General features: G+C 35.8%; 2 protein-coding genes across 2 annotated transcripts; one reads left to right on the top strand and one right to left on the bottom strand.

The window, feature by feature from the left end:
• Positions 1-2,533: 2,533 nt before the first annotated feature.
• On the top strand, positions 2,534-3,001 carry LOC133039695 (uncharacterized). Its single transcript, XM_061118610.1, has one exon. It carries the CDS (start codon positions 2,534-2,536, stop codon positions 2,999-3,001), a length of 468 nt encoding a protein of 155 aa, XP_060974593.1.
• Positions 3,002-54,131: 51,130 nt separating this feature from the next.
• On the bottom strand, positions 54,132-58,663 carry LOC115698045 (protein NRT1/ PTR FAMILY 3.1). Its single transcript, XM_030625231.2, has 4 exons — positions 58,369-58,663; positions 57,843-58,060; positions 56,434-56,993; positions 54,132-55,141 (listed from the first exon to the last, which is right to left on the bottom strand). The coding sequence occupies exons 1-4, from the start codon at positions 58,481-58,483 to the stop codon at positions 54,232-54,234; spliced, it is 1,803 nt and encodes a 600-aa protein (XP_030481091.1). The 5' UTR covers positions 58,484-58,663; the 3' UTR covers positions 54,132-54,231.
• Between the last annotated feature and the right edge of the window lie 13,426 nt (positions 58,664-72,089).

The raw sequence follows: 72,089 nt of genomic DNA, 5'->3' as shown, positions 1-72,089 counted from the left end.
TGTGAGTGAGAAAAAGCTGCTAGATGATCCTCTTGAACTGAGCTTAACTGAAGATGAATTGATGGAGCAAGAGGGACAAGATGTCTTGGGTTATGTGAAATGGCTTGACTCCTATGGGCCCTTGAACAGAAGGTACTATGAGGAGTTTGGAGTAGTTCCAAAAGAGCTGATGCCATCTACTGAAAAACCTCCAGAACTTGAATTGAAGGTGCTTCCTAGTCACTTGAGGTATGAGTTTTTGGGTGAAGACAAAAAGCTGCCAGTTATTGTGTCAGCCTCTCTTTTTGATGTGGAAACTGATAGACTGCTGAGGATACTCGGAGCTCACAACAAGGCCATTGCTTGGACACTGGGTGATGTCAAAGGAATCAGTCCTTCAACGGTGATGCACCAAATCCTAATGGAAGATAATGCCAAACCTACAATCGACGCACAACGTAGACTCAATCCACCCATGAAGGAAGTTGTCAGAAAAGAAGTAGTCAAGTGGTTGGATGCTGGAGTGGCCTATCCCATCTCAGATAGTAAGTGGGTTAGCCCAGTGCAAGTGGTTCCAAAGAAAGGTGGAATGACCGTGGTTAAGAATGAAGAGAATGAATTAATTCCCACAAGAACAATCACTAGTTGGAGGATTTGTATCGATTATAGGAAACTCAACAAATCAACCCGGAAAGATCACTTTCCCTTGCCCTTCATTGATCAAATGCTAGACAGATTGGCGGGGCAAGAATATTACTGTTTTCTTGATGGCTACTCTGGATACCACCAAATAGCTATAGCACCCGAAGATCAGGAAAAGCCTACTTTCACATGCCCCTACGGTACCTTTGCTTTCAGAAGATTGCCATTCGAATTGTGCAACGCCCCTGCTACTTTTCAAAGGTGTATGATGGCTATCTTTTCAGACTTAATTGGATCATGTATTGAAATCTTTATGGATGATTTTTCAGTCTTCGGCTCCTCCTTCGATCACTGCTTAAAAAATTTAGAAAAGGTGTTAATTAGTTGTGAGAAGTCTAACTTGGTGCTAAACTGGGAGAAGTGCCACTTTATGGTAACAGAAGGAATTGTTCTGGGACACAAAATTTCAAAAACAGGAATTGAGGTGGATAAGGCTAAAGTTTCAACAATAGAGAATTTGCCACCTCCAGTTTCTATAAAAGGAGTAAGGAGTTTCTTAGGACATGTTGGTTTCTACCGACGATTTATTAAGGACTTCTCAAAGATCTCCAAACCTTTGTCCACTTTACTTGTTAATAGCGTTCCATTTGAGTTTGGAGAAGATTACTTAAAGGCATTCAAGGTTCTAAAGGAAAAATTGATTTCAGCACCAATAGTCACTTCACCAAATTGGGAGTTGCCCTTCGAGTTGATGTGCGATGCAAGTGATTATGCAATTGGAGCGGTCTTGGGTCAAAGAGTTGACAGGGTGTTTCACACAATCTACTATGCTAGAAGAACCCTGAATGATGCTAAATTAAATTATGCTACTACAGAGAAAGAAATGCTGGCAATTGATTTTGCTTGTGATAAGTTCTGACCCTACCTAATTGGGAATAAGGTTATTGTCTATACAGATCATTCAGTGATCAAATACCTTATGACCAAGAAGGATGCAAAGCCGAGACTGATTCGGTGGGTACTTCTACTTCAAGAGTTTGACTTAGAGATAAAAGATAAGAAGGGCACTGAAAATCTGGTAGCAGATCACCTGTCAAGACTAGAGCTGGAAGAGAGTCAGAATACAAAAGAGGTACAGATAAATGAGCAATTTCCTAATGAACAACTCTTTAGTGTGAGGGAAAACCTGATGGTACCGTGGTATGCTGATTATGTCAATTTCTTGGCTGCAAAAATAACTCCTCCTGAGCTTTCACGTCAACAATTGAAGAAGTTCTTTTCTGAGGTAAAACATTATGATTGAGAAGAGCCAATCCTCTACAAGCACTACGCTGATCAGATAATTAGAAAATGTGTGCCTGAAGAGGAGATGTATTCTATCCTAAATCATTGTCATGCTTTACCATGTGGAGGACATTTCAGTGGGACCAGAACTGCTGCTAAGGTGTTGAAGAGTGGATTCTTTTGGCCAACGCTATTTAAGGATGCTAGTACCTTTGTGAAGGCATGTGATCGTTGTCAACGGATAGGTTATATCTCAAGAAGAAACAAAATGCCTTTAACAGGAATCTTTGAAGTGGAATTGTTTGATGTGTGGGGGATAGACTTCATAGGTCCTTTTCCTTCATCGTTTAGCAATCAATACATCCTATTGGCTGTCGACTATGTGTCTAAATGGGTTGAAGCTGCAGCTACACCACAGAATGATGGTAAAATAGTTCTCCGCTTTCTGCAAAAGAACATCTTTACTCGGTTTAGTACTCCTCGAGCAATCGTAAGCGATGAAGGGAGTCACTTCTACAATAAATAGTTTGAAGCACTCCTTTCAAGATATGGTGTCCGACATCGAACTGCTTTACCATATCATCCCCAGAGTAATGGCCAAGCTGAAATTTCTAATCGAGAGATAAAAATGATTCTAGAGAAAACAGTGCAAAGATCAAGGAAAGATTGGTCAAGAAAATTAGATGATGCATTGTGGGCATACAGAACTGCTTTCAAAACACCGATTGGCATGTCTCCATATCGGTTGGTGTTTGGAAAGGCTTGTCATCTGCCAGTGGAGTTAGAACATAAAGCTTTCTGGGCCATGAAGACTCTCAACATGGAATTAAAAGCTGCAGGAGAGAAAAGGCTACTACAATTGAATGAACTAGAGGAGTTTCGTAATGAGGCCTATGAGAATGCAAAAATCTACAAGGAGAGAACTAAGAAGTGGCATGACCAAGGTTTAGTAAGGAAGGAGTTTCAACCATGGCAGCAAGTGTTACTATTCAACTCAAGGTTGAAGTTGTTTCCTGGAAAGTTGAAGTCAAGGTGGTCACGACCATTTACAGTAGTCAAAGTGTTTCCCTATGGAGCTGTGGAGTTAAAAGGTTAAGGTCCAGCAACTTTCAAAGTTAATGGACAGCGTTTAAAGCTCTACTTGGGAGATCAATTTGACCAAGCCAAGTCCGCCATTATTCTGGCGCCTCTCTAGACACAGCTCACCGTCCGGCTATATGACGATAAAGATAGCGAATTGGGAGGCAACCCAAGTGTTTTCTTTAATTTTTCAGTCTTTCTGATTATGTTATTGCTTTAGTATTTTTAGTATTTTCAATTTTTTAGTTGAGTACCAGACATTAAATTTTTCCAGTTGAATCGTGAAAAACGTGAAAAATAAATATATTTTTCGGGACCAGGAGCCCAATGGTCGCGACCACCGGGTTCCTGGGTCGCGACCCTTTTTGGAAGTCGCGACCCTGGTCACGACCTGAGGTTTTACAGAAACCACGAAAAATTTGTTCCCAGTAGTCGCGACTAGGGTGTCTGGAAGTCGCGACCCCAGTCGCGACTAGCCTTTTTTCTAGAAACGCCTAAAATTTGACTTTAAGCTAGTTGCGACTAGCTTTAGGGAAAGTCGCCACTAGCTAACAGGATTTCTATAATATCCTATTTTCCCCCTCATTCAACCCTAAACCAAATTCAAACTTTTTCAAATTCTCCTCAGCCGCCCAAGCCATTCTCTCTTCTAAAAATTCAAATTTTCATCACCAATCTTCAATTTTCTCATCTTTTCTTCAATTTCTCAAACCCAATCCATTCAAAAACCCAATTTCACTCATCAATCTACACATACCATCAAAAACCATACCAAAAATCACCCATATTACCCCAAATCCAAAAAGACCATTGTCTTCATCTTCAACCTCAAGCTTTCAAGAACATTCAACAATGGAGGTGGAGTAAAGCTTCTTTGGGTTTGTAAGTATCACTTCCTACAATCTTTAAGGAATTTGATTTACTTGTTATAGATTTTGGGTGGTAATAATTGTGTGTTGTGAAAAAAAAATGTTGTTGATATTGGGTTTGTTAATATTTTATTGTGGTGTTGAGTATTTGGAAATATTATTTGAGTGATTTTGAATTTTTGGGAAGTAGAAAAACTAAGGGGAGGTGCTGCCCAATTTTTTTCTTTTCTTAGCATTATTTAGAAAAAAAAATCAAAAAAAAAATCAGAAAAAAAAAATCAGGAAAAGAAAAAAAAAAAGAGAAAAAAAAATATTCTATTATTGCTAAAAAAAAATGGCACCTAAAAGAACTAGGCATGTTGAGGAGGGTTCGTCATCAAACCCACCAACTACGGGTTTCGACTACGGATTTCGATAGAACCCAGTTTGTTAATGAGGAGGCCCAGAATCGTTTTATGAGGATAAAAAATAGGGCTTACATTGAAGACCAGGGTAATGAGTTCCCTACAAATCCTTTGAGACGTCAACCACGGTTCGAGACAATTTGAGCCCAAATTGAGAGGATGAAGTGGGGGATTTTTGTGGATGCTCGGGGGCGGGCTAATGTGACTATGGCCTGTGAATTTCTTGCCAATTTGCCCGAGCGCCGGAATTGGGAGGTAAAGGTGCGTGGAAAGAAGGTTCCCGCTACTGCTGATGCTTTTAATGTGATGTTCTCTGTCCAAGATTATTCTAGGGAAGAGCAACGCCTCCGAATTATTGAGGAGGAAGAGTAGTTTGATATGGTTGATGTGGCTGAGACGGTGGGATTTCCAGGGTTGTGGTTCCACGACAACCATGGCCAAGAGGGGTCGCCAAACATCCTATATCGGTGTGAATTAAACCCAGTGGCGAAGACATGGCTGTACTTCGTAAGTGCTCGGTTGGTGCCAAATAAGCACTTCTCTGATGTCCAAATGGATCGCCTGAAATATGTGTACGCCATTATGAAAGGGTACAACATAAATATTGGACAAGTCATCCGGCATAGCATTGACCAGATTGTACAAGGAGCCATGGGAGGTGGTTTTGGTTTGGCAGGTGTTATAACAGAACTCTGCGGGGCATATGAAGTTCCCCAATTGGAGTATGACAACACGGTGTTGCCACTTGGCAAGATGGACATCGCCTTTGTCAACAGGCTAAAAGAGCCACATCCTTATGGCCAGCCTCCACCTGATGCACCGCAAGGACGTAGGCGGCAACGAGAGCCTAGTGTTGAAGAAGAAGAGGAGCAGCCCCCACAATTGCTTGGGCCTATCGATCCAACGATGCAACACACTCATGCACAGCTGAGTTATATAATTCAGCAGAACAACCACATGCAAAACTACATGGTGCAGAGGAGTATCCATGATGAGGGACAAGTTCAGCAACTTAACTCTCTCATCAACAGAATGAACATCGAGATTGATGACCCGAATTATTTGGCGCAACCTCCTCGGTTTTACCCATATGATCAGCCGCCACCACCCAACCCTTTTTGAGAGGGTCTTAGGTAAGTCTCTTCTCTCTACATTTTATTGTATACATTGGGGACAATGTCATATTTTGTTTGGGGGGAGAGATTTAAAAATTTTAATTTTCTGCACTTTAATTTTCTGTTCTAGTTTTTGTTTTAGTTAAGGAATGGCAATAAGCTAGAGGATAATTGTATACTGCTGATTAGTGCAATGTGATCTGAAATTGTAAAATAACTGTGTGCTTGATTCTGTTAACTCTTTGGATTAGTTTGGATGCTTAGAAACCTGTGTATATCTGCAATTACTCAATCTGTGAAAATTGTTATAATTGTTTTATTGAGGTTTGTGGTAAGATTGACAGGATAGCTTAGAACTTGCATGTTTATTCTTTTGAGACGAAATCCTTGATAGTGTTCAATTGGAATATGACTTAGGCATTTGTTGGATAGTTTGAGCCTTTCAAGCCTACCGCAATAATGTGTATCCCTAGTTAACCTTTTGAGCCTAAACCCGTTATGTTTTTCACCCATTGATCCGAAAAATTGTAACCACACTATTATTTTTTCTTAACCATTTTATCCATGATATCATAAGCTAAATAATTAGTTTGGGGGAGGAGAAATATTCAGTGTGAATAAATAGTGAGATGGAGAAGAACTTGCAAGATTGAGAAAAGAAAAAAAATCTGTAATTCAATGTCACTGAAAAAAAAAAACATGAAATATGATGAAAAAAAGACACAATAAAAAGTAAGAATGTGTTTGAAGAAAAAAATTCAGTGATGTTGGAAAAAAAAATAATAGAGATATCTTCTCTCAATCTTGGTAAATGCGGGAACATTATGGGGTTTTTTTTTTAAAAAAAAAAAAGTAAAAAAGTAAGAAGCTTGTGGGTTCTGTTTGTGTGCTTATGATATCTTGAGCCAAAATTGTCTTTTGTCTATCCCTGAATATCAGAGCCATAATGCCTAAACCTTGAAAAGACCTAATGATTCCAAAGGATATTGTCAACATTATTGGAGAAAGGTAAGCATGCAAGCTTATGAGTTATCGGGCTGTGGAACTGTTGGAAAGAGTAAAACTTTTATAACAATGTTTCACATATGAATAAATTTTGTGGTTATACATAGTGTTATGAATAGCATCTGAGTTAATTGTTAGAGTTAGTAGGATCGAATTTCTAGTTTATGCAAGGAAGAAAGCAGAGCATAAGTCAGCAGTGTAGTGATTATCTGATAGCGTAGTTAGTTTTATTTTTTATTTTTTTTTACCTTACTCGGGGGCGAGTAAGAATCTAGTTTGGGGGAATTTTGTTAGGTTATATTTAGCCTATGTTTTGGGTCTGTAAAGTTAGCATTTTCTCGTCTATTGGTGTCTTTTGGAGCAGTTTTACGCTTGATTTTCATTGTTCAGGTTCCTGGGGTGTTAAAGTTCAAATTAAGTCAAATGGTGAAAAGACGGGACAAACTGGCAAAAAATTGGAAAAATCCGCTCCAGATGCATCAGTAGTCGCGACCACCATTGAGCCAGGTCGCGACCCTTTTTCATGGTCGCGACTTCGAGATTTTGGCAGAACCTCTGATTTTCGAGGTTTACCCTTAATCCTTTCTTTTATGTTTAGTTTTGTTTCAAATTTAATCATGGATGTTTTTATTGTTTTTATGAGCTAAATTTCCCATTAAGGGAGGATGATGAATGTTGTTTAAGTTTATGCCTAGTTAATAAATAATTGCCATTCCTCCATCTTGTTTGTGAATACTATCTATATATGTGTTTAATTCTATGTGCAAGTTTGATCACCTTTTACATGTTTAATGATCTCAATTCGAAATCTGAAAAGTGAGAATTGAGAATGCTAAAATTGGATAGTCTAGGTTTTGATGTGAAACGAAAGTATTTACATAGCCTTAGTGACAATGAGATTATTGCTTAATGCTGATTTTATGTTTATTTAATTAAGAAGTTAATTAGAGAACATAAGATTTAGAACCTAAAAGATCTGAAAAGAGTTAGGTTAATTTATAATTTGTCATTCACATTAAGATAAGGATAGCAATTATATATTAACATTGGTAGCTTAACAACAGGATTCACCTCCCTAATCTCTCATCTCGATTAATCTTCATACATTCTTTCTAATTTTTTGAGTTATTTTATTTAAATTGCAAAAATATTGTTTTACCAAATAGAATTATAAGTATAGTTTAGTAGTACTTAATCCAATTCCCTGTGGTTCGACCTCACTTGCGTGAGAGACTACTTGATTGCGTATACTTGCGTAGTAATCATAAAATTCGTAACACCTGGTTGATCCAACTAATCCACAAGCAGTGGATCCTGGATTGCAGAACCGAGGAAACGCAAGGGTTCCGCCAGCTGTTAATCTTGAATAGCCGTCGAATGTAGGTCATGGTGTGACGACTCCTGTAGATGAAATCACGCCTGGTGTGCAAGAGACTGGGAATACAAGTTCAGCACCCAGCCAGGGCATTCATAACACAGTCGTCCCACCTACTACCAACGTTCGAATGACCATTGGAGATGATACTGAGATCCAAGACCTCCGCGCTCCTCTTGGACTCATGCAAGGTCATACCAATACCCTACATCATGATTAGGAGGAACTCCGCGCTGCGGTAAATCTCCGCGCTGTGATCCATCCACCTTAGGAATTTATGTCTCTGTTGGTGGAAGCACTGCAACAAACAATGTGTTGTTATTCTATTTGGTCGACCTAGCCAACGAATTCTCTGAGCATGACTAGTTTGATGTCCTCTCCTAGGTCGACATGAGGCTCACAAATAGTTGGTTTGCAATTTCTTGGGCCTGTTTCCCCCGCATAATAATGGGAAATAGTCCTAGTTCTGCTTCGTAGAGATTGCTCTGTGTTGATAGGACCTTCTGTTCGAGGTGCTACTGGTGGATTTGATCTGGGTAGCAAAGGTTGTTAATCAAGATTAGTCAGGTTAGTAGTGGCAATTGGATAGGATGTCTTATCCGAGTTTGTTTGGCCTATCAGGTTAGTAGGATTTGCTGCATAAGTTAGGTTTGTGGAAAATCTAGTGGTGGTGGTGTTGGGCTTTATGCCCTAAATAAAACTCATTTCAATATAATCAGATTTACTTATTAATATAGATCAGAAATAACATTTAATGTTGCATGGTTCACATGATTTATTTCATGATTATATGTACATAATGTATAAATTCATCTGAAACCCTTTTCACATACTTGATCCTCTTTATTGTGCCGTCAACACATTGGAAAGTAAACATGACTATGTGAATAAAGTTTCCTAGATTTATCAGACACAGGGTTTTACTGATATGATAATCTAGAACAAAGTTTACTTGTATTTGGAGAAATACTATGTTCTTTCCAGAACATTGGTTAAAGTAAAGCTCAGGTTGGATGCATGGAGTATGCATCGGAAGGGACCGATATTGAACTTTGACTTAGATTTATTAAACTTACCGTAATATCTATTCAAGTCAATATCGCCTAGTTGATCCTAGATCAAATGATCTTAATCCTGATATGATTAGGCTCAATCTCGAGAGGCTATTCGTGTTCTTTGATTTGTTAGTTAAGCCTACTTTTAGGTTAGGGTGATACGTACATTTTGGGAACACGGTAGTGCAATTGAGTGGGAGCGCTATCATAAACATGGAATCTATAGCTTCTATCTGGCGAATAGTAAGCAAAGGATGATCTCCTTCGAGCTTGACCAAACGAACATAAATGGTGGATTACTCATTTCATATAAGTTGAAATATCATTTATACGGGGTCAAGTGTTTTAAGGAATAAATACATTGTAGGGTGTAACGGTAATTTAATCCCTTTACAGTGTAGATCATTCATATAGAGGATCATTGATCACATTAGGATTATAACAATGGATAACTTATGATGTGTCTATATGGTGGAACATATAGAGCATTCTATATACTTAGAGTGCACTTCTAAGTTCTCTGCGTGGATTCAACGAAGAATTAATAAGTTAGTGAATTTTAGTGCTAAATTCTTGATCTACTTATTGGAAGCTCGATTATATAGACCCATGGTCCCCCCACTAGTTGAGATAATATTGCTTGTAAGACTCATGTAATTGATTTTGATTAATCAATTATAATTCTCAAATTAGACTATGTCTATTTGTGAATTTTTCACTAAGTAAGGGCGAAATTGTAAAGAAAGAGTTTATAGGGGCATATTTGTTAATTATGATACTTTGTATGGTTCAATTAATAAATATGATAAATGACAATATTATTTAATAATTATTTATAGTTATTAAATAGTTAGAATTGGCATTTAAATGGTTGAATTAGAAAATTGGCATTTTTGAGAAAATCAGATACAAAAGGTGTTAAAATTGCAAAATTGCAAGGCCCAAGGCCCAATCCATTAAAGGCATGGCCGGCCACCTATTGTAGCATTTTAAATTGATTTTTTTCATTATTTTAATGCCATATAATTCAAATCTAACCTTAGTGGAATGCTATAAATAGATAGTGAAGGCTTCAGGAAAATAACACTTTTCTTCAGACTTTCTGAATCAGAAAAACTGAGCCTTCTCTCTCCCTATCTTTAGCTGACCACTCTCTCTCTCTTCTTCCTTTAAATTTCGAAATTTCTTAGTGTATGAGTAGTGCCCACACACATCAAGCAATACCTCAATCATAGTGAGGAAGATCGTGAAGAAAGATCATCAACAAAGGAGATTCAACATCAAAGATTTAGAGAAAGAGATCCAGGTTCAGATATTGATAATGCTCTGCTACAGAAAGGAATCAAGGGCTAAATATCTGAACGGAAGGAGTCATTATATTCCGCTGCACCCAATGTAAGGTTTCTTAAACTTTATATGTGTTTAATTTATCGTTTTAGAAAGTTCTTATTTAGGATGTTAATAAACATACTTGTGAGTAGATTTAAGATCCTGGTAAAATAATTTCCAACAACTGGCCTCAGAGCCATGGTAATTGATTTACTTGGAAGAAATTTGGACTTTAAAACGATTGTTTGTATGTTCTTTGGATGGTATCATGTTGTATTGAGTGTTATTTGATGATTGATTGATGTTTGTGAAATTTTCGTGAAAAATAATTTCGATTTCATCTCTGAAATTATTTTTATTGGATAGTATGGACAAAATTAAGCAAGTTAGCCTTTTACAGAACTTAATTTGGATTTTATTTGAATTAGTTATGATTTTTTGAAGATTTAACAAAATCCGGACTGTGCTGATATTTTCCTGCGATCGCAAATCTGTCCGTACAGTTTCGAAATTTTTTGTTTTTCTTCAATTTTTCATGCTTTTTCATGGAATTAACTTCTAATTTTTTGTATAGTTTTGTATTTATACTATTACTATTCCTAATTCAATTCTAATTATCATTTTGAATTATTTTAATATTTTTTAAATTTAATTCAAGATATTAGTGTAATTTGAATTTGAATAGAATTAGTATCTATCTTCTTGCTTAAAAATCTATCTTATTTTTAAATTTGATTATATCTTTTTTTTTTTTAATTTAAGGTCAGATTTTATAAGATATTTATAAAATCTTTTAAGATATTTTTTAAAATATCTTCTCTTTTAAGATATTTTTAATTATATCTTATCTTTTAAGATTTTTTTTTTAAATCTTTTTAGATATTTTGACCTTATTTAAATTTAAAATAAGATATTTAAAATCATGTAATTTTAAATAGATGTAAGATATTTTGCTAACTTTTAAATTTTTTTATTTTATTTATTTAAATTAAATTTAAAATCTGAAAAGATATTTCATTTATCTTTTCTAATTTTTATTTAATTTTTATGTTTAAAATAACATTTAATTTTTAAAAGTAGTTAGCAAATTTTTTGAAATGATATTTAGGTTGGTTGAAACTTAATTTTTCAAAATTGTAGGTTTAATTTTAAATTTAATTTTCGAATTTTTTCAAATTCTTTTAAAATTTTCGAATTTTTTTTATTTAATTAATTATTTTCGAAATTAAATATTTAATTTAAAATTAAATAATTCCTACATCCAACTATCCAACTAACCTTGTTGCAGGAGTATGTGTTTTAGCTTATGTGTAAGTTTTCAAAACCTATTATTACTTGATTGCAAATAGCCATGGTTACCTTTTGCCAGATCTAATGATCTGATGGCTCCCTTGGTCAAGATAATAATTTGTAACAGGTATATTTACAATCTTCTTTCATCTGTGTATGACCTAGCAACATGATAGGACCCATCCAAAGTGTGCCTGTGTGAGCCTATGTGTTTAATTTTATTATAGATACATATAGGTTGTTGTTGCTAAAATAAATTATCATAGTTCTTGATAGAATTTATTTAGGCCCATTTAGTTTTTGGGCCTATTCAATTAATAACAGTTGTTCTTATTAAGGTTAAATTCCTCTCTTTTGGGCCTTGTGTGAGAGTTGGGAGCCATAGAAGTGGGTACGACATACTGAACCCAGCACCCCCTCACACAAACCACCCCAATTGTGAAGGCCCATTTGCCTGATTTGAATGACTGTACTAGGTTAATTACACTAATTTAACCTAATAAAAATTGATTAGCAACATAATTAATTTCATTTATTTTGAAATTAATTTAAGAAAAATATAGTTTAAGGAATTTTATATTCTAAGCTAAACTATATGTATTTTCTTGTATTTAATTAAATATAGAATTATAACCATCTAGATTCTTTCTGGAACTTAATTTAAATTTTTCATTAAATATTCTTATTTAAGTTGATATTTAGTTATCTACAACTAACCAACTTAAATCTGAATATCTTTTGAATTTTAAATCTCAAAATTAAGTTGTGGAATTTTAGGCATTGGTTGTTAAGATTCTTTAGATATTTTTTAAGTTAATATCTTTTCGAATATTAACTTAAAATGGAATATTTTCAAATTAAGTGGTTACAACTTAATTTTTGATATTTAATTAAATTTAAATTTGAAAAATATTTAAGTTCTAGATTTTTTCTAATACAACTTAAATTAGATATTTTTTCAAATTTTGTGGAAAAGATACTTAGTCAAATAAGATATTTTCTAGATAGTTATTTCTAGACTACTTATATTAAATAGGAAAATATTATAAATTGTGAAATTAATTATTTAATTAATTTTGGTACAATTTATTTTAAGTATATTTTTCCTAGTATTAAACTAGAAATTAATAATTAAGCCTTCTCTACACTTAATTATTTATTTCTTGAATTTAATACATTTAATTAATTTGAAAATTAAATATGTAAGTTGATTTTTATCATCATACTTAAATATTTCTTTTTCATGACATTTAATTAAATAGAAAATTATTTTTAGCTGAAATTTATTTTTTCAACTAAATTTAAATAATTTTCAAAATATATATATTTTTTTTATTTTATTAATCAATTTTCGAAATTGCATTTCTTAAATGCTAGAATTTCGAATTTTATCTTGACAAATAGATTAAGTTGTAAATTAATTATTTATTTTAATTAATTCTTGTATCAACTTAAATCAATGATTTTTTCATTTATTGATTGATTTAAAATAAATTAAATTAAAGTATATTATTAAAAATTGAATTAATTAGTCAAAGGAAAATCTAGATAGATGATATTTTTGCTTGAAGTATTTTTTTAGTGTATTTAATTAAATAGAAAATAAATATTTAAGTTGATTTTCATCATCATACTTAAATATTTGAAATTTTTCTTATATATTTAATTAAATAGGAAAATTATATTTTTTGTTGTAAATTAATTTTATTAATTAATTTTGGGCCAACATTAAATTAGAATAATTTTTCCAGGATTTATTTTTTATTTTAATATGCATTTTTTGAAAATTGTATTCTTATATACTTTAATTTTTCGAAATGCAATATATATTTATAGAAAATTAAATTTGAGTTGTAAATTAATTTAAATTAATTTTGTAACAACTTAAAATGAATATTTTTCTAAATATTTATTGGAAATTATTACTAAGATGGAAATAATTCATGTTATTTTCATATCCATCTAAGTAAAATTTATAAATATTAAGGAATAAATACATTGTAGGGTGGAGTACTCATTTCACATAAGTTGAAATATCATTTATACGAGGTCAAGTGTTTTAAGGAATAAATACGTTGTAGGGTGTAACGGTAATTTAATCCCTTTACAGTGTAGATCATTCATATAGAGGATCATTGATCACATTAGGATTATAACAATAGATAACTTATGATGTGTCTATATGGTGGAACATATAGAGCATTCTATATACTTAGAGTGCAATTCTAAGTTCTATGCGTGGATTCAACGAAGAATTAATAAGTTAGTGAATTTTAGTGCTAAATTCTTGATCTACTTATTGGAAGCTCGGTTATATAGACCCATGGTCCCCCCACTAGTTGAGATAATATTGCTTGTAAGACTCATGTAATTGATTTTGATTAATCAATTATAATTCTCAAATTAGACTATGTCTATTTGTGAATTTTTCACTAAGTAAGGGCGAAATTGTAAAGAAAGAGTTTCTAGGGGCATATTTGTTAATTATGATACTTTGTATGGTTCAATTAATAAATATGATAAATGACAATATTATTTAATAATTATTTATAGTTATTAAATAGTTAGAATTGGCATTTAAATGTTTGAATTAGGAAATTGGCATTTTTGAGAAAATCAGATACAAAAGGTGTTAAAATTGCAAAATTGCAAAGCCTAAGGCCCAATCCATTAAAGGCATGGCCGGCCACCTATTGTAGCATTTTAAATTGATTTTTTCATTATTTTAATGCCATATAATTCAAATCTAACCCTAGTGGAATGCTATAAATAGATAGTGAAGGCTTCAGGAAAATAACACTTTTCTTCAGACTTTCTGAATCAGAAAAACTAAGCCTTCTCTCTCCCTATCTTTAGCTGACCACTCTCTCTCTCTTCTTCCTTTAAATTTCGAAATTTCTTAGTGTATGAGTAGTGCCCACACACATCAAGCAATACCTCAATCATAGTGAGGAAGATCGTGAAGAAAGATCATCAGCAAAGGAGATTCAACATCAAAGATTCAGAGAAAGAGATTCAGGTTCAGATATTGATAATGCTCTGCTACAGAAAGGAATCAAGGGCTAGATATTTGAACGGAAGGAGTCATTATATTCCGCTGCACCCAATGTAAGGTTTCTTAAACTTTAAATGTGTTTAATTTATCGTTTTAGAAAGTTCTTATTTAGGATGTTAATAAACATACTTGTGAGTAGATCTAAGATCCTGGTAAAATAATTTCCAACAGGTGGGAACACGCAAGTTAGGATCAACCGTCATGGGGTTTGAAGGAAGACCCGAGGAAGTAGAAGTTGTAGTTCTTCTTGTTACAACCATGATGATTGATCAAGTTGATAAATAATGCTCTCAATGAAAGCACCAAAATGTTAATCTTAGATTTTGTCAACTGACACCGAAGCCGTAATTATGATATAAAATCACCACATGTAATTAATGTAAGAAAATAATGAGATAGGCACAATATTTATAGAGGTTTGGTCCCCTTGATTAGAGGCTAATGACCTACTTCATTTTTTGTTGTACTGATTCAAGAGATAATACCACACAAGTTACAAGCTTTTACCATGTAATTTCTAGTGTGGCTCTTTGTGAATGTTACAATAGTGAAAATAATGTAAGTCAAATCTCGAACAAGTGAGAAAACGACACATGCTTAGTGTTAATGCTAAGGGCATACAAGTGTGTGTGTGTGTGTGTGTGTGTGTGTGTGAGAGAGAGAGAGAGAGAGAGAGAGAGAGAGAGAGAGAGAGAGCTAGGGTTTCAAGATCAAAACTTATGTTTTTGGTCTTAGAATAATGCTCTTTAGATAGGTTAGAGCTTACCAAAGATCTACATTCAAAAGAGGGTAATATTCCTCAAAAAAGGGAGATATCTTATTTTATCATATATTTAAGTATACAAAAAATAGCTAATTAATTGCTCCCAAATAATAGGTAGATATTTGGGGTTAAATTCCTATTTTTCTGGGTTGATGAAGTGGATTCGCATCAAAAAACTAGAGTGAAAGGGGTAGAAACATCAATCAATCAAGTTTCTTTTTGGCAGTCATTATGGATGTTGGCTTGCCTACCCTTTGTCTATGGATGGCTGGCACATTCCATCTATTGTCAGTCAGGGGTGATCTAGCCAGACTCTCCTGATTGGCCCTTTTTTGGTAACATCGTTTTTCTTGAGCATTTGGACCCTTGCTCAAATTATAAGTTATGCATGGTGACTTGGCCCATTATTGACAGGCTATACTCCACGTGGCATCAATCCCGCCCATGTAGACATGCCACGTCATGTGAGAAAAAGTAGGGATAACAGAGTGAATCTCTATTAATACTGAATTTACTAGCACCACTCTACAAGCATAGGATATGTTGCGAGAGATCCACACTCAAGTCTTTGCATCTCTCATGGACAGAAATTCTTTTACAAAACTAGTTTTGGCCATTATTCTTGAGTAATATTCCTTCCCAAGAACAAATAAATGCTTCGACATATAGTCGCCTTGTCTTAGACCACTCTTAGCTTCAAAGAAATCATGCAATTATCCATTAAAGAACAAACTAAACTTTGATGTACAAATGAATACCATTACTTGTTGAATGAACTCCTTTGGAAATTGAAAAGCTTGCATCATCTCTTTAAGAAAATCTTCCCCAATTGTATAATTAGTCTTTCGTAATTCTAGCTTACGTATACAATTAGGTTTCACATTCTTCCTCTTGTAATGCTTAACTAAATCCTTGCATACCTTGATGTTATAAGCAATAAATGTCTCTTTTACGAATCCTCCTTTGTTTTGGGCAACTAACTCTGGTAGAATATTCCACAAGCAAGCATAAACTATTTTTGCTGCAATTTATAAATAATTTTACAACAAGAAATATGTATAAAATCACTTACATTATCTGGACATGTGGTCTTACGAATGAGAGTAATTGTAGTTGAATTTATTTCCTTAATAATTTTCCCTCTGTGTAGGAAAGATAAAATTGCCTCACATACTTCATCACCCACTGTATTCCAATTATATTGGTAAAAATAGTTGCTAAAACAATCTCGTCTAGGAGCCTTCTCCCTCGGAATAACAATTATTTCTTCTTTAGCAGCATCCATCATATATGGTTGAATTAGTATCTGGTTTTGATCATTCCATAAAATTGGGCGAACATCTATTACACTCTACAAAACTAAATTCTTGTTCATCATTTTCAAACCCAAATGTTGATTGTAGAATTGTTAAAAGGTAGAATTTCCTTTGCTTGGATCCTCCACCTATCGCCCAACCATATCTTTGATCAAATAGATTCAATTAGCTTGCCTTCTATCTCTAATGCTTGTAAGGAAGACTGAGGTGTTTGCACTCCCTTCTTTAGTCCAATGAATTTTTTCTTTTTGAGCTAAAAATGATAAGTAATCATTGTGAGTATTTTATGGTACTGCTCGTTGGCTGCCATTTCATTCTCAATTAATTAATAATTGGAAAGAATCTTGTGTAGTTCCTCTTGACACCAATTAAGTTTATTTAATGCTTGTACTTCCTCAATTTGAATATCTCCAACTCTAAGTTTGTTAAACTCCCCTAATGCCCCTTTCAATCTCTTCAAGTTACTAATCAACATATACATGGGAGTACCTTAAACTTCATGAGTTTTTCAACTATCTATAAGCACTTTAGTAAAACCAATATAATTCTAACAAAATCTAAAGTACTCAAATTGCCTTTTCCTCGTTTTAAGCTCCGGATAGATAGATAGAATTGTTAGGCAGTTATCAAACTGGCCCTCTGCAAGAAAAACAACTTCTACTGCAGAGAATATATCCAACCTCTCTTGATTAGCCATAGAATTGTCATGTTTAGAGTAAATTCTATCTCCACTCCCCTACTATTTATTCCAAGTAAAAAAAAACATCTCGAATATCTCACATCTTGTAACATACAATAATTTATACATTCTTTGACGGTTGTCATCCTTGTAATGTTCGCATTATCATCCATTCTCTCTTCCACACTAAGAAAATCATTGAAGTCCCCTATCACTAGCCACCATTTCAAAATTCATATTAGAAAAAGACTTCAAATCCTTCCAAAGCTCCATCATTAAAGTCATAAAAAAAGGTAATAAAATATCTCTCCTTTCCTACTCTTCAATCCACAGCTAGATGCATCAATATGCTTGTACAAAGACGAACATTAATTGAAAATATGAGCGAATTCCAGCTTACAATATTTCTCTTCCGTGGATGCCACATATTATTTGTGCAGAGACACAACCCCAAAGCATTGCAACATAAACAACTGCCAATTTTGAAGCCTTTATTTTTCTTTTAAAGAGACCAACCAACCCGACATGCAAAGAAGAGATTAATATATTAACCTTTTGTTTTTATTCACTTTTTTTATCCCCGTAACATTCTAACTCATAATTATATCCACAAGTTGTAAGGGGCTCTCCCTCCCCCCTCCCTACCCTTCCCCTACCTTTAAGAATTTATCTTCTTCCCTTAGCACATGAAAAATGTTCTCAATCACACTTATAGATTGAGCGTTTCCAAACTTTTCCTGCTATTTTTTTTGCTTTTACAACTTGGAAACCATCCTCAACCACCACCACGACCTTCTTCGGATCTAAAACTTTCCCCTCATTTATTTTCTTTGGAGCCCATTCTTTCCTTTGACTATCTTCTTTTTGCAATCCAGGAAGTTTGCACATTGAATCAGAATCCATTCATAATGCACTTGGACATCCATGTTCACATCTAACTAATTCGTAAAGGAGATCATATTAGGAAAAGCTTAATCCAATTTAACCTCAATCAAAACTCGAGGATTAGATAACCTCTCCTTTGATTGAATAATTTGATAAGCTTTTAGTGGTTCCCAATCTGACTAGCAATCTCGAATAGTGCCTTCCCTCCCCAATACATGATATCAAACCCTTGTAGTTGAATCCAAGTTGGAGTCGTGAGGACATTCTTCTTCTTATAATTTGTATGTTCCATTGCATGAAAATGAACTATAAACTCCCCATGATTAATCAAACCCAATTTATCAACCTAATCTCCCCCACATCCTTCTTGCGAAAATAGCAAATGGCCCTATGGGAGGATTAACCCCCAAGACAATGCACACTAAAGAGGAATTCCAAAAGGCAATTATATTTTCAATGCCCACTTTAATTCCCTCCTTTTTCTTACTCTTCTATTCCTCATTCATACCATAAATCACACTTATGTGGTATTAAGTTGGGAGGGATAAAAATATAGAAATAGGAATGGGAATGGGAATAGGAATAAAATTCAATAAAATTTTAAATGTATAAAATTATTGATAAAAAATAATTAAAATTTTTCTCATCGTGCATCAAAATAATATTTCTTTCTATTTCAAAATAGAATAGTCATTTTACCAAAATGGTGGAAAGGTTATTCTATTGGTATGACATTCTAATACTTTAATATGCAACCAAACAAAGAAATAGAATGAAGATTGTTTCCTTTCCATTACATTTTATTTCATTACCTCTAACCAAACACCACCTTAAGTTTTAAATTGCATTCCCAAACCTCAAAGGAGGGGCATAGGACTCTTACCAAATTTGACTTTCTCTGCACCTCTCTTCGAAGAAGCCAAGAAATTCAAGAAGTCCTCTCTGATTTCATGCATTTTTTGACTTCCTTGCAGAGAAACTCAAGAAGAAAAAGGCTCCTCTTCAACTCTAGCAACTAAGACCTAAATCTTTGATTCATCCTTTGTGAATTCTGTTGGGTTTTATGCCCTAAATAAAACTCATTTCAATATAATCAGATTTACTTATTAATATAGATCAGAAATAACATTTAATGTCGCATGGTTCACATGATTTATTTCATGATTATATGTACATAATGTATAAATTCATCTGAAACCCTTTTCACATACTTGATCCTGTTTATTGTGTCGTCAACACATTGGAAAGTAAACATGACTATGTGAATAAAGTTTCCTAGATTTATCAGACATAGGGTTTTACTGATATGATAATCTACAACAGAGTTTACTTGCATTTGGAGAAATGCTATGTTCTTTCCAGAGCATTGGTTAAAGTAAAGCTCAGGTTGGATGCATGGAGTATGTATCGGAAGGGACCGATATTGAACTTTGACTTAGATTTATTAAACTTACCGTAATATCTATTCAAGTCAATATCGCCTAGTTGATCCTAGATCAAATGTTCTTAATCCTGTTATGATTAGGCTCAATCTTGAAAGACTATTCGTGTTCTTTGATTTGTTAGTTAAGCCTACTTTTAGGTTAGGGTGATACGTACATTTTGGGAACACGGTAGTGCAATTGAGTGGGAGCGCTATCATAAACATGGAATCTATAGCTTCTATCTGGCGAATAGTAAGCAAAGGATGATCTCCTTCGAGCTTGACCAAACGAACATAAATGGTGGAGTACTCATTTCACATAAGCTTAAATATCATTTATACGGGGTCAAGTGTTTTAAGGAATAAATACATTGTAGGGTGTAACGGTAATCTAATCCCTTTACAGTGTAGATCATTCATATAGAAGATCATTGATCAAATTATGATTATAACAATGGATACCTAATGATGTGTCTATATGGTGGAACATATAGGGCATTCTATATACTGAGAGTGCAATTCTAAGTTCTATGCGTGGATTCAACGAAGAATTAATAAGTTAGTGAATTTTAGTGCTAAATTCTTGATCTACTTATTGGAAGCTCGGTTATATAGACCCATGGTCCCCCCACTAGTTGAGATAATATTGCTTGTAAGACTCATGTAATTGGTTTTGATTAATCAATTATAATTCTCAAATTAGACTATCTCTATTTGTGAATTTTTCACTAAGTAAGGGCGAAATTGTAAAGAAAGAGTTTATAGGGGCATATTTGTTAATTATGATACTTTGTATGGTTCAATTAATAAATATGATAAATGACAATATTATTTAATAATTATTTATAGTTATTAAATAGTTAGAATTGGCATTTAAATGGTTGAATTTGAAAATTGGCGTTTTTGAGAAAATCAGATGCAGAAAAGATAAAACTGCAAAATTGCAAAAAGTAAGGCCCAAATCCACTTGTATAGGGCTGGCCACTTTTGTAGGAAATTTAAACTGATATTTTCATTATTTTAATGCCAAATAATTCAAACCTTACCCTAGTGGAATGCTATAAATAGATAGTGAAGGCTTCAGGAAATTTACACTTAAATTTCTACACTTCAGGAAATCTCCCTATCTTTAGCTACCACTTCTTCTTTCTTCTTCCTTTGAATTTCGAAATCCTTAGTGATTAGAGTAGTGCCCACACACATCAAGCAATACCTCAATCATAGTGAGGAAGATCGTGAAGAAAGATCATCAGCAAAGGAGTTTCAGCATCAAAGATTCAGAGAAAGAGATCCAGGTTCAGATATTGATAATGCTCTGCTACAGAAAGGAATCAAGGGCTAGATATCTGAACGGAAGGAGTCATATTATTCCGCTGCACCCAATGTAAGGTTTCCTAAACTTTATATGTGTTTAATTTATCGTTTTAGAAAGTTCTTATTTAGGATGTTAATAAACATACTTGTGAGTAGATCTAAGATCCTGGTAAAATAAATTCCAACAACTGGCCTCAGAACCATGGTAATTGATTTACTTGCAAGAAATTTGGACTTTAAAACGATTGTTTGTATGCTCTTTGGATGGTATCATGTTGTATTGAGTGTTATTTGATGATTGATTGATGTTTGTGAAATTTTTGTGAAAAATAATTGCGATTTTATCTCTGGAATTATTTTTATTGGATAGTATGGAAAAAATTAAGCAAGTTAGCCTTTTACAGAACTTAATTTGGATTTTATTTGAATTAGTTATGATTTTTTGAAGATTTGAAAAAATCGAATTTTGTCTTGATATTTTCCTGCGATCGCAAATATGTCCGTACAGTTTCGAATTTTTTTGTTTTTCTTCAATTTTTTATGCTTTTTCATGGAATTAACTTCCAATTTTTTGTATAGTTTTGTATTTATACTATTACTATTCCTAATTCAATTCTAATTATCATTTTGAATTAATTTAATATTTTTTAAATTTTAATTCAAGATATTAGTGTAATTTGAATTTGAATAGAATTAGTATCTATCTTCTTGCTTAAAAATCTATCTTATTTTTAAATTTGATTATATCTTATTTTTTTTTTAATTTAAGGTCAGATTTTATAAGATATTTATAAAATCTTTTAAGATATTTTTAAGATATCTTATCTTTCAAGATATTTTTAATTATATCTTATCTTTTAAGATTTTTTTTAAAAATATTTTTAGATATTTTGACCTTATTTAAATTTAAAATAAGATATTTATAATCATGTAATTTTAAATAGATGTAAGATATTTTGCTAACTTTTAAATTTTGTTATTTTATTTATTTAAATTAAATTTAAAATCTGAAAAAGATATTTATTTATCTTTTCTAATTTTTTATTTAATTTTTATTTATAAAATAACATTTAAAATTTAAAAGTAGTTAGCAAATTTTTGAAATGATATTTAGGTTGGTTGAAACCTAATTTTTCAAAATTGTAGGTTTAATTTTAAATTTAATTTTTTTTAATTTTTGAATTTTTTCAAATTTTTTTTAAAAAAATTTCGAATTTTTTTTATTATTTTCGAAATTAAATATTTAATTTAAAATTAAATAAATCCTACATCCAACTATCCAACTAACCTTGTTGCATGAGTATGTGTTTTTAACTTGTTTGTAAGTTTTTAAAACCTATTATTACTTGATTGCAAATAGCCATGGTTACCTTTTGCCAGATCTAATGATCTGATGGCTCCCTTGGTCAAGATAATAATTTGTAACAGGTATATTTACAATCTTCTTTCATCTGTGTATGACCTAGCAACATGATAGGACCCATCCAAAGTGTGCCTGTGTGAGCCTATGTGTTTAATTTGATTATAGATACATATAGGTTGTTGTTGCTAAAATAAATTATCATAGTTATTGATAGAATTTATTTAGGCCCATTTAGTTTTTGGGCATATTCAATTAATAACAGTTGTTCTTATTAAGGTTAAATTCCTCTCTTTTGGGCCTTGTGTGAGAGTTGGGAGCCATAGAAGTGGGTACGACATACTGAACCCAGCACCCCCTCACATGAACCACCCCAATTGTGAAGGCCCATTTGCCTGATTTGAATAACTGTACTAGGTTAATTAAACTAGTTTAACCTAATAAAATTGATTAGCAACATAATTAATTTCATTCATTTTGAAATTAATTTAAGAAAATTATAGTTTAATTTTTTTTTTATTCTAAGCTAAACTATATGTATTTTCTTGTATTTAATTAAATATAGAATTATAACCATCTAGATTCTTTCTGGAGCTTAATTTAAATTTTTCATTAAATATTCCTATTTAAGTTGAAATTTAGTTATCTACAACTAACCAACTTAAATCTGAATATCTTTTGAATTTCAAATTTCAAAATTAAGTTGAAGAATTTTAGGCATTGGTTATTAAGATTCTTTAGATATTTTTTAAGTTAATATCTTTTTGAATATTAACTTAAAATGGAATATTTTCAAATTAAGTGGTTACAACATAATTTTTGATATTTAATTAAATTTAAATTTGAAAAATATTTAAGTTCTAGATTTTTTCTAATGCAACTTAAATTAGATATTTTTTCAAATTTTGTGGAGAAGATACCTTGTCAAATAAGATATTTTCTAGATAGTTATTTCTAGACTACTTATTATTTCTAATATTAAATAGGAAAATATTATACATTGTGAAATTAATTATTTATATAATTAATTTTGGTACAATTTATTTTAAGTATATTTTTCCTAGTATTAAACTAGAAATTAATAATTAAGCCTTCTCTACACTTAATTATTTATTTCTTGAATTTAATACACTTAATTAATTTAAAAATTAAATATCTAAGTTGATTTTTATCATCATACTTAAATATTTCTTTTTCATGACATTTAATTAAATAGAAAATTATTTTTAGTTGAAATTTAATTTTTCAACTAAATTTAAATAATTTTCAAAATATATTTTTTCTTTATTTTATTAATCAATTTTCGAAATTGCATTTCTTAAATGCTAGAATTTCGAATTTTATCTTGAAAAATAGATTAAGTTGTAAATTAATTATTTTAATTAATTCTTGGATCAACTTAAATCAATGATTTTTTCATTTATTGATTAATTTAAAATAAATTGAATTAAAGTATATTATTTGAAATTGAATTAATTAGTCAAAGGAAAATCTAGATAGATGATATTTTTGCTTGAAGTATTTTTCTAGTGTATTTAATTAAATAGAAAATTAATATTTAAGTTGATTTTCATCATCATACTTAAATATTTGAAATTTTTCTTATATATTTAATTAAATAGGAAAATTATATTTTTTGTTGTAAATTAATTTTATTAATTAATTTTGGGCCAACATTAAATTAGAATAATTTTTCCAGGATTTATTTTTTATTTTAATATGCATTTTTCGAAAATTGTATTCTTATATACTTTAATTTTTCGAAATGCAATATATATTTATAGAAAATTAAATTTGAGTTGTAAATTAATTTAAATTAATTTTGTAACAACTTAAATTGAATATTTTTCTAAATATTTATTGGAAATTATTACTAAGATGGAAATAATTCATGTTATTTTCATATTCATCTAAGTAAAATTTATAAATATTAAATTTAAATTTATATTTGGAATTTTTCATTCTAAATTGGAAATTTTAATTAAATAAATATATATTTAAAATAAATAGAATAAATAAAGAGAATCAAAGAAAATACAACTCACTTTAAATAATGAGCTTGATTATTATTAAGATATTCGATCTCCATTGTTGGTCTTACAAAAGTTAAATGTTTTCAATATAACCTCGAGACGCTAGACTTCGTCCCCCTATGGATGGTTATTCGTTGAACGCATTTAACACCGTAAGATTTCATTTGATAAGTGTTTTGTAAGTTTTCGTCTCTATTAGACTCTCCCCTACGGTGACTACTTAGAGATAAACTTATGAAACATGAAACAATGGTGGAAGCTCATAAAATGAGAATAACCTTGACTCTCGCCTACCGGGACAACGTTGGATTCTTATTTTGATCGAATAAAAGGTTGCTAGAATGGTTTCTATTTTAGATGAGCTGACATCTCTATTCAATAAATGATGCTTTGACTCTCGCCTACCGGGACAGTGTATCAGTTTGTTGAAAACCTTGGAAATTATTTAGGATTGTATGTTCTAGTATTTTCACTAGTCATTCCTACTTGCTATATGTTTATAATTTCTGAATTGTGTATGAATTTATATTGAACCATGTTATTTTCTGTTATTAAGTTGTAGTTTAATTTCGAATCTTCATTGTTGGTCTAACATGTTTGTTTTTCTAATGAGATAAATCCCTAGTGGATTTTCACCATTAGACATACATAATAGTGTTAGATCTCGAAAGATAAATATTTTATACGCGACATCTAGCTGTTCATCAATCGATGACACCTTAGACTAGTATTTTTACGATATGAAACAAGAAGATTGTATAAATAAGATTACTTTGACTTTCGCTAATCGAAGCATCGTTGGATTCTTATTTATAAACAAAATTATCCTAATTCCTCTTAGCTTATTCATTGCGAATTAGCTCAATAACATATCATTGGATGAATGGTCTATAAATCATTTCATGTCATTTTATATCACGCATATGATTATAATCCCGAAATTCTATTCCCAATTGATATAAATCTTCAATCTTAGAAATCTCCTACTTGTATGGGCAAATCTGACTTAGAGTTTATTAGTACTGGTGGTCCAAGAAAGAATTACTCATTATATTTGGTATAAATTTAAGTCTTTGACTTTAATTTTAGATTCCAAATAGAAATTTTCTTATATTTCTAATTCCAGAATACAATACAGTTACACTTTCTCAAGTGTTTAATATCCATCTTCTATTAATGGATTAAAACTGTATGGAATATGAGTTAGGTATTCTGTGACCAGGATCCACTTACAGTATTCTAAGAACTCTTTGATGTAACTATACCTAAGTCATCAAAACGACACAACCACATTTTTTTTAATCTATGGCATTTGTATCTTGTTCATAGTGGATTTGACAAGACCAATCTCTGCAAAGAGTTAATATGCCTATATCCACTGAAAGTAGTTCATCTCATTCGCAGATGGATGTACATTCAGGGGTGGATATGAGTTTTTCGTTGTATTCTTAAAACGATCACTCTAGATTATACCTTATGCAAAGAAATTTGAAATGTTTGAAAAATTTTATTAATTTCAAGCAATGGTTAAAACCATTAAGGTAAGTGGTTAAAGATCTTGCGAACTGATAGGGGTGGAGAAATAGTTAGTAGATATGGAGTTCAAAGATCATTAAATTGATTTTGAAATATATCCAAACTTACCTCCCCAGAAATTTCGAGTTGCATATTGATGATTAGTTACTGGTCGTTGCCTAAATCCTTCTATGGTAATACAATTTCAGAATGATGTAATGGTTGTATACTTAATGTAAATCATTACTAGATTCATGGATGACCTAATCAAAATCTTAAGAAAAGCTAGAACTGTTAACCATGGTTTGTTAGCTATTCTAAGTGATTAGGGGTGGACCATCCCATTGTCAATAGATAAGAAAGTGTTTGTTCAAACAAATACTACTTTTCTAAGAAAATGACTAAGTCTGAAAATCAAGTAGCAAATAAAGGAGATATTTATTTCTTGATTCCAAAAGTGTTCTATCATCTTATTTGACATATGATGATCCCACTGCCTCTGTTGTCTTGTCACAACCGAAGAGATCAATACCATTTAGTTTTTCTTCGACATAATTCACGGTACCTTGTCGTAGTGGGAGAGTTTCTAGGAACTCACCTTCTTATGACTTGGGAGACACTAGTGATTAAAATCCATTGTGAGTTTAAACAAGTAATGGATTGTCAAGATAAGAAACTAAGAAGAAAGCCAATAGAACTATGGTTCAATCCATTCACATGGAGTAACCTTAAGTTTTCTATTACAAGGACATAAAAGGAAATTTACGTTTATAAGTCTATTCAATGGACTTAACAAAACTTCCTGTTCCTAGTATTATAGGTTTGAGTTTATCTAAACCTATGGCTTGTGGTATACCTGGTAATTACTTACTCTAATGCAAGCAACTTACTTTGGTAAGATGCTGAAGCATTTTCTTTCTAATGGCAATCTATAGAAGCTTCACAACTTCTTAGGTATAGATTTTATCTAAGGAAAAGTCTTAACTATTCCAGAAAAGATAAAGCCATGAAAGAATTTCTTAAATCAACAGTGAGAGGTCTTAGATATGCTTTTGTATGCCTTAGACCAGACACCTGCTGTTGAGTGGGAGTAATGAGTAGGTATCAGATTAATCCAGGAGAAGAACATTGGAAGACAATCAAGTAAATCTTAAGATAAAGAAGAGGAACTATGTAACACCCTAACTACCTCAGGCGTATTACGTGATTTTTGAACATACTGTGCAGCTCGTTGCTAATCAACGAGGTTTATGGAAAAACGTGATTAATTAAAATTTTGCTTTTTAATTAAACTTATAAACCATATTACAAAAGACTCGGGATCCCGATTATAAAATCATTTACAAAAAGGTTTAACTGTTTAACCATTACATAAAAATAAAAGTCGTCTAACGACCAGTTACAAAAATTCAGCCTTGCTGTCCCGAGGATCGTACGCTCCAGGCCTAACCGCCCCGACATGTACAATCTCATAAGCTCGCTCACGGTCCATCAGCTATGGCCTTGCCTTTACCTACACATGAACATAAACTGTGAGTCGACAGACTCAGTAAGAAAAGCATAATAATATCATACATAATTCTAACTGCCGTGTCCAACACGATGCCGAGTCCGCTCTTGCCATGTCCAACATGGTACTGAGCCACTACTGCCATGTCCAACATGGTACTGAGTTTTGAACGTTCATAGGGACGGTACTATTGACAAGTATCCTCCTGATCGGTCAAACCGGTCATACTCATTTCTTGGTCATACTCCGGCTATGCAGACGGGATAGGTCAATAGTACGGAACCACCAACCAAATGTCAGCCTAATCGGTCGAACCGGTCATACTCCAGCCTGTACAGACGTGACAGGGTTGGATGGTTCGAAGCCTATATACATAACTAATGTAATCTAGCAGGCTTCCTACATGCACGCTAAACATGTAATCTACATATGCATACTGTTATACTAATCTTACACGGATTCGATTTCGGGTGTGTCGGTCAACATTTGGGCCCGAAGGCCGAGCGGCGGATTACTGGCTCCTAAACCATAAAAATCACAACGCTATAAGTGACACGCTAAATCACTTCCCGGGGACTAAAACTAGGAACTAAAAGTTTCCCTATCGATAAAAGCATGGCAATACCCCCTAAAACATAAAAACGAGGAAAACTAGGGTCCCTGAATTTTCCCCAATAGGTAGACCAGGTTGCCCAACCGGAATTCCGGTTACGGAAAATTCAGAACCCTCATCCGGAATTCGGATGCACAACCGGAATTCCGGTTCCTCGCGACGACAAACCAAATTTTTCATAACTCGACCAATTCAACCCCAATTGGTTCCAAACTTTTCAGACCTGCTCTAAACACCCCAAAGAACAAATCTAAGGCAACAAACTAACCCAGAAATCACAGAAACAAAAATCACCATTGGAGCTCAAGCTTTGAGTTCTAAACTCAAACTTGAGCAAATCCACCTAAACATGCATTCCACTAGCTTAATTCTACTTAAACTAGCATAAAATCACCTCAGAAAACTATAAAGAACATCCAGCAACTTCACAGCAACAAATAGAACCATTTCATTCAAAATTCATAACTTTTTCACATAAAAAATCTAACCAACTAGAGCAAGAACTTAAGCATGCAATTCAATCTCATCAAACCTACTGAATTCAACACTTTAATCACAGAAACAACAACAACAATAACCAGCAACAACAATACCAAAACACCATGCATGCATCACCATTTTTCATCATTTTTTTCAAGAATTACAACAAGAAAAGGTTAGAGACTTTACCAAGGATTAGAAGAACACTTAGATTAGATGAAACTAGCTTGAAAATTGAAGAAAAACCAGCCCTTGAACCCCAAGCCTTCAGCCGAAAAAGAGAGAGAGAAAAGAGAGTGTTTTCCTTTTTCAAAGTTTTTCTAAAATATGCTAAGTGTAAAATTTGAGAGAAAATAAAGTTTTAATGCATATAACACCTTATTTCAGCCAAAATAATTATTTAAAATAAACATTTAATCCATTTAATAAATCACATAAGACAAAATACTAATGGGGCAAAAAGACCATTTTGCCCCTCCACCATAAAACCACATAAATCATACTAAAGGGGTATTTTTGGGAAATTCTAAATTCCAGGCCATTCCCGACATTCCCAATGTCTAAAATCCGTCCCCAAATTACTAACATACTAAGTTGTGATTTCTACTGAGCCAAACGCCGAGTTCCAAAATACCGGACACCGGAAATGCAAAATATGCAAGCTACTGAATAACATAAATAACAGTATAATAAATTATTTAAATGGCTATAAATAATTTCATAATTAATCACAATTAACTGATAATTTCCAAATTAACTAAGCGGGCTTTACAACTATCCCCCCCTTAAAATGATTTCGTCCCCGAAATCTAACCTGAATAACTCTGGATATTGAGCTCTCATATCTGTCTCTAGCTCCCAGGTGGCTTCTTCCACCTTACTGTTTCTCCAGAGAACCTTGACCAATGCCATGGTCTTATTCCGAAGGACTTTATCCTTTCTATCCAGGATCTGCACTGGCTGTTCCTCATAAGTCATATCTGGCTGAAGCTTAAGACTCTCATAACTGAGTATATGAGAGGGGTCTGAAACGTATTTTCTCAACATTGAGACATGGAATACGTTGTGAACTCCTGATAAGGCTGGAGGCAATGCTAACCGATATGCCACTTGACCTAACTTCTCGAGAATCTCGAAAGGTCCTGTAAATCTAGGGCATAACTTGCCTCTTTTCCCGAAACGTTTAATCCCCTTCATCGGAGATACTCGTAAAAACACATGGTCCCCTACTCGGAACTCAACATCTCTGCGTTTCGGACCGCGTAACTCTTCATGCGCTTTCTGTGAGGCAAGCATTCTAGCTTTTATCTTCTCTATCGCCTCATTTGTCCGCTGTACCGACTCGGGACCTAAGTATTTCCTCTCCCCGTCTCATCCCGGTGTGGATAGGGGATGCATTTCCTACCGTACAACAGTTCATAGGGAGCCATCCCTATCGTACTCTGATAACTGTTGTTGTAAGAGAATTCTATCAACGGTAGATACTTACTCCATGAGCCTTCAAAGTCCATAACACAGGCTCTCAACATATCCTCCAATATCTGAATTGTCCTTTCGGACTGACCATCTGTCTGAGGATGAAATGTTGTACTGAATTTCAGCTTCGTACCCATTGCCCGTTGCAAACTTTGCCAAAATTTGGAGGTGAATTTCGGATCCCTGTCCGAAACTATAGACTTCGGTACCCCGTGAAGTCTTACTATCTCTCTGACGTACAGTTCTGCCAACTGATCCACTGAAAATGTTGTTCTAACCGGCAGAAAGTGAGCAGATTTCGTAAATCGGTCCACCACTACCCAGATGGAATCATACAAACCCGTGGTCCTAGGTAACCCGACCACAAAATCCATCGTAATATCTTCCCATTTCCATTACGGTAGGGTTAGAGGCTGCAACAACCTGTTTGGTCTCTGATGTTCAGCCTTAATCTGCTGACAAGTGAGGCATCTCGATACAAATTCTACCAAATTCTTCTTCATACCGCTCCACCAGAAGTAGGGTTTCAGATCTTGGTACATCTTGGTGGTGCCGGGATGCAGAGAATACGGGGTAGAATGAGCCTCCTCAAAGATCTCATTTCTCAGTTCCACACTGCTCGGAACACAAACTCTGGCTTTATACAAAAGCATCCTTTGTCGACCGAAAAGTCCTTGGCTTGACCGGCCAATACCTCATCTCGGATCTTCACTAACTCCGGATCGTCATACCGAGCGACTTTTATTCTTTCCAATAGATCGGATTGCGGCGTCAAGTTGTGAAGCCGACCTACCACAAACTCAATCTTTGGATCTAACCATATCCTCTCGCTGGGCCGAGGTGAGATCTGAATCATGCTAGCTACTTGCCCGGGACCCTTTCTGCTCAGGGCATCAGCCACTACATTGGCTTTTCCGGGATGATAGAGGATCTCACAATCATAATCCTTCACTAATTCTAACCAACGCCTTTGTCTCATGTTCAAATCTTTCTGAGTAAAGAAATACTTGAGACTTTTATGGTCGGTATAGATCTCACACTTCTCCCCATAAAGGTAATGCCGCCAAATCTTCAGTGCAAAAACCACTGCGGCCAATTCTAGATCATGAGTCGGGTATCGCTGTTCATAATCTTTTAACTGACAAGAGGCATAAGCGATAACCCGGTCGGCTTGCATCAATACACACCCCAAACCCTGTTTGGATGCGTCACAGTAGACTACGAACTTCTCCTTGTCCGAAGGCAAAGCTAGCACCGGAGCAGTAATCAATCTCTGCTTCAGCTCCTGAAAGCTAGCTTCACATTTATCTGACCAGATAAATCGCTGATTCTTCTTTGTAAGCTCGGTTAGGGGCATTGAAATTTTGGAGAACCCCTCCACAAACCTACGGTAGTACCCAGCTAATCCCAAGAAGCTTCTGATCTCTGTCACTGTCTTCGGTCTCGGCCAATCCCTGACGGATTCAATCTTCCCGGGATCAACCTTCATCCCATCTTTACTCACAATGTGCCCTAGGAAGGACACTTGAGACAACCAGAACTCACATTTCTTAAACTTGGCGTAAAGCTTATGTTCTCGAAGTCGTTCCAGTACCATTTGAAGATGTAACTCATGCTCCTCTTCTGATTGAGAGTACACGAGGATGTCGTCGATAAACACAATCACACAGATATCGAGGAAATCCTTGAATACTCTATTCATCAGGTCCATGAATCTTTGCAGGAGCATTGGTTAGTCCGAATGACATAACCAGAAACTCGTAATGTCCATACCTAGTGCGGAAAGCCGTCTTTGGAATGTCCTCCTCTCGGATTCTCAACTGATGATAACTCGAATGGAGATCAATCTTAGAAAAGACCGTCTTCCCCTGAAGTTGATCGAACAAGTCATCGATCCTAGGTAATGGATATTTATTCTTCACCGTCAGCTTGTTCAACTCCCTGTAGTCGATGCACATCCTCATAGATCCATCCTTCTTCTTGACGAACAAAATCGGGGCTCCCCAGGGTGACACACTGGGCCGAATGAACCCTATGTCAAGCAACCCTTGGAGCTGAATCTTTAATTCCTTAAGTTCAGCTGGAGCCATCCTATACGGGGCTTTGGAAACCGGTTCCACCCCTGGTGCCAAGTCAATCACGAAATCAATCTCCCGCTGAGGTGGTAACCCTGGAAGTTCTTCGGGAAAAACGTCCAAAAATTCCCGAACCACTCTGATGTCCTCTGGCCGAATGGTGTCTGGCCGAGTGGTGTCCACCACCACGGCCAGAAACCCTAAGCACCCGCCGTGCAACAATTCTCTCGCTGACATAGCCGAGATCACCGGGATCCGAGATCCCTGAACTGAACCCACAAATACAAACGGTTCTTCACTTTCCGGTTGGAAGACCACCATCTTCCTTTTACAGTCAATGCTCGCCGAATATTTAGATAGGAAATCCATTCCTAAAATAATATCAAATTCGACTAAGCTCATCTCTATCAGATCAGCGCTTAACTCTCTACCATCTATCCTGATCGGTATAGACCTAATCCACCTATTGGAGATAACCAATTCTCCGCCAGGTAACAGGGTTCCAAACCACGATTCATATCTATCATAGGGTCTACCCAATTTACTAAAGACTACGGACGCCACATAAGAATGTGTAGCCCCGAATCAAACAAAGACGCGAATATAGCGAGTTGTTAATAGAAAGTTGACTGTGACTGCCGATGGGCCGGCATCCGCATCGGCTGCGTGATAGCGAATACCCCGGCCGGAGTGGGTATCGCCGGAGCTCTCGGTGCCTCTCGAGTCGGAGCTGGGGACATTCCCTCTTGAAGTGTCCGGGCATGCCACAATGAAAGCATCCCTGACCTTTGCACTCACCCCGATGGTGCCTCTTGCAGCTAGGGCACTCGGGATAGGAGAATCGGGTCTCATTACCACCAGGACGACTCCCTCGGTTCTGGTTCCCCCGGAACCTCTTGTTCTGACTCGAGCCACCGGAAGCAGTGGGTGCCCTCTTCCTCTGATCAATGGCCGAACCACTACTCCCCTTGCTAAAGCCTGATGCAGGAGGGGTAGGAGCTCCGCCACTCACCGCAGTGCCGGGCCGATTCGACATACACCCCACTGCGCCCTCAGCTCGCAGTGCCTTCTCCACCATCTGAGCATAGGTGGTGCTGTCGTCGGTGGTGATCATCAGGTCATGCCTGATCTTGGGATTCAACCCGTCTAGATACTTCTCCTTCTTGCTGAAATCGGTCGGCACAATTCCCGAGGCTAACCTCGCCAACCGATCAAACTGAGTAGTATACTCAGTGACGCTCATGTTCTCCCGCTGGGTCAGGTGAACGAACTCTTTCCTCTTGGCGCTTCTGACCGCCTCATTGTAGTATTTCGCATTAAAGAGTTCCTGGAACCTTTCCCAGGTCATGGTGGTGACGTCATGGATCTGAGACACCATGTCCCACCATACCAGGGCGTCCTCCTGGAACTGAAACGTGGCGCACACCACTCTGTCATTACCGGTGACACCCATGAAATTCAGTATCTTGGTGATCACCGTCAGCCATTGCTCGGCTTTCATCACGTCCGGACCTCCCAGGAAAACCGGAGGTGCTTGCTTCCGGAACCGCTCATACAATGGTTCCAATCTATGGGCCGCCACCACTATCTCGGCACAGGCGGCGAGGGGCGGTGCCACTTTGGAACTATGGGCACGAGGCTGCGGGAGCACCTGCTGTCTCAACCTACGAATCTCGAGGTCTTGTTCTTCGATCCGGGCTTGCATCTCCGCAAACCGTAACTCCCGATTCGGGGCTCCCTGATCGGCTGGGGGAGCCTGGGCAGCCTGTGGCGGGTTCTCATCACCCTGGCCACGAGCCCTGCCTCGGGGACCTCTACCTCGGCCCCTAGCAGGTGGGGGAAACTGAGCTCCCTGACCTTGATTCGACCCTACGGAGTTGCCCTGACTCCTGGTAGTCCGCCTGGCGTCCATCTAGTTAGAACCGCCTGCGAAACCAAGAGTTGGCATATCAGGTCGTATTCAAGGAGAGCTTACTAATGCCGCTTAATTTGGAAATTAAAAACGAAACATGCGCCTATTCTACTATCAGGCTACTAACATGCTTCCTAACAGGCTTTTCTTTTTCATAACTGAATAAAATAAACTACTAAAGCAATAAAGGCTTACTGAACCGTGAACCGAGCCAACTGCTGATGATGATTGTACATGTCGTGACGATCTTCGGAAGACAACCTGGCGGCTCTGATACCAAATTGTAACACCCTAACTACCTCAGGCGTATTACGTGATTTTTGAACGTACTGTGCAGCTCGTTGCTAATCAACGAGGTTTATGGAAAAACGTGATTAATTAAAATTTTGCTTTTTAATTAAACTTATAAACCATATTACAAAAGACTCGGGATCCCGATTATAAAATCATTTACAAAAAGGTTTAACTGTTTAACCATTACATAAAAATAAAAGTCGTCTAACGACCAGTTACAAAAATTCAGCCTTGCTGTCCCGAGGATCGTACGCTCCAGGCCTAACCGCCCCGATATGTACAATCTCATAAGCTCGCTCACGGTCCATCAGCTATGGCCTTGCCTTTACCTACGCATGAACATAAACTGTGAGTCGACAGACTCAGTAAGAAAAGCACAATAATATCATACATAATTCTAACTGCCGTGTCCAACACGATACTGAGTCCCGCTACTGCCATGTCCAACATGGTACTGAGCCACTACTGCCATGTCCAACATGGTACTGAGTTTTGAACGTTCATAGGGACGGTACTATTGACAAGTATCCTCCTGATCGGTCAAACCGGTCATACTCCGGCTTGCTTGGTCATACTCCGGCCACTGCCAGACGGGATAGGTCAATAGTACGGAACCACCAACCAAATGTCAGCCTAATCGGTCGAACCGGTCATACTCCAGCCTGTACCGACGTGACAGGGTTGGATGGTTCGAAGCCTATATACATAACTAATGTAATCTAGCAGGCTTCCTACATGCACGCTAAACATGTAATCTACATATGCATACTGTTATACTAATCTTACCTGGATTCCGATTTCAGGTGTGTCGGTCAACTTATTTGGGAACCGAAGGCGAGCGGCGGATTACTGGCTCCTAAACCATAAAAATCACAACGCTATAAGTGACACGCTAAATCACTTCCCGGGGACTAAAACTAGGAACTAAAAGTTTCCCTATCGATAAAAGCATGGCAATACCCCCTAAAACATAAAAACGAGGAAAACTAGGGTCCCTGAATTTTCCCCAACCGGTAGACCGGTTGCCCAACCGGAATTCCGGTTCTGGAAAATTCAGAACCCTCATCCGGAATTCCGGATGCACAACCGGAATTCCGGTTCCTCGCAGGCAGCAAACCAAATTTTTCATAACTCGACCAATTCAACCCCAATTGGTTCCAAACTTTCCAGACCTGCTCTAAACACCCCAAAGAACAAATCTAAGGCAACAAACTAACCCAGAAATCACAGAAACAAAAATCACCATTGGAGCTCAAGCTTTGAGTTCTAAACTCAAACTTGAGCAAATCCACCTAAACATGCATTCCACTAGCTTAATTCTACTTAAACTAGCATAAAATCACCTCAGAAAACTATAAAGAACATCCAGCAACTTCACAGCAACAAATAGAACCATTTCATTCAAAATTCATAACTTTTTCACATAAAAAATCTAACCAACTAGAGCAAGAACTTAAGCATGCAATTCAATCTCATCAAACCTACTGAATTCAACACTTTAATCACAGAAACAACAACAACAATAACCAGCAACAACAATACCAAAACACCATGCATGCATCACCATTTTTCATCATTTTTTTCAAGAATTACAACAAGAAAAGGTTAGAGACTTTACCAAGGATTAGAAGAACACTTAGATTGGATGAAACTAGCTTGAAAATTGAAGAAAAACCAGCCCTTGAACCCCAAGCCTTCGCGAAAAGAGAGAGAGAAAAGAGAGTGTTTTCCTTTTTCAAAGTTTTTCTAAAATATGCTAAGTGTAAAATTTGAGAGAAAATAAAGTTTTAATGCATATAACACCTTATTTCAGCCAAAATAATTATTTAAAATAAACATTTAATCCATTTAATAAATCACATAAGACAAAATACTAATGGGGCAAAAAGACCATTTTGCCCCTCCACCATAAAACCACATAAATCATACTAAAGGGGTATTTTTGGGAAATTCTAAATTCCCGGCCATTCCCGACATTCCCAATGTCTAAAATCCGTCCCCAAATTACTAACATACTAAGTTGTGATTTCTACTGAGCCAAACGCCGAGTTCCAAAATACCGGACACCGGAAATGCAAAATATGCAAGCTACTGAATAACATAAATAACAGTATAATAAATTATTTAAATGGCTATAAATAATTTCATAATTAATCACAATTAACTGATAATTTCCAAATTAACTAAGCGGGCTTTACAACTATCCCCCCCTTAAAAGGATTTCGTCCCCGAAATCTAACCTGAATAACTCTGGATATTGAGCTCTCATATCTGTCTCTAGCTCCCAGGTGGCTTCTTCCACCTTACTGTTTCTCCAGAGAACCTTGACCAATGCTATGGTCTTATTCCGAAGGACTTTATCCTTTCTATCCAGGATCTGCACTGGCTGTTCCTCATAAGTCATATCTGGCTGAAGCTGAAGACTCTCATAACTGAGTATATGAGAGGGGTCTGAAACGTATTTTCTCAACATTGAGACATGGAATACGTTGTGAACTGCTGATAAGGCTGGAGGCAATGCTAACCGATATGCCACTTGACCTAACTTCTCGAGAATCTCGAAAGGTCCTGTAAATCTAGGGCATAACTTGCCTCTTTTCCCGAAACGTTTAATCCCCTTCATCGGAGATACTCGTAAAAACACATGGTCCCCTACTCGGAACTCAACATCTCTGCGTTTCGGATCTGCGTAACTCTTCTGTCTGCTCTGTGAGGCAAGCATTCTAGCTTTTATCTTCTCTATCGCCTCATTGGTCCGCTGTACTGACTCAGGACCTAAGTATTTCCTCTCCCCTGTCTCATCCCAGTGGATAGGGGATCTGCATTTCCTACCGTACAACAGTTCATAGGGAGCCATCCCTATCGTACTCTGATAACTGTTGTTGTAAGAGAATTCTATCAACGGTAGATACTTACTCCATGAGCCTTCAAAGTCCATAACACAGGCTCTCAACATATCCTCCAATATCTGAATTGTCCTTTCGGACTGACCATCTGTCTGAGGATGAAATGTTGTACTGAATTTCAGCTTCGTACCCATTGCCCGTTGCAAACTTTGCCAAAATTTGGAGGTGAATTTCGGATCCCTTTCCGAAACTATAGACTTCGGTACCCCGTGAAGTCTTACTATCTCTCTGACGTACAGTTCTCCCAACTGATCCACTGAAAATGTTGTTCTAACCGGCAGAAAGTGAGCAGATTTCGTAAATCGGTCCACCACTACCCAGATGGAATCATACAAACCCGTGGTCCTAGGTAACCCGACCACAAAATCCATCGTAATATCTTCCCATTTCCATTCTGGTAGGGTTAGAGGCTGCAACAACCTGTGGTCTGCGATGTTCAGCCTTAATCTGCTGAAAAGTGAGGCATCTCGATACAAATTCTACCAAATTCTTCTTCATACCGCTCCACCAGAAGTACGGTTTCAGATCTTGGTACATCTTGGTGGTGCCGGGATGCAGAGAATACGGGGTAGAATGAGCCTCCTCAAAGATCTCATTTCTCAGTTCCACCTTTGCTCGGAACACAAACTGCGGCTTTATACAAAAGCATCCTTTGTCGACCTTTGAAAAGTCCTTGGCTTGACCAGCCAATACCTCATCTCGGATCTTCACTAACTCCGGATCATCATACCGAGCGACTTTTATTCTTTCCAATAGATCAGATTGCAGCGTCAAGTTGTGAAGCTGACCTACCACAAACTCAATGCTGGATCTAACCATATCCTCTGCTAGTGAGGTGAGATGCGAATCATGCTAGCTACTTGCCGGGACCCTTTACGCTCGGGGCATCAGCCACTACATTGGCTTTTCCGGGATGATAGAGGATCTCACAATCATAATCCTTCACTAATTCTAACCAACGCCTTTGTCTCATGTTCAAATCTTTCTGAGTAAAGAAATACTTGAGACTTTTATGGTCGGTATAGATCTCACACTTCTCCCCATAAAGGTAATGCCGCCAAATCTTCAGTGCAAAAACCACTGCGGCCAATTCTAGATCATGAGTCGGGTATCGCTGTTCATAATCTTTTAACTGACAAGAGGCATAAGCGATAACCCGGTCGGCTTGCATCAATACACACCCCAAACCCTGTTTGGATGCGTCACAGTAGACTACGAACTTCTCCTTGTCCGAAGGCAAAGCTAGCACCGGAGCAGTAATCAATCTCTGCTTCAGCTCCTGAAAGCTAGCTTCACATTTATCTGACCAGATAAATCGCTGATTCTTCTTTGTAAGCTCGGTTAGGGGCATTGAAATTTTGGAGAACCCCTCCACAAACCTACGGTAGTACCCAGCTAATCCCAAGAAGCTTCTGATCTCTGTCACTGTCTTCGGTCTCGGCCAATCCCTGACGGATTCAATCTTCCCGGGATCCACCTTGATCCCATCTTTACTCACAATGTGCCCTAGGAAGGACACTTGAGACAACCAGAACTCACATTTCTTAAACTTGGCGTAAAGCTTATGTTCTCGAAGTCGTTCCAGTACCATTTGAAGATGTAACTCATGCTCCTCTTCTGATTGAGAGTACACGAGGATGTCGTCGATAAACACAATCACACAGATATCGAGGAAATCCTTGAATACTCTATTCATCAGGTCCATGAATGCTGCAGGAGCATTGGTTAGTCCGAATGACATAACCAGAAACTCGTAATGTCCATACCTAGTGCGGAAAGCCGTCTTTGGAATGTCCTCCTCTCGGATTCTCAACTGATGATAACTCGAATGGAGATCAATCTTAGAAAAGACCGTCTTCCCCTGAAGTTGATCGAACAAGTCATCGATCCTAGGTAATGGATATTTATTCTTCACCGTCAGCTTGTTCAACTCCATGTAGTCGATGCACATCCTCATAGATCCATCCTTCTTCTTGACGAACAAAATCGGGGCTCCCCAGGGTGACACACTGGGCCGAGTGAACCCTATGTCAAGCAACCCTTGGAGCTGAATCTTTAATTCCTTAAGTTCAGCTGGAGCCATCCTATACGGGGCTTTGGAAACCAGTTCCACCCCTGGTGCCAAGTCAATCACGAAATCAATCTCCCGCTGAGGTGGTAACCCTGGAAGTTCTTTGGGAAAAATGTCCAAAAATTCCCGAACCACTCTGATGTCCTCTGGCTGAATGGTGTCTGGCCGAGTGGTGTCCACCACCACGGCCAGAAACCCTAAGCACCCGCCGTGCAACAATTCTCTCTCTGACATAGCCGAGATCACCGGGATCCGAGATCCCTGAACTGAACCCACAAATACAAACGGTTCTTCACTTTTCGGTTGGAAGACCACCATCTTCCTTTTACAGTCAATGCTCGCCGAATATTTAGATAGGAAATCCATTCCTAAAATAATATCCAATTCGACTAAGCTCATCTCTATCAGATCAGCGCTTAACTCTCTACCATCTATCCTGATCGGCATAGACCTAATCCACCTATTGGAGATAACCAATTCTCCGCCAGGTAACAGGGTTCCAAACCCTGATTCATATCTATCATAGGGTCTACCCAATTTACTAAAGACTCTGGACGCCACATAAGAATGTGTAGCCCCAGAATCAAACAGCACTGAATATAGCGAGTTGTTAATAGAAAGCTGACCTGTGACTACTGATGGGCTGGCTCATACAATGGTTCCAATCTATGGGCCGCCACCACTATCTCGGCCTGGGCAGCAGGGGCAGGTGCCTCTGGAACTATGGGCACAGGAACTGCAGGAGCACCCTGCTGTCTCAACCTCTGAATCTCGAGGTCTTGTTCTTCGATCCGGGTTTGCATCTCCGCAAACCGTAACTCCCAGTTCGGGGCTCCCTGATCGGGCGGGGAGCACAGGCAGACTGTGGCGGGTTCTCATCACCCCGGCCACGAGCCCTGCCTCGGGGACCTCTACCTCGGCCCCTAGCAGGTGGGGGAAACTGAGCTCCCTGACCTTGATTCGACCCTACGGAGTTGCCCTGACTCCTGGTAGTCCGCCTGGCGTCCATCTAGTTAGAACCGCCTGCGAAACCAAGAGTTGGCATATCAGGTCGTATTCAAGGAGTGCTTACTAATGCCGCTTAATTTGGAAATTAAAAACGAAACATGCGCCTATTCTACTATCAGGCTACTAACATGCTTCCTAACAGGCTTTTCTTTTTCATAACTGAATAAAATAAACTACTAAAGCAATAATGGCTTACTGAACCGTGAACCGAGCTAACTGCTGATGATGATTGTACATGTCGTGACGATCTTCGGAAGACAACCTGGCGGCTCTGATACCAAATTGTAACACCCTAACTACCTCAGGCGTATTACGTGATTTTTGAACGTACTGTGCAGCTCGTTGCTAATCAACGAGGTTTATGGAAAAACGTGATTAATTAAAATTTTGCTTTTTAATTAAACTTATAAACCATATTACAAAAGACTCGAGATCCCGATTATAAAATCATTTACAAAAAGGTTTAACTGTTTAACCATTACATAAAAATAAAAGTCGTCTAACGACCAGTTACAAAAATTCAGCCTTGCTGTCCCGAGGATCGTACGCTCCAGGCCTAACCGCCCCGACATGTACAATCTCATAAGCTCGCTCACGGTCCATCAGCTATGGCCTTGCCTTTACCTACACATGAACATAAACTGTGAGTCGACAGACTCAGTAAGAAAAGCATAATAATATCATACATAATTCTAACTGCCGTGTCCAACACGATACTGAGTCCCGCTACTGCCATGTCCAACATGGTACTGAGCCACTACTGCCATGTCCAACATGGTACTGAGCCACTACTGCCATGTCCAACATGGTACTGAGTTTTGAACGTTCATAGGGACGGTACTATTGACAAGTATCCTCCTAATCGGTCAAACCGGTCATACTCCCGCTGCTGGTCATACTCCAGCCTGTACCGACGGGATAGGTCAATAGTACGGAACCACCAACCAAATGTCAGCCTAATCGGTCGAACCGGTCATACTCCAGCCTGTACCGACGTGACAGGGTTGGATGGTTCGAAGCCTATATACATAACTAATGTAATCTAGCAGGCTTCCTACATGCACGCTAAACATGTAATCTACATATGCATACTGTTATACTAATCTTACACGGATTCGATTTCGGGTGTCTTAGTCAACCTGACTGGAACTGAAGCTGAGCGGCGGATTACTGGCTCCTAAACCATAAAAATCACAACGCTATAAGTGACACGCTAAATCACTTCCCGGGGACTAAAACTAGGAACTAAAAGTTTCCCTATCGATAAAAGCATGGCAATACCCCCTAAAACATAAAAACGAGGAAAACTAGGGTCCCTGAATTTTCCCCAACCGGTAGACCGGTTGCCCAACCGGAATTCCGGTTCTGGAAAATTCAGAACCCTCATCCGGAATTCCGGATGCACAACCGGAATTCCGGTTCATCGCAGGCAGCAAACCAAATTTTTCATAACTCGACCAATTCAACCCCAATTGGTTCCAAACTTTCCAGACCTGCTCTAAACACCCCAAAGAACAAATCTAAGGCAACAAACTAACCCAGAAATCACAGAAACAAAAATCACGATTGGAGCTCAAGCTTTGAGTTCTAAACTCAAACTTGAGCAAATCCACCTAAACATGCATTCCACTAGCTTAATTCTACTTAAACTAGCATAAAATCACCTCAGAAAACTATAAAGAACATCCAGCAACTTCACAGCAACAAATAGAACCATTTCATTCAAAATTCATAACTTTTTCACATAAAAAATCTAACCAACTAGAGCAAGAACTTAAGCATGCAATTCAATCTCATCAAACCTACTGAATTCAACACTTTAATCACAGAAACAACAACAACAATAACCAGCAACAACAATACCAAAACACCATGCATGCATCACCATTTTTCATCATTTTTTTCAAGAATTACAACAAGAAAAGGTTAGAGACTTTACCAAGGATTAGAAGAACACTTAGATTGGATGAAACTAGCTTGAAAATTGAAGAAAAACCAGCCCTTGAACCCCAAGCCTTCAGCCGAAAAAGAGAGAGAGAAAAGAGAGTGTTTTCCTTTTTCAAAGTTTTTCTAAAATATGCTAAGTGTAAAATTTGAGAGAAAATAAAGTTTTAATGCATATAACACCTTATTTCAGCCAAAATAATTATTTAAAATAAACATTTAATCCATTTAATAAATCACATAAGACAAAATACTAATGGGGCAAAAAGACCATTTTGCCCCTCCACCATAAAACCACATAAATCATACTAAAGGGGTATTTTTGGGAAATTCTAAATTCCCGGCCATTCCCGACATTCCCAATGTCTAAAACCCGTCCCCAAATTACTAACATACTAAGTTGTGATTTCTACTGAGCCAAACGCCGAGTTCCAAAATACCGGACACCGGAAATGCAAAATATGCAAGCTACTGAATAACATAAATAACAGTATAATAAATTATTTAAATGGCTATAAATAATTTCATAATTAATCACAGTTAACTGAATGTTAAAGCTGCAGGAAAGGTACTTATTTAGTCTAAGGAAAGTTCTATACATCTTTGGCACCATTCCAAATTGCCTTAAACTACTAGTGTTAATTTCCTGATTAACCAAAAGTAGTTGCCAAAAGTATAGAATCCAGTATCCCAAGAGAGTAGACATATAGAGAGGAATTTCACATTATCAATGATTTTGTGATTAAAGGAAGAGTAATGGTGGAGAAAAGGTTGTGTTTAATTCAACCTTTCAGATCCTATTACGAGAGTTTACTACTACTACACTTGATTTGTATATCAAGGTGTTGAGATTATTTGAAACGCACTTTATGTTTTATATTAGTGCAAGTGGGAGTTTGTTGGGTTTTATGCCCTAAATAAAACTCATTTCAATATAATCAGATTTACTTATTAATATAGATCAGAAATAACATTTAATGTTGCATGGTTCACATGATTTATTTCATGATTATATGTACACAATGTATAAATTCATCTGAAACCCTTTTCACATACTTGATCCTGTTTATTGTGCCGTCAACACATTGGAAAGTAAACATGACTATGTGAATAAAGTTTCCTAGATTTATCAGACATAGGGTTTTACTGATATGATAATCTACAACAGAGTTTACTTGCATTTGGAGAAATGCTATTGTAACGCCCTGTCCAACAGGGACGCCACGTGTGTGTGCAATTTAATAAAATACTGATAATTATATAATATGTAATTATATTAAAAGTGTGGGTAATTAAATTTTTGATAATTAAAATTCAACTTTTAAACCGTTTAACAAAAGATAGATAATATGGACTACGGGGTCCCCCTGTTTTAAAAATATTTACAAAATAGTTTCAAAGTATTTTACAACATAAACTTTATATTTCCCAAAATACAATCAAAATAGAGCATCCTGTTTACTGGGCTGCCTACGGCTGGTATGTACATTGCTGCTGTGACCACAAACTCATGGTTGCTCAACTTTAGCCTTCCCTTTACCTGCAACATAAAGCACCCGTGAGTCACAGAGACTCAGCAAGAAAGTGATCAAAACAATAATTGAAAGAAAAGTGAATATCAACTTGATCTTATGCCATCATGTTTACTCACTATACAATTTAATAAGCATTCCTTTAAACATTACACAGTCCTGGTACTTAATAAAGTACCCCTTTTTACCACTCGTCACTTACGAGCTGAATATGTCACTATCGTTGCCCGATAAAGCAAACGATAAGTAAGAAACCTAACCGCGATTTCAAGAGTAATTACTCATAACGGTAATAACCGTTTCCAACCCTAGGTCATAACCTAGGCTTATTAAATATTTAATAAAAATCTTGATAATAATCAAGATCACCTCCATTCAACCAATAAACTTTAACCACATAAGGTGCTTACCACTTTTCTTACCTTAATTCAGAAGTCAAGAATATGGCCGACCTGAGTGGAAAAACAAGCTAGGCAATCCCGATCCTATGTCACGACAATTTGAAACACAATAAATACCTTAACTTAATATTCCGGATTAAAACCCTAATTTAAAACCGATTAGACTTAGCCTTCACCAACTATATAATAATTCAAATAACTCAAAATTATTCAAAGGCAGGTACTAGGTTCCACCCCGAGCTAAACAGGGTTCAGAGAAAAACCCGAGAAATTTTCCCCTGCTGTAACCGGTCGACCGGTTCTGGTACATCAGAACCAACCGGTCGACCGGTTGCTGTCAGACCAGAAAATTTCTGGGTTTTCTTCCCCAGCTCGAACCAAAACCATTTCAGACCTAAATATCATTTCCAGAACAGTTCAATATACCAAGTACAACATATTCAACACATCACTCAATCACAATTCATCACTTAACTCAAAATCACCATCTCACATGAAAATTAAGCTCAAATTGCTTAATCAAATACATTCAATCTAAACAAGCATTAAAATCACATGATACTAACTTCAACACACCCCAAAAGAGACCTAAAAACACCATCACAACCCAGACTAAACCTACAGCCACGAAATCCTACAACCCTCATCCAAAACCAACCTAAAATAGTGAAGTTTTCAATCCCCAAGGAAAAGAACTTACCTTCAAAGCTTCTAGGATGATCTTAGGTATCCAATTTGCTCAAAAACTGAGAGAAATCAAAATGAATCTCCTGGTTTTGGCTAGCTCTAGGTCACGAAAGAGAGAGAGAGAAGAGGAAGGAGAAGAAGAGATGAGGCTTCCTTGCCTTGGAAGTTTTCTTTCTAAAGAAAATGAGGTTTTTTCCATTTTTTTCCTATTCATTTCTTTCCTTAAATAAGTAATAGGCAGCAGAAAAAAAAATAAAAGAAGAGAAGTCAAAAATACCATTGAATTTCCTAATTTACCCCTCTCACATAATTTTTTTTTAAAAAAAACCTTAGGGGCATTTTGGTAATTTTACTAATTCCCCAATCCGACATTCTAATAAAATTCTAACTTAATCCGGGATATTCTCAAAATAATTCTTTAATTTAATGTCGTGACATTGCTAACCACATAGCTAAATTTCCACAATTGCCGGGCCCAAAAATAACGTATTTCATTATATAATTTCTCAATAATTTACCTAAGTAAGATCATAATCCTACTTCATTTCCCAAGTAATTACATATTTAATAAAATATGTCCATTTAAATATTATTTATTTTCTGGGATATTACAACTATCCCCCACTTATAGGAATTTTGTCCTCGAAATTTACCTGAAAAGCTCGAGATACAACTCCCGCATCTGCGACTCTAATTCCCAAGTCGCTTCATCAACTTTGCTGTTTCGCCACAACACTTTGACTAGTGGAATAGTCTTGTTTCGCAACACCTTTTCTTTCCTGTCTAAGATCTGTACTGGTTGTTCTTCATAAGACAGGTCGGTTTGAAGCTCAAGGTCTTCATAACTTAAGATATGAGTTGTATCAGATACATATTTCCGAAGCATCGAGACATGAAACACGTTATGAACCCCAGATAAAGCAGGAGGTAGACCCAACCGATAAGCTACCTGACCTACTTTCTCAAGAATCTCAAATGGACGAATAAATCTGGGACTCAACTTTCCTTTCTTCCCGAACCTTCGAATTCCTTTCATTGGGGACACCCGAAGAAAAACAAAATCCCCAACTTGGAATTCAACATCTCTACGCTTTGGATCTGCGTAGCTTTTCTGTCTACTTTGGGAAGCAAGCATACGAGCTCGAATCTTTTCAATAGCCTCGCTCGTTCTTTGGACAGCTTCAGGTCCAAGGTACCTACGTTCACCAGCCTCATCCCAGTGAATAGGTGATCGACATTTCCTTCCATAAAGCAACTCATACGGAGCCATGCCAATGGTACTCTGATAACTATTGTTATAAGAAAACTCAATCAGAGGTAGGTACTTGTTCCAAGAACCTTCAAAGTCCATTACACATGCCCTCAACATATCCTCAAGTATCTGGATAGTCCTTTCAGATTGACCATCGGTTTGAGGATGAAAAGGCGTATCTTGAATTTCAACTTAGTACCCATTGCTTGCTGTAAACTTTCCCAGAATTTGGATGTAAATTTTGGATCTCGATCTGAAACTATCAACTTTGGGGCACCATGAAGTCGAACTATCTCCTTGATATACAAATCAGCATATTGATCCACTGTATACGTTGTCCTCACCGGGAGAAAGTGAGCGGACTTCGTATATCGATCCACTATCACCCAAATAAAATCATAATACCCTACTGTTCTGGGCAATCCTACCACAAAATCCATGGTGATGTCTTCCCATTTCCATTCAGGAATCTTTAGAGGTTGAAGCAAACCTGCCGACCTTTGGTGTTCTGCTTTAATTTGTTGACAGGTTAAGCATTTTGACACATATTCAACAATATCCCTCTTCATACCCGGCCACCAGTATAAAGCTTTCACATCATGATACATCTTGGTTGTTCCCGGGTGTAAGGAGTACGGTGTAGTATGAGATTCATCAAGAATCTCCTGTCTGATTTCTTTATCAACCGGTACACAGATTCTGTTTTTGTATCGCAACAACCCATCAGATAAGCACGAAAAGTCTCTTGCCATTCCAGCCTCTAATTTTTCCTTATGTCCCTGTAGCTCAAGATCACCTTGTTGGGCTACTCTAATTCTTTCCAATAGGTTAGACTGTATGGTGATATTAGCATGTTTTCCAATTACAAATTCAATTCTCGCTCTCGTCATATCCTCAGCCAACTTTGATGAGATTTCCTTTAGTTCACAAACTTGCCCTGGTCCTTTCCGACTTAGAGCATCCGCTACCACATTTGCTTTACCAGGGTGGTAGAGAATCTCGCAGTCATAATCTTTGACCAGTTCTAACCATCGCCGTTGCCTCATATTTAAATCCTTCTGAGTGAAAAAGTACTTGAGGCTTTTGTGATCTGTATAAATTTCACACTTCTCACCGTATAGATAGTGACGCCAAACTTTTAGTGCAAAGACAACCGCTGCTAATTCAATATCATGGGTAGGATATCGTTGTTCATACTCCTTCAATTGCCTGGATGCATAAGCAATCACTTTCCCTGACTGCATAAGAACACAACCTAACCCTTGTTTGGATGCATCACAATAAATCACAAACTTTTCATCACTTTTTGGTAAAGTCAGCACAGGAGCGGTAATCAACCTTTGCTTCAATTCCTGGAAACTACCTTCACACTTGTCAGTCCAAACAAACTTACAATTCTTTCGGGTCAACTCAGTTAAAGGCGTAGAAATCTTTGCAAAGCCCTCAACAAATCTTCGATAATACCCTGCTAACCCTAGGAAACTTCTAACTTCAGTTGCTGACTTAGGTCGAGGCCAGTCATGAACTACTTCAATCTTTACTGGATCCATTAAAATACCATCTTTACTCACCACATGCCCCAAGAAACTCACCTGAGGTAACCAGAATTCACATTTCTTAAACTTGGCATACAACTTATGCTCCCTGAGACGTTGTAATACCATTCGAAGATGTCTTTCGTGAGTCTCTTCTGAGTCTAAATAAATTAGAATATCATCAATAAAGACAATAACAAAATAATCCAGAAAATCTTTGAACACTCGGTTCATCAAGTCCATAAATGCTGCCGGGGCATTTGTTAATCCGAAGGACATTACCAGGAATTCATAATGACCATACCGGGTCCGAAAAGCTGTCTTGGGAATATCCTCCTCTCGAATCCTCAGTTGGTGATAACCAGATCGAAGATCAATCTTAGAAAAGACAATCTTACCCTGCAGCTGATCAAATAAATCATCTATTCTTGGCAGAGGGTACTTGTTCTTCACTGTTAATTTGTTTAACTCCCGATAATCTATACACATTCGTAAAGTTCCATCTTTCTTTTTCACAAACAAAACTGGTGCACCCCAAGGTGAAGTACTAGGTCTAGTAAATTTTAAATCCATCACCCCCTGTAATTGAACTTTTAACTCTTTCAGCTCTGCAGGTGCCATCCTGTAGGGAGCTTTCGATACAGGCTCAGCTCCTGGTATTAAATCAATCTCAAAATCAATTTCACGTTTTGGTGGCAACCCTGGTAACTCTTCTGGGAACACATCCAGAAATTCTCGAACCACTGGGACATGCTCCGGTCCCGCTAGTGGTTCCATAGTAATATCCACAATACTTGCTAAGAAACCAATGCACCCCTCACACAACAAATCTTTTCCCTTAAGAGCTGAAATTAAGGGAATTCGGGATCCCTGCATCTTACCCACAAATACAAAGGGGTCCTCGCCCTCAGGCTGAAAAGTTACCATCTTTCTTTTACAATCAATGGTGGCGTTGTATTTAGCAAGCCAATCCATCCCCAAAATAACATCAAAATCCTCCAGATTTAATTCTATCAGATCAACTGATAACTCTCTTCCTTCCACAAACACTGGAAGGGATCGAACCCACCTGCTGGAGATAACCAACTCCCCAGTAGGCAACAAGGTTCCAAAACCTCTAGAAAGCACATCACTAGGTTTATTCAGCTTCTCAATTATTCTACTTGAAATATAAGAATGCGTCGCACCAGAATCAATTAACACAGTCAATAAAGTACCGGCAACGAAAGGCGGCACTGTCACAGTAGAAGGACCAGCATCAGCCTCAGCTTGAGTCAGGGCAAACACTCGGGCAGGAGCGGGTGTATCATCCTTCTTTTGCTCTAGCCGTAGCAATTGTGGACAATTTCTCTTCATATGACCCACCATTCCACAGTGGAAACAGGCCCTAGCGACACTCGCCCGAGGTGATGCTTTTTACACCTCGGACATTCGGGAAAAGTCCGCCGGTTTTCGTTTCCACTACGACGAAACCTTGGTTACCCCGGAATCTTTTGTCCGGGCTGCCGTGATGATTCACTAGGTCTTTTCTTGCGGTCACGGAATCGGTACCCTACCCGAACCGGAGACTCGTTGTTTGCTTCCATGAATCTCTTCTGGCAATATTTTTCTTTCGTATCTGAGCTTCTGCACCCTCAGAAACTAAGGCCAACTCAACTATTTGAGCATAAGTTCGGGCAACCCCCGGTTGTTTAGAAGCAACAATCACATCCCGGGCGATGTGTTCATCCAGCCCCCGTATAAACTTTGCTTTTCTAGCAGCTTCAGTAGCCACCTCATCTGAGGCAAACTTTGCCGATCGATCAAACTTAGTAGCATACTCTGTCACGGTCATACTACCCCGAGTTAACCGTATAAACTCTTCCGCCTTTCTTTGCCTTAATAGACTCATTATAGTACTTCTCATAAAATAAGGCCCGAAAAGTTTCCCAGGTCATGTTATTCAGATCATGGCCCTGAGATACAATCTCCCACCAAATACGGGCATCATCTCGTAGCATATAGGTAGCACACCTGACCCGGTCATTATCTTCAACCCGCATAAAATCGAAAATGGATGTTATCATACTCATCCATTGCTCCGCCTTGAGTGGATCAGCACCACCCTCAAACACTGGCGGATTCTGCTTCCTGAACCGCTCATACAATGGTTCCAAACGATTCCCTGCATTCGGTGGCACTACTAGAGGTGCCGGAGGATCCGGATTAAGATTTAGAGCAGGCTGAGCTCGCTGCTCTCTTAATTCTCTGATTTGCTCACCCTGCTGCCGAATAGTTTCTTGCATAGCAGCATATAACTCTTTCCAATTAGGTGGTGGTAAAGGGTTCTCACCCTCACCGGCAGCCCCGAGCCCAGCTAGCTCGCGAGTACCCCTACCAGCCCGCCTCGGGTGCATAACTATACACCTGCGATCACATTCCAAGTAATAATAATGCTGATAACTATTTCCATATATTATAATTCTTCCCACACCATTCCGATATCAACATAATTCAAATAATCAGGTAATCAGAAAATTAACAAGCTATCTTTTAACTTAAAGCTTACTAAACCATGAGTCGATCAGGTCCTTGCAACCAATGTACATATCAAACCAGTCTTCAGGATCTAAAAAGCTTGGCGCTCTGATACCATGTTGTAACGCCCTGTCCAACAGGGACGCCACGTGTGTGTGCAATTTAATAAAATACTGATAATTATATAATATGTAATTATATTAAAAGTGTGGGTAATTAAATTTTTGATAATTAAAATTCAACTTTTAAACCGTTTAACAAAAGATAGATAATATGGACTACGGGGTCCCCCTGTTTTAAAAAAATTTACAAAATAGTTTCAAAGTATTTTACAACATAAACTTTATATTTCCCAAAATACAATCAAAATAGAGCATCCTGTTTACTGGGCTGCCTACGGCTGGTATGTACATTGCTGCTGTGACCACAAACTCATGGTTGCTCAACTTTAGCCTTCCCTTTACCTGCACCATAAAGCACCCGTGAGTCACAGAGACTCAGCAAGAAAGTGATCAAAACAATAATTGAAAGAAAAGTGAATATCAACTTGATCTTATGCCATCATGTTTACTCACTATACAATTTAATAAGCATTCCTTTAAACATTACACAGTCCTGGTACTTAATAAATTACCCCTTTTTACCACTCGTCACTTACGAGCTGAATATGTCACTATCGTTGCCCGATAAAGCAAACGATAAGTAAGAAACCTAACCGCGGTTTCAAGAGTAATTACTCATAACGGTAATAACCATTTCCAACCCTAGGTCCTAACCTAGGCTTATTAAATATTTAATAAAAATCTTGATAATAATCAAGATCACCTCCATTCAACCAATAAACTTTAACCACATAAGGTGCTTACCACTTTTCTTACCTCAATTCAGAAGTCAAGAATATGGCCGACCTGAGTGGAAAAACAAGCTAGGCAATCCCGGTCCTATGTCACGACAATTTGAAACACAATAAATACCTTAACTTAATATTCCGGATTAAAACCCTAATTTAAAACCGATTAGACTTAGCCTTCACCAACTATATAATAATTCAAATAACTCAAAATTATTCAAAGGCAGGTACTAGGTTCCACCCCGAGCTAAACAGGGTTCAGAGAAAAACCCGAGAAATTTTCCCCGTCGTAACCGGCCGAGGTTCGGTACATCGAACCAACCGGTCGACCAGGTTCTTCGTCAACCGAAAAATTCTGGGTTTTCTTCCCCAGCTCGAACCAAAACCATTTCAGACCTAAATATCATTTCCAGAACAGTTCAATATACCAAGTACAACATATTCAACACATCACTCAATCACAATTCATCACTTAACTCAAAATCACCATCTCACATGAAAATTAAGCTCAAATTGCTTAATCAAATACATTCTATCTAAACAGCCATTAAAATCACATGATACTAACTTCAACACACCCCAAAAGAGACCTAAAAACACCATCACAACCCAGACTAAACCTAAAGCCACGAAATCCTACAACCCTCATCCAAAACCAACCTAAAATAGTGAAGTTTTCAATCCCCAAGGAAAAGAACTTACCTTCAAAGCTTCTAGGATGATCTTAATTATCCAATTTGCTCAAAAACTGAGAGAAATCAAAATGAATCCCCTGGTTTTGGCTAGCTCTAGGTCACGAAAGAGAGAGAGAGAAGAGGAAGGAGAAGAAGAGATGAGGCTTCCTTGCCTTGGAAGTTTTCTTTCTAAAGAAAATGAGGTTTTTTCCATTTTTTTTCCTATTCATTTCTTTCCTTAAATAAGTAATAGGCAGCAGAAAAAAAAAATAAAAGAAGAGAAGTCAAAAATACCATTGAATTTCCTAATTTACCCCTCTCACATAATTTTTTTTTTTAAAAAAAACCTTAGGGGCATTTTGGTAATTTTACTAATTCCCCAATCCGACATTCTAATAAAATTCTAACTTAATCCGGGATATTCTCAAAATAATTCTTTCATTTAATGTCGTGACATTGCTAACCACATAGCTAAATTTCCACAATTGCCGGGCCCAAAAATAACGTATTTCATTAAATAATTTCTCAATAATTTACCTAAGTAAGATCATAATCCTACTTCATTTCCCAAGTAATTACATATTTAATAAAATATGTCCATTTAAATATTATTTATTTTCTGAGATATTACAGCTATGTTCTTTCCAGAGCATTGGTTAAAGTAAAGCTCAGGTTGGATGCATGGAGTATGTATCGGAAGGGACCGATATTGAACTTTGACTTAGATTTATTAAACTTACCGTAATATCTATTCAAGTCAATATCGCCTAGTTGATCCTAGATCAAATGTTCTTAATCCGGTTATGATTAGGCTCAATCTTGAAAGACTATTCATGTTCTTTGATTTGTTAGTTAAGCCTACTTTTAGGTCAGGGTGATACGTACATTTTGGGAACACGGTAGTGCAATTGAGTGGGAGCGCTATCATAAACATGGAATCTATAGCTTCTATCTGGCGAATAGTAAGCAAAGGATGATCTCCTTCGAGCTTGACCAAACGAACATAAATGGTGGAGTACTCATTTCACATATGCTGAAATATCATTTATACGGGGTCAAGTGTTTTAAGGAATAAATACATTGTAGGGTGTAACGGTAATCTAATCCGTTTACAGTGTAGATCATTCATATAGAGGATCATTGATCAAATTAGGATTATAACAATGGATAACTAATGATGTGTCCATATGGTGGAACATATAGAGCATTCTATATACTGAGAGTGCAATTCTAAGTTCTATGCGTGGATTCAACGAAGAATTAATAAGTTAGTGAATTTTAGTGCTAAATTCTTGATCTACTTATTGGAAGCTCGGTTATATAGACCCATGGTCCCCCCACTAGTTGAGATAATATTGCTTGTAAGACTCATGTAATTGGTTTTGATTAATCAATTATAATTCTCAAATTAGACTATGTCTATTTGTGAATTTTTCACTAAGTAAGGGCGAAATTGTAAAGAAAGAGTTTATAGGGGCATATTTGTTAATTATGATACTTTGTATGGTTCAATTAATAAATATGATAAATGACAATATTATTTAATAATTATTTATAGTTATTAAATAGTTAGAATTGGCATTTAAATGGTTGAATTTGAAAATTGGCGTTTTTGAGAAAATCAGATGCAGAAAAGATAAAACTGCAAAATTGCAAAAAGTAAGGCCCAAATCCACTTGTATAGGGCTGGCCACTTTTGTAGGAAATTTAAACTGATATTTTTATTATTTTAATGCCAAATAATTCAAACCTTACCCTAGTGGAATGCTATAAATAGATAGTGAAGGCTTCAGGAAATTTACACTTAAATTTCTACACTTCTGATTCAGAAAAACTGAGCCTCTCTCTCTCCCTATCTTTAGCTACCACTTCTTCTTTCTTCTTCCTTTGAATTTCGAAATCCTTAGTGATTAGAGTAGTGCCCACACACATCAAGCAATACCTCAATCATAGTGAGGAAGATCGTGAAGAAAGATCATCAGCAAAGGAGTTTCAGCATCAAAGATTCAGAGAAAGAGATCCAGGTTCAGATATTGATAATGCTCTGCTACAGAAAGGAATCAAGAGCTAGATATCTGAACGGAAGGAGTCATATTATTCCGCTGCACCCAATGTAAGGTTTCCTAAACTTTATATGTGTTTAATTTATCGTTTTAGAAAGTTCTTATTTAGGATGTTAATAAACATACTTGTGAGTAGATCTAAGATCCTGGTAAAATAAATTCCAACAAATTCCACTTCCGCAACCCAAAGGACCTCCTCAATCGTTCTTTTACCTTAAAAGGCTTATTCGACGAGCTTGGTCCCTTTTTCTGATTATATCTATTCACACTCTTGCTCTGAAACTATACCTTCCCTGTTGCACACTTACATTCCTTAGATTGAGACTGGTGATAGATATTGTGAGATCTCCTTCGACCTACCATGACTCTAATGTGTGTTAAAGTCGTGCTTAACTCTAGTAGAGCTATGAGTTATACTTTATAATTGGTATAATAATAATAAATATTGTAACAAATCTAACATTTATTTATTTATTCTTTCTAACAAATTAAACATTATCTTTACATCTTGCATTCAATATTGTCTGAGGTATCACCATTATGATTTTGTACGATTGATCATTACGAGACACAAAATAAATTCTATCTCATTGTTGATAAATAATTTACTTATATGTGGTATAAAAATATATTTTAACTTTCCAACCAGTATTACATATTGTCACATTCTAACCTCCTTGGGTGTCTCTTCATCATTCTTTAATTCAACGTCTTCTTCTTTAATAATTACCTCCTCTAATGGTTTGTATGAATAAAACGATGCACATGCAACATAGTACACTAAATTAACAACTTGAATTCCACTTACGAGGAAGTAGTAATTTTCTAACTTTCCCCTATTAAGATTTCTATCAGGCACCCAATTGTCGTCACCACTCCCAGTATAATGATGAACCAGAGTAACCACTAACGTTCCAACATAATTTCCTATAGAAATCGTAATCCAATACAATGCAGCCGCTGTGCTTCGCATGCTCTCTGGTGATTGATCATAGAGAAACTCAATGTGGCCGACAGACATGAAGACCTCAGCCACCCCGTGCAGGAAAAATTGAGGGATCAACCAGAAAACACTAATGGGGACAATGGCTTTAGGGTCATCGAGCAAACCATGGTTGGCTGCCACCGATTTTCGCTTCATTTCTACAAAGGCGCATACAATAGTGGAGAAGATGTTGGCCGCAAATCCTACTCCCATCCTCTGGAGGCACGTGATGCCAACGGGGTTTTTTGTTATACGGCGGGCTAGAGGTACGAAGAGGCGTTCATAGAAAATAAGGCCAACAAGGACAGTGATAGTGCCAAAGATGGAGAGGCTTGCTGGAGGGATTTCAAAAGAGGAATTGACAACCACGTGGCGATTCATGGTTCGGGCTTGTTGGATGACAAAGCTGTGTTGGTGGGATTGGGCAGTGACAAGTAGGATTGCAGAGGCCCAAATGGGAAGCATTCTAATGATGCATTTTACCTCCTCTACTCGGTGGATGGTGGATAGTCTCCATAGATTTGGAGGGGTTGTTGTGTTCTTAGTCTCGTCGCCTGGGGTTACAATAGCTGCTCTATCTAAGCACCTGGAAATAGATCATTATGATTAAAAATACAATTAATTTTGAAACCAAATACTCCAAACATTAAGCTTTTCAATTTAAGTGCTTCTAATTATTTTTAAGCTTAAATTGAGAAGCTAGTAAGCAAACAAAAGTATTTCGTATAGGCCTACATTTATCAATTTATAAAGTAAACATAAATTTATTTTTTATAGAATAAATTTTTTTTTATGAAACCCCAGTATGTTTTACTTATTATACCTTAACCCTAAACATTTTTTTTTTGTGATAATACTCCATTTAGTTGAATTTTGTTTGTAAATTTGAAGTTTCTCTTATATTTGGTTATTAAGTCTCAATTGGGTCACCCACTTTGTACATATGTCATGCTTTTATTAGTGCATTTTTTTTTTTTAAAATTTAAACATTATAAAAATTATTTTAAATTTAAAAATAAATAAAAATATTATGTTTTCTATTTTCATATTTATTTATTTAAAGATTAAAAAAATCTAATAAGTAAATAGAAATGAGAAAAAAAAGATGTTTTTCTATTTAATTTTTATTTTAAATAATTTTTATCATAATAAATTTATTAAAATTATTTGAGGCAATGAAAACATATCATGAGTACACACATCAAAATTTAAGAGAACCATCAATTTTTTGCAAAACAAATTTTGAACCTAAGTGGGTATTACCACCAAAAAAAACAAAGAAATAAATAAAAAAAAATAAAAAATTAAGTGTATAACAATTAAAACACATGGGATTTTAACTGTAAATTTCTTCTAATACAATAGTTTATTAAAAATATTTTAAACAACTAATATATAATTATATTCCAACAAAGTATATACCTTAACCTGAATATCATAAGATACATACCAATGCAATATGGTATTGAATATTTTGAAATACCTAATAACAATACTCGTAAAAATAAATATTGAGCAATATCAGAGAACACCTTGAATCCGAATATTATGGGTAAGTGCCATGTTAATATTATTAAGTTTCATATAATATAAAAAATTAGTAATAACAAATAAATTAAATAAATCACTTGAGCTCATAGGTGGGTGTATGTGTTTTGGAGGTCTGAGTTCGAATCTCAGATAAAATAAAAAAGAAATTAAACACCACCATTTATTGTATTGGGCACTTTAAAATTTCTAATAGCATCTAATTCTTTTTCAATTTATTCTTTAATATATAGTACTGTGTATATTAGATAATTTATTATCAAGCATTTTTCTAACTTAACATTTTTGTTAATAAATGAAGATTATTAGCTATAAGATTTAATGACTCACTTGAATTGATGGGAGTGCATAAGACTTCCCTGCAAACAAATATCAGCGTCGAGCTCCCTATTCTGATACAAGAGTTTAGGGTCAGTGGGGACCACTGCGTCCCTTTTCTTGACTGCCGCGACAACCACCTGAGCCAATCTAACAAGAGGGCTTCCCCCAGCTTTGATCTTCTTGTAAAGCGGCGAGCCGATTAGGAAGATTACAATGGATATTGCCATGGCAGCCGTAGGGATGCCAAGACCCAAGCCCCAGCCGACGTTGTCTTGGATGTAAACAACGACTGTTAAGGCTGTGAGCGTGGCCAACCCCATGCAGAAGTAGTAAACGTTGAAGAAGTTCCATCCGCGGTTGGCCACTCCGGACTTGCTCATGTCGAATTGGTCAGCAGCGAAGGTGACGACGCAGGGCCTGATGCCACCGGAGCCAATAGAGGTAAGGAGCAGGGCCATGTAAAGGATCCATAACTGTGAGGATGAGGCTTCAACACAGTTTGTTTGGGTTGGACATGGAGGAGGCCGCAGCGATGGGAGCAGTGCTGATGTGGTTATGCTCATTAACCCCTGTCACAAAATTAACAAGGCTTATCATACACAAATCACCTAATATTAATGCGAATAAATGCTATCATTTTTTGTTTTCAGTTACAATTTCACATAATATAAACGTGAAGTATCAGAAATTAATAATTTTGATGAAATTTCTTAGAATTTAAAATATTCAACAGCAGATTTTCTTTCTTTCTTTTTTTTTTCATTTTATATTAAACATAGGACTTCCCAAAGTAATAAATTTAATTAGGGAAAAAAAGGCCAAATTGAGAAATAGCATGACCAAGAAATTAAAGAAGTAAACACTCCTCACAAAAGCAGGGGAGCAGTACACACTCTTCACATACACGCACAAATAAACATCTTTGGTAAAAATGCTCGTGGTTTTTGACGTTCAGTAGATATTAACTGTACATTGAGCGTGCCTACGGAGTAACGTAGGTAGATAAGACAAGGGCTAAGGTTGACTTCTAGTGAGAAATTTCTTAACGTCCTACACAAACTTTTTTTTTTTTGCGAAATATGCTCCCACACTAAATTAATTAATTCTGAGCAAAGCTAAGATGATACAGCTGGCATTTACAAATAGCTTATCAAAACGAGGCAACTCTTTTAACATTCTTTCAGTAGCTCTCTATTACTACAATAAAATAAGATGTACTTTTTTTTTTTTTTCGAAAGAAAATAAGATGTACTTAGATAACTATAAATTAGATACAGAGAGAATACCTTTATTTTTTTTACTTTTTCTTACCGAAAGAAAAAATAACTGTTAATGCTTCTTTTATTTTACCACATGTCATAAGTATGACCTACGAATAACTGAAACATAAAAAGAGATAGAAAGGTGAAGAAAGAAACCAGTAGGTAAACAATTGAGCTGACGACAATGGTCCAAAAACGCCCGGCAAATGAATCAGCAATGAGAGCACCAATGAGTGGCATGAAGTTGGCGGTGCCGCCAAAGTTAGTGAGGGTGTTTGAGGCCTTCACTAATGGCAAATTTAACTCTTGGGTCAAATATGAGATCATGTTCGCATGGAACCCACTGCTTGCAAATCTATCACATATTTCATTTGCTACCATAAAACCAAAAATTCAATGTTACTAAAAGAAATTGAATTTTAGAAAAAGAAAAAAAGAAATTGTCAGCTTTAAATTTCATAGTTATAGCAATATATAATATTTTCTTAACTAAAATTAACTAATTGATAATCGATGAGTGAAATTAAACACAAGTGGTGTACAAATTTATTGTTTGTTATTTTGGATGAACTCTATATTGATAGAAATTTTATATGCACTCATGACCATATGAGCAAAGTAAAAAGTTAAACTTGAACTAAATATATATAATAATCAAAGTCTCTCGAACAACAGTACATACCAAAAATGAATGGCAATGTTCTAATGCCACCGACCTTCTTTACTTTCATCTTCTTCGATTTGTTCTCGTCATTTTCATCATCTGCCACGGCCATGTTCTTGTTTTCCAACTCCATTATCTTGCAATCCGATTCCAAGGATGAGATCTACCGAGGCTATACATATTTATACATAAACAAATTAAGTATAAATGAACAAACCAACAAAATACAAGACATATGTGGGGTCCATAATATTTCTGTTGCTTTTTCGAATAGGATATTGTTATTCTAATACCATACTAATAATGTGACGAGGCATTGTCAGTGATTAGTAAATTTGTATGTTAATTATTAAATTATGTTAGAGATGATATTAAATTATATTAATAGAAATATATAGTCTTTTGTAGGAATAAAATTCACCTGTCCCAAACTCTCTATCCCATTCCTGTTCCTACAATCAAATACTAACATGTGTCCATTTTATTTATTACATATTGACTCTAAAGTTTCTGTTAGTTTTAGAATTGTTAAGTCAAAAATCAATAAATATCAATGCATTGGGAAATACAAAAAAGTCATTTATTTTACAGGTAATTTACTTTCTTTAATTGTTTTTTAATTTTATTTTAGGAAATTAAATATTTATTAGTTTGTTTGATTTTTTTTTTTTTTTTTGAAGTAAGTTTGTTTGAAAAAAGTTAAATATTTATTATATTAAAATTTAGGTTTGTTTTTTTTTTTTCATTTTTATACTTTAAAATAATTTTTTTTGCATTTTTACGGACTTTTACATAGAAACCCATATTGCAACTAGCGCTGCAACCTAAATTGCAATAAAAAAATCGTATAGAAACCCTTATTGCAACTAGCGCTGCAACCACTTTAGAAACCCAAACTGTAAATTTGAAAAAAAAAAGTTAAAAAAAATAGTATATAGGGTAATTCCCCAAAAATTTATCTGATATACTTTTTTTAAAAAAGAGTATTTTGAAAGACTTATTTATTTATTTTGACATTTATAAAAAATTAAATATGTATTGTAATTATTTAAGATTACTTGTATTTTTAAAAAAATTCTTAATAGTTTATATATGAAAAATAATGTTCAAATATTACCACACGCGTAAGAAAAATAGTTTCGAGTACAACAAAATATTTAAATCTTATTTTTCGTCATTATAAACTACTCGAAATTTTCTAAAATTTTACAGATAGTCTTAAATAATTATAACGTACACAGTCATAAAAAATTAAACTAAAAAAATCTTTTAAATATCGACACATATAAAAAAAATCTACTAAAATATAGAATATCACTAACAATTAATTATACTATTTCTTTATAACAAATATATAAGTATATTATTTTATTGAAATTATATTACTCATTATTTTTTTTTTTGTGCATAGAGTAAAAAAATAAGGTGGCGTTTGGTAACACTTTTTTAATCAGTTTTCTGTTTTTAAAAGTGGAAAAGTGAAAATATTTTTCAAAAACATGTTTTATAAAACTGTTTTTACTTTTCTTTTATAATTAGAAATCAATTTTTTTTTTTTAAAAAAAAATCACTTTCAATATTTTTTTAAACAGTTTTTTTTCTTAATTAATCTTTTGGATTACAACCAGACCGGGACCCAAATCCCCTCCTCACGCTATTGGCGCTGAACCCGGCTTCTGACCTGAACCCGAATCAAACTCCGGATCTTGAACCGACTTAAATAAAATCAAAAAATAAAAATGAAAAATGAACTTTACAGAACACACTTTTGTTTTCCGTTTTTAAAATTGAAAAACAAAAGTGGTTACAGAACACATTTTTATTTTTTAAAAATAAATTTTTTAAAAACAAAAATTTTACTTTCATTTTGTGATTAAAAAATTAAAAAGCAAAAGTGTTACCAAACGGCATCTAAGTTTTTTATTCAGTGATTTTGATTAAACATTTATGCTATATCAATTTGTTATCACATAAGTTTTTTATTTGTTTTTATACCATCAGTGAAAAAAAAATGTAAGAGAAAGTATTCAATTTTAATAATTAAAATACACTATAAAATATATAATTAAAAAATTATTATCGAGTATATACCAATTTTTAAAAAAAAATTATAAAAAACTTTCATAAAATTGTAAATGTTGCCCCTGATTTTCCCATATACGTGGACCAACCAGACAAGGACACGTGGACACAAAGGTCTTAACACTCAAATTAATAGCTAAGTCTTTATAAAGAAAGGCATTATCCGGGACCTACCTCCCGGAGAAGGCATACGAAGTCCTCTATGCTCCCGGAGGCCAAGGTGGCATCAAAGCATCTCCGGGAGATGTCAGGCTTCCTTTGAGCAGTCATCTCGCATTTAATGCCGCATGGGAGGAGGCGTGTTGGAACTGCCACACGCATTAAAGTCTGACGACACAACCCTCGATCTGCACCTACAAGGCTATGATCACTTAAGTCTAATGATGGCTACTCTGTGAAGAATCACATCAGTCAAAAGGCAATAAGGACAATCCGCATAACATCCCTACAACACCTAGAGATTTGACCATGCATTACCCAGGGTATATTCATTGGGAATACCCAACTTTATTGATAGTTACAGAAATACATGTACTGTAATTCTAGGAATCACCCCACAAAAATACTATAAATGCCCCCTCAAAGCTCATTAATGGGGGTCGAGAATTTTGGGTTGCATAAGTGCAAGAAGAGTAAATACTCACCAAGAACATTCTCTGTATTAAATACACTCATAAATATACAGACTCGTGGACTAAGGCTCATTAACGCCCCAACCACGTAAAAATCCTTCTCTTAATTTCTTACAGCTCTTTAATCTCTTATTATTTTATTGGTTGCTGAAAATCTCGGTCAACATTTTGGTGCTTTCATTGAGAGCTGAAGAAAGCTTCTGTAAACACACAATACATTACAACAATGGTGGAGACTCGAAGCACTCGTCAACCTCGCCCTCTAAAAGATGCTCAAGACCCGAATGAGGAAGACGTAGCCTCAAGAGCAGCTGAGGGCTCCTAGGAAGAAGAAGGAATTCCTGATGATGATTACGAGGGAAACCTCGATGAGTACGCCTACGATGACGGTAGCTACTCAGAATTGGTGCTTCTAAGACAAAAGGCTGTCGATCATGAAGCTGAGATCGCAGCCCAAAAATCACAAAACCAAAAGATGCAAGAGGTAATGCTGGCCATGCAAAAAGCCATGGAGGCAGCTGGCATCCACGTGCATCCCAAAGCCATGTCTGCTGGACTTGGAAAGGAACCAGAGGAATCCTCGCCAAGTACCCAACAGCAAAAATCTAGGGAACCAAGCCCTATAAGGTATCTCGCTGAAGGGAACCAAAAGAAAAACCCTACTTCTACGCCCGGGAGAAAGAAAAAGGCGCAGGATCTGCGAAAGGTCCGCTCAGATTTCCCGAAAGGGAAAGGTCCGCAGAGGGGCAGACTCCAAAAAGGGAGTCTTGGCCCTCAGGATCGAGAGGACCGAAAAAGCGTTTCCCTACACCAGGAGCCCGGAGGTAGAGGAAGAAGAGGACAGAAATGTCCTCCCGTCGATTTGAGAAATCAAATCAATGGGAATCAAGGTGACCTCCGGGATCACCTTGACCAAAAGAAATACGGGCCCGCGGTCTCCACAGGAACGTTAGACGAAGGAATCATGGCGGAACTCGCCATACTCTGAAAAGATATCGCCCGAGTCTCCCGGAGATAGAAAGGCAACGACTCCGACTCAGACTGTGATGACTGGGAGCCGTGCGCCAAGCATATCCTGGAAGCAGAGCTCCCTAAGAACTTTAAGATGCCCGAAATGGCAGCTTATACCGGGAACTCCGATCCAAGCGACCATCTGCCACGGTTCAACCGGGTCATGACGGTCATGAGTGTCAGCAATGACGCTAAATGTCTGTGCTTCCCGCTTACTCTAAGTGGGTCTGCGGAGGAATGGTTCAAGAAACTGGAGCCAGGATCCGTGGGCTGTTGGAATAAGTTATAGACCAACTTCTGGAGACAGTTTGTCGCCGCAAGAAAGGTTAACTTGGAGGTCAGTGCCTTGACTAACATCAAGCAGCTGCCTACGGAGACCTTAAAGAACTATATAAAGAGGTTCCGAGAGGAAGCCTCGAAGACCAAGAAAGTTGATGACGGACAACAGCTTGCCCTTCTCCAGGCAGGCATCCGTACGGGAACTCCATTCTAGAATGAACTACAACAGGAAGGAGTTGCAAACCTTCAGGACTTCCAGAAGAGAGTCCAAAAATACATCAATCTTGAAGAGGCCCAAATAGTGGCCTATGGAGGATATTATCCCACCGGGATAGCAGGGTATATGCCCGGAGCCCAGCCGTCGGGTACTGTGCTGACCACAGCTCCAACAATGAGCGGCATACAATTCTCCGCTACTCCCGGATACAGCCAGGGCCAGGCCTTGGCCCCCGCGTCGTCCCATTTTGGGAATCCCTCGAGGATAAATGGACAAGCCCCCTCGCACTCCGCTCCAACTGCCAGCCTGGTCGGTCCTTCCTAGGGCTCAAGGAGTAAAAGGTCCTCCAAAGGCAGCACCCGAACAGAGGAAAAGCGACAAAAAAGGGGGTACACTCCCCAATACACCCAGTACACGGAGTTGACGGACTCCCAAGAGCGTGTGTACTTTGCTACTAGGCAAAATACACACTACCGGAGACCACCTCCTCTGTACAAGGATAGTTCCCGGAGGGACCCCAACAAGAGATGCGAGTATCATAATGACATTGGACACAACACCAATGAATGCAAAAATCTCAAAGATGAGATCGAAAACCTAATCCGATTAGGAAACCTCTACGAGTGGATCAAGAATCGGTTGCGTCATCTCAACCCAGGTCAGGCGACTGGAGCTTTGCCACAGGGAACACCAGGGGGTGAGACAAGAGTATTAGCTCCAGTTGCTCCCACCGGAGATGCCCAGCATATCCCCGGTTTGCCACCCAAACCTAATGGGAGAGTGTGTTGGAAATTATTTTACCAGGATCTAGATTTACTAACAATTATGTTGGATTAACAACCTAATATGAATTCTAAAACAATGAAAATAAACACATATAAAGTTAGAAAACCTTACAGTGGGTGCAGCGGAATATTATGACTCCTTCCGTTCAGATCTATAGCCCTTGATTCCTTTCTGTAGCAGAGCATCACCAAGATCTGAACCTGGATCTTCTTTTCTCCTTCTTTGATGCAGAAATTCCATAGTCTTACATACTATGATTAAGATACCACTTGATGTGTGTGGGCACTACTCATCACTCAAGGATTTTCAAAAATACAAAGAAGAAAAGAGAGAGAGAGAAGGTGGCGTGTGAGGCTTTTTCTGAGTGAAACAAAGTGATCAAAGATATGTGTGTGTTTCCTCAAGCCAACACTTTCTATTTATAGAAAACCCTCTAGGTTTAGGTTAGAATTGTATGACATTAAAATAATGGAAACTACAAATGGAATTTCCTATGCATAGGGCCGGTCATACAAAGGGTATTGGGCCTCACTTTGCAACTTTCCCATTTGTTATTTTCCATTCCCATTTTCTCAAAAATGCCAATTCTCCAATTTAACCATTTAAATGCCAATTCTAATTATTTAATAACTTGAAAATAATTATTAAATAATATTGCCATTTAATGTATTTATTAATTTAGACATATAAAGTCTCTTAATCAATAATCTCTTTTCTTTACAATTTCGCCCTTGCTTAGTGAAAATTCATAAAGTAGACATAGTCTAACTTTTAGAATTTTAATTGATTAATTAAAATCAATTAACTGAGTCTTACAAGCACTATGGTCTCAACTAGTATGGGGACCATGGGTCTATATAACCGAGCTTCCAATAAGTCGAACCGAATTTACCAAGTAAATTCCCTAACTTATTAATTCCTCATTGAATCCACACTTAGAACTTGGAATTGCACTCTCAGTCATATAGAAACGCTCTATATGTTCCACGATATAGACACGTCATTAGTTATCCATTGTTATAACCCTAATGTGATCAATGATCCTCTATATAGATGATCTACATTGAAAAGGCACTACTGTTACCGCTACACCTTCAATGTATTTTATCCTTAAAACACTTAACCCTGTATAAATGATATTTCAGCTAAGTGAAATGAGATCTCCACCATTTATCTTCGTTTGGTTAAGCTCGAAGGAAATCATCCTTTACTTCTATTTTCCAAATAGAAGCTATAGATTCCATATTTATGTTAGCGGTCCCACTCAATTGCACTACCGTGTTCCCAAAATGTACGTCTTACCTTGACTCAGAAGAAGGCTTAACTAACAAATCAAAGAACACGAATAACACTCTTGAGATTGAACCTAACCATATCAGGATTAAGATCATTTGATCTAGGATCAACAGGTGATATTGAATTGAATAGATATTACGGTAAATTTTAATATATCTAATCAAAGTTCAATATCGGTCCCTTCCGATGTATACTCCATACATCCGATACTGGTAAACTTTGCCAATGTCCTAGAAAGGACATAACACTTTTACAAGGTGTAAGCCTATCGCTGATTAAACCATGTCAGTCTAAATCCAGTGTTCTGACAAATCAGGGAATAAACTTTTGAACATATAATAAAGATTATATTCCACTGTGCTGACAACACTATAATCTTTAACAAACTCATATGTTGTGGACTTAAAAAAAATTCATACATTATATACATATAATCATGAAATAAATCATGTGAACCATGCAACATAAAATGTAATTTCTGATCTTTATTAATAAGTAAATCTGATTATATGAAATGAGTTTTATTTAGGGCATCAAACCCAAAAAACTCCCACTTGCACTAATATAAAACAAAAAGTGCATTTCAAATAATCATTAACACCTTGATATACCAATCAAGTGTAATAGTAGTAAACTCCTCGTAATAGGATCTGATAGGTTGAATGAAACCCAACCTCTTCTCCACCATTACTCTTCCTTAATCACAAAATCCTTGATAATGTGAAGTTCCTCTCTATATGTCTACTCTCTTGGGATACTATACTTTTGACAAGTACTCTTTGGTTATTCAGGAAGTAACCCTAGTAGTTAAGGCAAGTTGGAACGGTGCCACAAAAGTATAGAACTTTCCTTAGACTGAATAAGTATCTTTCCTGCAACTTTTAACATTCAGTCTCTCTCTGGTAGACCAAGAGATTTCAGATAGGTTTTTACACTTCTCCAAAATCACTACTCCACCCCCAAAGTAATGACCATCTCATCAGCAGACTTTGTAGCACACATGCAAGTCTCGAAATCTGATGTGGTGTAGTCTAAGAGTTTCAAAACCACCCTTATTGACTAACATATAGTTCCTCTTCTTAATCTTAAAATTTACTTGATTGTCTTCAAATGTTCCTCTCCTGGATTAATCTGATACTTACTCATTACTCCCACTCAACAGCAGGTGTCTGGTCTCAGGCATACTAAAGCATATCTGAGACCTCTCACTGTTGATTTAAGAAATTATTCCATGGCTTTATCTTCTCTGGAATAGTTGAGACTTTTCCTTAGATAAACAATATCTATATCTAAGAAGTTGTGAAGCTTCTATAGATTGCCATTGGAAAGAAAACGCGTCAGCATCTTACTAAAGTAAGTTGCTTGCATTAGAGTAAGTTATTACCATGTATACCACAAGCCATAAGTTTAGATAAACTCAAACCTACAATACTAGGAACAGGAAGTTTTGTTAAGTCCATTGAATAGACTTATGAATGAAAATTTCCTTTCATTTCCTTGTAACAGAAAACTTTAGGTTACTCCATGTGAATGGATCAAACCATAGTTCTCTTGGCTTTCTTCTTAGTTTCTTATCTTGACAATCCATTACTTGTTTAAACTCACAATGGATTTTAATCACTAGTATCTTCCAAGTTATAAGAAGGTGAGTTCCTTGAAACTCTCCCACTACGACAAGGTACAGTGAACTATGTCTAAGAAAACTAAATGGTATAGACCTCTTCGGTTGTGTTAAGACAACAGAGGCAGTGGGATCATCTTGTAAAATAAGATGATAGAACACTTTTGGAATCAAGAAAAAATATCTCCTTTATTTGCTACTTTATTTTCAGACTTAGTCATTTTCTTAGAAAAGTTGTATTTGTTTAAACAAACACTTTCTTATCTAATGACTATGGGATGCTCCACCCCTAATCACTTAAAATAGCTAACAAACATGCAAACCAGGGTTAGCAGTTCTAGCTTTTCTTAAAATTTCGATTAGGTCATCCATGAATCTAGTAATGATTTACATTAATTATACAACCATTACATCATTCTGAAATTATATTACCATAGAAGGATTTAGGCAACGACTAGTAACTAATCATCAATTTGCAACTCGAATTTCCAGGGAGGAAAGTTTGGATATAATTCAAAATCAAATTAATGATCTTTGAACTGCATATCTACTAACTTTTTCTCCACCCCTATCAGTTCGCAAGATCTTTAACCACTTACCATTGCTAGAAATTCATGAAATTTTTCAAACATTTCAGCTTTCTTTTGCGTAAGGTAAAATCTAGAGTGATCGTTTTAAGAATACAATGAAAACTCATATCCACCCCTGAACGTACATCCATCTGCGAATGAGATGAAATTACTTTCGGTGGATATAGGCATATTAACTCTTTGCAGAGAATGATCTTGTCAAAACCAGTATGATCAAGATACAAATGCCTTAGATAAAATATGTGGTTGTATCTTTTGATGACTTAAGTTACATCAAAGAGTTCTTAGAATAGTGCAAGTGGATTCTGGTCACAGAATACTAAACTCATACAGTTTAAATCCATTGAAAGAAAATGGTTATGAAACACTTGTGAAAGTGTAACTGTATAATTAGCAACTCTTTCTTGGACCACCACTACTAATCTAACTCTTATGATTTGCCTATACAAGTAGGAGATTTCTAAGATTGAGGATTTATATCATTTAGGGATAGAATTTCGGGAATATAATCATATGCGTCATCTAATTTCTTAAGAGAAAATAAGACTTTATATGATTTATAGACCATTCATCCAATGATATGTCATTAAGCTGATTCGAAATGAATAAGCTAAGAGGAATTAGGATAATTTCGTTTTAAATAAGAATCCAACGATGCTCCGATTAGCGAGAGTCAAAGTAATCTTATTTATACAATCTTCTTGTTTCATATTGTAAAATACTAGTCTAAGATGTCATCAATTAATGAACAGCTAGATGTTGCATATACAATATTTATCTTTCGAGATCTAACACTATTATGTTAGTCTAATGGTAAAAATCCATTAGGGATTCATCTCATTAGAAAAACAAGCTAAGTTAGACCAACAATGAAGATTCGAAATTAAACTACAGTTTAATAATAGAAAATAACATGGTTCAATAAAAATTTATACACAATTCAGAAATTATGAAGCACATAGCAAGTAGGGATGACAAGTGAAAATACTAAAACATACAATCCTAAATAATTTCCAAGGTTTTCAACAAACTGATATCAGTGTCCCGTTTAGGCGAGAGTCAAAGCTACCACTCATTGAATAGAGTTGTCAGCTCATCTAAAATGTCAAACATTCTAGCAACCTTTTATTCGATCAAGATTTGAATTCGCGTTGTCCCGTTTAGGCGAGAGTCAAGGCTATTCTATCTTATGAGCTTCCACCATTGTTTCATATTCTTGCAAGTCTTATACAGTCGCCACCATTAGGGTGAGCATAAACTATATAAAAAACTTACAAGATTACTTATCTTTCGAGATTAAACGGTGCTAACTTGCTAATGAACATTCCTCCATTACGGAGGATTACTCACTAAAACAATAGCTATGTAAAACCAACAATGGAGATCGAATATCCTAATAATAAAGTGTTGGGTTTTATGCCCTAAATAAAACTCTTTACAATCTGATTAGTTATCAATATAAGAAATTTGAAGTGATTGATGTTTGCATGAATTCTACATGCTAATGGTTTAATATGTTTAATATGTTTATTACATTCATACACACAAAATCATTTAAATCCAGATCATATGTTTATTCACAATTACAGTATCGTCAACACAGTGGAATGTGATTGTGATCATATGAATCAAAAGTTTTGGTCCCTGTTTCATCAGTGTTATTGGATTTACACTAATGTGATAATCAACGATGATGTATACTTACACTTGGAGTAAGTGTTATGTTCTTTCCAGGACATTAGTAAAGTATACTAGTTTCGAATGTATGGAGTATACATTGGACTGGACCGATATTGCAACTAAGTTAAGATATTACAAACTTACCGTTACACATATCTTTCCAAGTCAATATCAGTAGTTGATCTTAAGATTAAAAGAATCTAAATCCTGATATGCTTGGGCTCAACTCAGGAGTGCTATTCATGTTCTTAGATTTATTAGTTAAGCCTACTTTCGGGTCAGGGTGATACGTATATTTTGGGAACATGATAGTATGATTGAGTGGGAGTGCTGAACATAAATATGGAATCTATAGCTTCTACTGGTGTATAGAAGTCAAGTGATGATTCCCTTCGAGCTTAGCAAATAGAAGTAAATGGATGAGCTCTTGTTTAACTGACTAATTATTAGATCACTAAACACCATTTACAGGTAGCTAAGTGTTTTAAGGGGCAAAATACATTGAGGGGTGAGAACGGTAAAGAAATCCCATCTCGATGTAAATCATCTATATAGAGGATCTTTAAATCACAATAAGATTATAACAATGGTTAAATGAGATAGTATATTGGTATCGTGAAACATACAATATGCTCTATATAAGTCTGAGAGTGCAATTCTAAGTTCTAAGAGTGGATTCAACGAAGAATTAATAAGTAGGAATTTACTTGGTAAATTTGGTTCACTTATTGGAAGCTCAGCATATAGATCCATGGTCCCCATTCTAGTTGAGAACATTCTGCTTGTAGGACTCATTAATTGATTCGTGATTGGTCAATTACAATTCTAAAGTTAGACTATGTCTAATTTTATGAATTTTCACTATTCAGGGGTGAAATTGTAAGGAAAAGAGTTTTCTAGGTTTATTTATTTATTAATGGACTTTATATGTCTAATTAATAATTAAATTAAATGACAATATTATTTAATAATCTATTTTAGTTATTAAATAATTAGTTTTGGCATTTAAAATGTTAGAATTGGAAAATTGGCGTTTTTGAGAAAATAGAGATAAAATTTGATAAAATTGCAAAATTAAGTGAGGCCCATTAACACCATATGGCCGACCACTTAAAAGGCTTTTTCAAATTAATATTTTCATTATTTTAATGCCAAATAATTCTAAACCTAAACCTAGTAGTTGCCTATAAATAGAAAGTGATGGCTCAGTCACAAAACATGCTTTCACAAGTTTTCAGATTAGCTTTCTGACAGAAATTTCTCTCTTCAGAAAACTGAGCCTTCCTCACTCTCTACCTTTGCCGAAATACCTCTCTCTCTTTTCCCTTCATCTTTTTCGTGACCCTAGTGAAAGAGTAAGTGCCCACACACAACAAGCAGTAACTCAATCATAGATTGGAAGACTGTGAAGGATCAAAGCTTGAAGAAGAAGGAGATTCGGGCTCAGATCTTGATTATACTCTGATACAGAAAGGAATCAAGGGTTAGAGATCTGAGTGGAAGGAGACATTTATTCCGCTGCATCAATGTAAGGTTTTCTTAACTTTATATATGTTTAATTTATCGTTTTAGAAAGTTCATATTTAGGATGTTAATAAACATACTTGTGAGTAGATCTAAGATCCTGGTAAAATAATTCCCAACAACTGGCCTCAGAGCCATGGTAATTGATTTACTTTCATGAAATTTGGACTTTAAAACAATTGTTTGTATGTTCTTTGGATGGTATCATGCTGTATTGAGTGTTATTTGATGATTGATTGATGTTTGTTAAATTTTCGTCAAAAATAATTGCGATTTTATCTCTGGAATTATTTTTATTGGATAGTATGGAAAAAATTAAGCAAGTTAGCCTTTTATAGAACTTAATTTGGATTTTATTTGAATTAGTTATGATTTTTGGAAGATTTGAAAAAATCGGGGCTGTGCTGACTTTTTCCTGCGATCGCAAATCTGTCCGTACAGTTTCGAATTTTTTCGTTTTTCTTCGATTTTTCATGCTTTTTCATGTAATTAACTTCCAATTTTTTGTATGATTTTGTATATATACTATTACTATTCCTAATTCAATTCTAATTATCATTTTGAATTAATTTAATATTTTATTTAATTTAATTCAAGATATTAGTGTAATTTGAATTTGAATAGAATTAATATCTATCTTCTTGCTTAAAAATCTATCTTATTTTTTTTTAAATTTAAGGTCAGATTTTATAAGATATTTATAAAATCTTTTTAAGATATTTTAAAATATCTTATCTTTTAAGATATTTTTTTTAATAATATCTTATCTTTTAAGATTTTTTTTAAAATTAAATCTTTTTAGATATTTTGACCTTATTTAAATTTAAAATAAAATATTTATAATCATGTAATTTTAAATAGATGTAAGATATTTTGCTAACTTTTAAATTTTGTTATTTTATTTATTTAAATTAAATTTAAAATCTGAAAAGATATTTCATTTATCTTTTCTAATTTTTATTTAATTTTTATTTTTAAAATAACATTTAATTTTTAAAAGTAGTTAGCAATTTTTTTTTGAAATGATATTTAGGTTGGTTGAAACCTAATTTTTCAAAAGTAGGTTTAATTTTAATTTTTTTTTTAAATTTTATTTCCGAAAATAATTTTTTTTTTTTAAAATTTTATTTTCGAAATTAATTAAATATTTTTTATTTAATTATTTATTTTTCGAAATTATTTATTTAAAATTAAATAAATCCTACTTCCAACTATCCAGCTAACCTTGTTGCAAGAGTATGTGTTTTTAGCTTGTGTGTAAGTTTTGAAAACCTATTATTACTTGATTGCAAATAGCCGTGGTTACTTTTTGCCAGATCTAATGATCTGATGGCTCCCTTGGTCAAGTTAATAATTTGTAACAGGTATATTTTACAATCTTCTTTCATCTGTGTATAACCTAGCAACATGATAGGATCCATCCAAAGTGTGCCTGTGTGAGCCTATATGTTTATTTTGTTTTAATATAGATACATATAGGTTGTTCCTAAATAAAATGTCACACCATGATAGATTTTATTTAGGTCCATATAGTTATTGGACCTATTCAATTAATAACAGTTATTCATTTTAAGGTTAAATTCCTCTCTTTTGGGCCTTGTGTGAGAGTTGGGAGCCATAGAAGTGGGTACGACATACTGAACCCAACACCCCCTCACATGAACTACCCCAATTGTGAAGGCCCATTTGCCTGATTTGAATAACTGTACTAGGTTAATTATATTAGTTTGACCTAATAAAATTGAATTAGCAACATAATTAACTTTTAAAATATATGAAAATGTATTTTTCATTTTAATATTTTAAAGTTGATTTTAAGAAAAACACTTTTAGTTTAGATATTAATTCTAGACAAACTATTTGTATTTTTGTTGTATTTAATTAAATATAGAATTTTAACTAACTAAGATTCTTTCTGGAGCTTATTTAATTAAATATTCCTATTTAAGTTATAAATTAGTTGTAACAACTGATTTTTCTTATCTAACTTAAATTTGAATATTTGATTTAAATTTTAAATC

The sequence above is a fragment of the Cannabis sativa genome, chromosome 7 (assembly GCF_029168945.1).
Source record: "Cannabis sativa cultivar Pink pepper isolate KNU-18-1 chromosome 7, ASM2916894v1, whole genome shotgun sequence".
Lineage (NCBI taxonomy): Eukaryota > Viridiplantae > Streptophyta > Magnoliopsida > Rosales > Cannabaceae > Cannabis > Cannabis sativa.
Note: the sequence above shows the minus strand (reverse complement) of the source record. Positions and strands in the feature narration are given on the sequence as shown.

Coding starts and splice junctions, on each gene's coding strand:
- LOC115698045 (XM_030625231.2), bottom strand. CDS start 58,483: ATGGAGTTGGAAAACAAGAACATGGCCGTGGCAGATGATGAAAATGAC. Junction 58,061..58,368: donor AACATTGCCATTCATTTTTG/GTATGTACTGTT, acceptor GTTTTATGGTAG/CAAATGAAATATGTGATAGA. Junction 56,994..57,842: donor GCTCAATTGTTTACCTACTG/GTTTCTTTCTTC, acceptor ATTTTGTGACAG/GGGTTAATGAGCATAACCAC.
- LOC133039695 (XM_061118610.1), top strand. CDS start 2,534: ATGATTCTAGAGAAAACAGTGCAAAGATCAAGGAAAGATTGGTCAAGA.